A 72089-nucleotide genomic window follows, 5' to 3' on the forward strand; every position below is an offset into this window, starting at 1 on the left:
CCCACCTGAAAAGGCTAGCCATTCTTTTGTTTACTTGTTGCAAAGAAGAAAGGGAAGACAAAGTAGGGAGCCTCCCGGCTTTAGTTTTGTTATTTAATTCAGCTTTTATCCAAACACTATATTAGTGATTATTAGAAGATTATCTGTCTGGTGATAAAATCTATTTAACTGTTGTTCCTTTAGCTGGTACCTCTTTGTTTCTTTATGCCTCATATGTTAATGGATGTTAATATTATTATACAGAATGCTGTTTATTCCTATAATTAATCACTTCATCATTAATACTCATGTTTCTAAATTCAAATTTAGCAAAACTATTTTAAAATCATTTGTACATGTATATTTAAAATATAATATATGTAGATATAGATTAGGCTTATATAGCTCTCTATATATATTTAGATGCATATATAAATAGATAGGTACATATATACATATACACCTAAACATCTTGCACATATAGAGAATTTATTTTATTATACTTACGTTGGAACAGTAACATGACCTATAGTCTAACACTTTACAATTACCTTCAAACACAATAAATGTATTCATTTATTGGGTATCTTATCTCCTACATAACAGTCTTGATCTATGTAATGTGGAATTAAAGATTAGTAAGGCCCAAAGAGTAAGAAGATTGGTTCTCATTCTCAAAGAGCTTATGGTTTAACACAGAGACAGGCACATAAACAAATACAAACCTGGATGACACATTCCATAGAACCAGTATTTGTAAGATGGAACAACTACAGATAAGGAAGTCAAATTTGGCACATAGAGGTTATCGGGCAGATGAAGGCAGATAGGAATTTTACTCTGTACACTTACTAGGTTGTACGGTAACCAACACAGTCATATATTTGACTAAGAAAAGACTAAAATGCAATTTGGGTGGGATTCCATGATAAACATCTCGGTGAATTTTTACAAAAAGGAAAGGGGAAAGGTCTAATAAATTTCATGTTTGCAAAAATATGTTGAAGAGACATTTTCTGAAAAGTCAGGTTAATTAATGCTAGATGCCACAGCAAGTTCAGAAACCTCAGTGGCTTTTACAATAAGTATTTATCTCTCACCAACTCATATTAAGTGAGAAGTCTTCCTCCAATCATGATGCTACGCTCACTGGACCATGTGCCCTCCAAAGCTGCCATGGTAGGGAAAGGGAAGAATCAAGAAGGCACATCTTCACCTTGACTCTCTGACTGTAACAGACATGCTACTTCAAGTGGGCCATTCATCAGAGTTAAGCAAGTGGTTTCAATCTCACTGCAAGGAAGCCTGAGAATTCTAAGAATCACATAAAATAACTATAATCACTATCTCTACCACAACGAAACTTCTTTGAAAATTGTATATTTCTCTATGTGTTAGGTAGTTTGCAAAAGAATGGCAACATTTTTTTTTCTCTTTTCAGTATCCATGCTCCCCTTGGAATGTGACTTCAAAGCTCTTTCCATCAAGAGATGGAATGTATTTCCCCATCTCTTAAATCTAGACCTTCCTGTGACTGCTTTGACCAACAGAGTGTGAAAGAAATATTGTACTGGTTCTCAATCTAAGTCTCAAGGAAATGTATATGCTCTGCTTGCTTCTGGAAGCCCGCGGTTGCTATGTGAACAAGCCTGGGCATGAGGAACACGTGCTATCCCTGATAACCAGCCCACAGAAAGCCAGCCTCTAGACATGTGAGTGAGAACTCCCCAGGTGAGTCAGCCCCCAGCATAGCGGTCAGGTTATTGCAGACTCATGAGCCAGTCCAGACAAGATCAGATGAACCTGGCTTGAATCTTATAAGGTGAAACACAAATGAAAAGTAAGAAAAGAGTTTAATTCTCCCTGATACAAAAAGAGAAAGAGCTCCTCCTTCCCTTTTTTAATAGTATTACCTTTGAAAACGTATAATTGTAAATTCTCTGTTCTTTGAGAGGTAATATAATTTTTTTAAAAAAAGTCTACTGCTAGTTTTACCACTCAAGCATGCTTTTCTTAAGGACCTACAAGCCAACTCTTTGAAATATAATCATTAAGGAAAACAGTACATCTATCTCCTAGTCTCCAACGAGACACTGGATGGAAAGAGACTAACTAGCTTAACCTCTGCTCCTGGCTCCAAGTTGCAGAATTTAGCTCCTGTCATCATCAAGATATGAGAAGTTTATTTTTCCCTTTGGATAAAGGCAATTAACTAACACAGATGGCCACTCCAATTACCAGGCAAATTTACAACACTCTATGAGTGACACATGGGGCTCCTCTATGAGTCCTCTTTCTTGAGGACTAGTTATAGTTAACCTTGAGAACACAAGTGCAATTAAGCGCATCTACCCAGCTGTATAAAAGGGTGAGATTTCTGTTTTTGAAATCTTTTTAGGCAATCGCCTGTGATGCATATCTCAGTCTGGTTTAATGCTTATTCAATAATAAAACTGTTTTCTTTCTTTCCTGTATTTGTGTAGCGGAATTTCTGGATTGGCAGAAAATCTTCTAATTGTTTCTCCCCAATAATTAGCAGAACTACCCCTCTGGCTTTAGACTCATGAACAAAAATAAATGAACAATAATGAACAACAATAATAAATGAACAAGAATAAATGAACGAGTGATGGCTGTTTCAACTTTACAAATTCTGGATTTTTTTTCCCCCACAGTAAAAGCTAACAGGTAAGCTCTGTGCAATTAAAAAAAAAAATATTATGCAGAACTTCAAACATACACAGATATACACAAAAATGTATAATGAACTCTTACACACCAATCACCTAGTTTCAAACATTAACAACCGATGATAACTCCTGTTTAATCAGTATGTAAAACCACTTCTCTTTCATATAATTTCCAAACAAGCCACCACATCTTATTTCATCCCCTGCTGGACGACATTTGAAACTGGTGAACATCATTAAAACACATAAGCAACTACTCACGAAAGTTGCAGTCGATAAAAGAAGCCAAAACCCGAAACAAACAAGAACACGCCTGAACAATATCATCTTTACCAACGCTTTAAACTTCAGCATTCCCTTCAACATTTTTTGACTGCAGCAAAAAACAAAAACAAAACCATGCCCGAGGTGTTTTGTTGTTGTTGTTGCCCCAGTGGGGTTCTCTTCTTGTTGGAATGTGTTATGTTGGATGCACACCATTATGGACCACAGTCTCTAATGAGCGTAAAAGGGTCAGAAAAGTTGGTTGGTAAAACCTTGATTTTGTGTGGTCCTTTTTGCTAATTTATCTCAATAAAAGCCACCTGAAACTCAAAAAAAAAAAAAAAAAAGAGCCAAGATATGCCACCTCCCCACCCCCCCATGGCCTGTGGGTCACCTACCTGAAAGACAACAGCACCCGCAACATCTTCATCTACCGTCGACCAGGAGGTGGTGCGCTGGGTCAGCGTTCCCCGCGGGGCCCGCTTCCACAACCTGCCGGTGTGGGTGCTCTCCAGGAACTACCTTCAGGACAACACGCAGAAAATGCGGCCGCGGCCAACGAAAAGCTTCTGGAAGCACGGGCTCACCTTGGACGACCTGAGGCTCTAGTACCTCAAACACCCCAGGACACTCTGGCCTGCGGGGAAATCTTCACTGGCAGCAGGGAGCGCGGCTACGTCGTGCTGGAGAGGCAGGCATTGTCCACCCAGGGCCACCACTGGCCGCAAGCCACCGTCACGGTCGTGCTGAAGCAGGTTTCTGCGGGCCTGCAAAACGTCGCCACGGGCGTGGCTGAAGGCTTTTCGGAAGATCATGCACGGGACCAGGCTAGCCAAGTGGAAGTCCACTGCCGGCATACACCCTAGCAAGAGACGGTGCTGGAGGCCCGAGGACTTGGGACTCCCTCCCCACGTCGTCGTGTGAGAAGGCGGCGGCTGGAGCTTTGAGCACCTGCGGCCAGAGAGAGCCCACTGCCCCGCCCCTGCCCTACTCTGAAGGGCAGCCTTGGGCGTGGCCCGTGAGCTTGAGCTTGAGCCGCCAGGACCCGTAGTTCTGGAAGCTCCTTGTGCGCCAGCTAGGCCTGGCATGACCTCTGACCCTGTCATGCTGCTGTCTGCCTGATATGATACCCCTACTGCGGTGTTCCCATCCCTGCCCCCTGGACCACTCTTCCTCTGAGACCCCTGCCTGGCTTCCCAGTTGAGGGAGGCCCGAAAACTCACTATCAAGCCTTGCGACCGCCCACTTGAACATGATCTAGCCTGTAGCTGGGAAGGCTGGGCTGTGGGGACAGCTGGCTGGCCTGGCCAAGGGGGTTCAGGGACCTGCCTACATTCCCCCACTCCTCCCCCCTTCCCCAGCCTATTCCATGCCTCTTTTTCCTCTTCCTTTTCCCTCCCTTTCTCCTCCTCAACAAGTATTTCCTGAGGGGGGTAAAAAAAAAACCCTCTTCCTCCCTCCCTTCCTTCCTTCCTCCCTCCATCTCTCTTTCTTTCTTTCTTTCTTTCTTTCTTTCTTTCTTTCTTTCTTTCTTTCTTTCTTTCTTTCTTTCTTTCTTTCTTTCTTTCTTTCTTTCTTTCGTGATCTTCAAAATATACAGCCACTTGGATGTAATTCAAAACGGAATTATCCTCAAAATAAAAATGCAAAAAATAAACAATGCCTTTACAACATTGATCACAGTGAGATCCGACTTTAAATATCCATATCCACTTTGGTTACCTTGTATTTATTTATTTATTGAGAGAGAGAGACAGACTGCGAGCAGGGGAGGGGCAGAGAGAGAGGGAGACACAGAATCTGAAGCAGGCTCCAGGCTCCCAGCTGACAGCAGAGAGCCTGACTTCGGCGCTTGAACTTGGGAATGGGGAGATCATGACCTAGGCTGAAGTTGGTCGCTTAACTGACTGAGCCACCCAGGTGCCCCCCACTTCAGTTACCTTTTAATTTTACTTTTATAATTATTTTTAAAGCAAGGAAAATAATTGGAAGTGGTTAATGCAATATTACGTTTATTAGGTTAAAAAAGAACTGTCTCATTAGATTTAGAAAATACAATGTCTTCCTGCTTTAGCTTTTTGTTTTATGCTATATAGTAAGGTAATAATATACCTGCCTAATAATTCTCCCATAGAGTTAGAGAAGATTAAAAATTAAACAAAAAACAAGCAAATGAATGAAATAGGTATGACACTTTAATTTATTTTTTCAGTTTACTTTATAATTTTTATTATATGCAAATTGATGTTATTGATGTGTTTTATGAATTCATAGAGTATAGACTAATGAAATTAAAAAGTAATAAATATTTTTTGGCTGTGCCATGTGCCACCAATATATGTATGTTTGGGGGACAGTAAATAGGAGAATTTTGTGTGGGCTACACTGAAGGGCGTCTTCAGGACACAAGCACTCATCCTCATAGATCCCATAAGGGAAAATGAGGTTGGAAAAAAGTCTCTATTAGAAAAAATTATCAGTTTTTTAACAAACGGGACAAAGCAAGGGTCTCAAGAGGCAAATGAATCAGCCTTCAGCATATATCTTAGATTTGAGAGGTTCTTTGACTTTTGAATTTCAGTAACATATTTTCACCCCAAGCTTCTCCTATCTACTTAATCAAAAATAAGAAAAAGATATAATCTTCTGCTTTCTCAAGTGTCCATGTGTATCTTAACCTCCTGTGCACTGCTCTGTTGTTCATGCTTCTTCCTCGATAAAATGATGGTAGAGAAATGTATAAATTCTTCCCTATCTCTTCCCCACTCCTGCCAGAGAAACAGGGAATTTGAACTTTGCCAACAACAAATGCACGGAAACACAATACATCTTACAGGGGACAGGGGGCACACAATACATCTTAGTAGTTTTAATGATACCTAAGAATGACACTGACTAATTTAATAGCTTATTTCATATTTGTAACAGTTACTCTCTATTTTTTAAAGAATTTGAGAAAATTGGATTAGAAGTATTTGCTTCTGTCTTATCTGAGAGAATAATAAACTGGGTTACCACAGGGTTTACTCATTCCAGGAGGTGAGATGGATTTAATTCTTTACTCATAAATGAAAGGGAAAATTGGCATTATATAGAAATATACAATTTTTAAAAATGTGTTACAAATACAGTATTCTAGATTTTTATTACTTTACCAATCATTTAGTCCCTCTCTATAACATCTCAACCCCTAGCCATGTGATGATCTCCAGCACCTTCTATGAGAGGAATCTTTCCCACCCCCTGGATGTTTTATTTTGGCGTATGAATTTATTTGGCCAATTAAAGGTGGATGAAATGAAATTATCCTTCAGAAGTTACCAGTTATTTCAGAGAAAGACAAATAACCATATGACTTCACTTACATGTGGAATCTAAGAAACAGATGATTAAACAAAGAGCAGAAAGATACTTAAAAATACAGAGAACAAACTGATGGTTGCCAGAGGGGATTCGGACAAGGGGATGAGCAAAAGGGGTGAAGGGGGTGGGAGGCACAGGCTTCCAGTTATGGAATGAATAAGGCAGGTGAATAAAAGATACAGTATAAGGAATATAGTCAATGATATTGTAATAGCAGGGTATGGTGACAGATGGTAGTTACACCTGGGGTGAACCTAGCATAACATAATGTATAGAGATATTGAATCGCTGTATTGTACACCTGAAACTAATGTAACATTGTGTGTCAACTATAGTCAAGGTTTTTAAAACAGAAGTTACCAGTCTTTGCATAGTTCCATCGCAAGAACATCTTATTCTAATAAACGTAGATTCTTCCTTCTGGGCGGTGGTAAAAAGAACACACATAGAAGAGAGACTCAGACAACCTGTATCTGATAAGTTATGGCAAGCCACTGAGTGCTTTTTGTTTTGTTTTGTTTCTGTTTTTTTTTTTTAACTGAAGATAGGAAGATCAAATTGCCTGCATTTGAAAATAATCATAAAACATGAAAAATAGGCCTTTTTGTATTTTTGATAAGTGAGGACAAACAATGCCTTCCAACCATCTGTACTATATTTCTCCTCTGAGAGTATTGATAGCACCAACATCTTACAAATGAAGACTTAGTTATTCCTAAGAAAAACAACTTCTTAATGATGCTGAGCTCTAAAACCTGAAATAAAAGTTGCAACAGAGATTTATGGTCTCATATTTAAGCAAAAGTGCAAGCCAGACTATTAACCATCTGAGCTTTCTATTGGGAAAAATGTACAGCAAAAAATAAGAAGACCTCCCTGAAGAGCTACAGGAATATGTGAAGAAATAATCTCTGCAAAGAGAACTTGAGAATAGGAACGCCCGTCAAAGTCTGAAATATGTGATGTCAACAGGCAGCATACTGAAGCAGGGTGTATATGCCAAGGAGGAAGACAAAGGAATCTGTGAAAGTCAGTCATCATGGCTCATTTAGAAGGCAGGCAGAACAGTGAATTTTGCACCAAAACAATCATCAGCTAACTTAGTCGATAAATTGCTAAAAATACTTTGCAGGAGCTCATTGTGAGTTCCCACTTTAGTGCCCTGAATCTTGCTGAATAAGTTGCATTTAATAGCTGACACATATTTGTCCCATGGTATTTTCTAATATGTTTGGAATAAACAGGTGGAAAGCCTATTAGCCCCTAAAAGAAACCAGTAAAATCAAATTAAAAACAGAAGAGACCCTAGTCTGGAAATTTAACAGAAAAAAAAAATACAATGAACATAATTATGAGAAAAATAAATTTATATTCCTTCTGTATTAGTTTCCTATCGCTACAGTAACAAATCGCCACAAAGTGGGTGGATTAAAACAGCACAAATTTATTGTCTTACCATTCTGTAGTTCAGAAGGGTCTTGCTTTATTAAAATCAACGCGTTAGCAGGGCTGTGTTCCTTTCTGAAGGCTGTAAGGGGATAATTTGTTTCCTGCCCATTTGAGAACAGAATCCAGTTCCTTGCACTATGAATCTGAGGGCCATTCCCAGTTTCTAGGGGCCACTTTCCAATGACTTGTGGCCTCTTTCCTTTACCTTCAGAGTCAGCAACAGCAGGTCAGATTTCCAACATGCTTCCTCCTTCTTTAATCTCTTTATTCTAAGCCAGTCAAGAAAGTTCTTGGTTTTTAAGAAATCCTGTAATTGATTAAGCCTTCTCGGATAATCAATGACAATCTTACCATCTCAAGGTCTTTACCTTAATTATATCTACAAATTCCATTTTGCCATGAAACGTAATCTATTCACAGGTTCAGGTGATTAGGCGTGGACCTCCTTAGAGTGACATTATTTTGCCTACAATACCTACTAAATGGCTACCCCAGCATTCATGAGCAAAAAGGTAAGAGAGGAAATGGGTATAAATAAGACAACATTTAGGAGAGAGAATGGACACTTGGCCTATATCACAGGAAACCTGAAGCACCCATATAAGGTCATGGTGATGATTTGAAAGGTAAAAAACTCCATAGCTACCTGACAGACCACCTCTGCTTTTCTCCTTCTTCCCTTGTAGCTGCTGCTTCTATATACGATCTGAAAGCCAAGAACTCGATTTTCACATAATAGTACTCAGAATTCTGAATATTTATCAGCTTCTATCCTAGTGTGTAAGTTTCATTTCTGGGTCATCTACAATAGAGAGGCTTAGTGTGATTGTTAGTAATACACATCTCCTAGACTGTCCCCAACTGCTAAATATGAATAGGGGAGGGGCATGTATGGTCTGGTAAACTCTATTTTTAACAAGCTTCCAAAGTGATCCTTATTCATAAAATTTGAAAATTGCTGCTATAGTAGATAGAGCTGCCTTCAGAAGTCAGTTTTTTTTTTTTTTTTTTTTTGACAAATCATTAAAAGACATTGGATAAAATAGATCAGGGGAGAGCAAAATGCTACAGGAGGTAAGTATACAGTTATGTTTACTAATTGCCTCCTCTTTTTTTCATTAGTTCAATATCTAAGATACAAAAAAATAAACGACAACCTAACAAAGGACTCCAACAATTTCAGCTTACCTTAAATCTATCACTGAATATTTTATTTGGAGAAATTAAGTAGCCTGGCCTAATATATACTAAGATACAGTCAGTGATCTTAAGACCATTAATTGATGAAAGTCAAATGATTAATAATTTTAATTTATCCTTTTGAATTAAAGGAATCTCTTAATTTGATATTCATTTGGAGCAATCATTAGATCTATATTTGGACATCTAGTGGGAATGTAATGCTTCAATTTTTTTTTTTAATTTTTATTTTCAACGTTTGTTTATTTTTGGGACAGAGAGAGACAGAGCATGAACGGGGGAGGGGCAGAGAGAGAGGGAGACACAGAATCGGAAACAGGCTCCAGGCTCTGAGCCATCAGCCCAGAGCCTGACGCGGGGCTCGAACTCCCGGACCGCGAGATCGTGACCTGGCCGAAGTCGGACGCTTAACCGACTGCGCCACCCCGGCGCCCCTAATGCTTCAATTTTTACATTCATCTAATTTCAATGCTCCTGATCCTAAATAAATAAATAATTTAAGGTGTCTGTGGGAGGTACTATTATTTTCTTTCAGATTAGTTTAAATTAGACAAAAAGTGCTCTTTCGTAGTCCTTATCTTTGTACAGTGAGGAGATGATTATGTACATAAAGATGTTTTCGAATAACTTGTTTATTTTCACTGATCTCTCAAATAATTAATGGTTATCACCAAGATCCCACTTTGGCAACAGCAAAAATATTTCACAACTATTAGAAAGTAGAGGACTGTATTTTTCAAATGTAAGTAAAACACCAAAGTATGATGGATTATTAGGTTTACAGAAGCAACATGAACTAAATTTAGCTGCATGACAATTATTCATCTTTGTTCCACCTTCCCATACAAACAGGGAACAATTTTAAGGACATTAAAAAGCAGTAGCAAATTTCCAATATCACTTTTCTATGCTAATGGTTAAAAAAAAATCTAATTAATTCAGTCTTGCTGCAGAACCATCACAGAGAGATTCTAAACTAGGTGTTAATAAACAAATGCCTAGCCTTGTAAAAAGTGTCCGTGTGATCTATATATACACACATAGCAGGCGCAGGAAAACTGTGAAGAAGGCCACAAGCTTGGGCCTTCAGTCACCCTGTGAATCACTCCTGCTTCATTCTCCGGATAATAATGAGACCAAAATGAATGAGTGGTAGCAGAACTCGCGGAAGTTTGTGAAAGAAAGAGACAAAACTTCATAGCCTAACTATATCAGAAACAGTATGACACGATAAATTTAACATCGTACCTGGAGCAAATAGAAAATACCAAAATTATAGGTTTCTAGGGGCCGGGGATGAGAAAATAGACAATATAATCAGAATATGTTCTACATCAAAGGTAGCCAGTTTGAAACTTTTCAAGAGTTTAATGTTTGGGGGAGAGGGAGACGATGTTCAAATAAATTTGCACAATATCAAATCTGTTAAAGACTCAATTTATCTTGGGGATAAAATAATTATTTTAACCACTGGATTAAAATATATATACATAAATCTTACCTAGAAATAAAATTGTGTTACCTACATTTCCAATTCACAATGTATTGAAAATGGCATTAACCTGATATCTTCTCTATGTTGAAAATATTGAGCTGTCCATGATCAGGGAGCATGAAACGATGAGAATCAGGACACCATGTGAAAAACAGAAATTCCGGGGGAAAAGTGTTTGAGAACAGGGACGCTCCATGGACCCAAGGAGATAATGAGTGGTTTCTGAAACTAAATTCTCAGCCCAAAGAATTCAAGACTTATGTCAGGGACCTATTTATAATGGCTGACAGTGACATAACTCTGAGTTTGATGGGCAGAGATTTTGGTCTTCACAGGGTGCTTAATTAATATGTACATCCCTTTGTTCCTACATATGGACATAAATCACATGGCCAAATACCTAAAAGGTATACTTTTAGGTAGCCTGAACAAAACAGAGGACTCAGAAGACTCATGCTTTAACACCTGCCCCATTACGCGTGAGACTATGGTTGTGAGGAGATCACTATTCTCTCAACGTTTTAGATTCATACCTATAAAGGCAGATGGCATTGTTCTTCAGTAATAGACACTTGTTCCAAACAGACCATTTCGGATCCATTGTAGCATTTCTGTATTCAGTTCCTTCAGCAGTGTTGCAATTTTGGTTTTGCTTCCCATAGCCTACATCACCCCTGGAAGATACAGTCCATCACCCCACAAGCACAATCCTAGTAGTCCTGCGTTAAGAGCCGATGAGTATAGTAAAATGAAAACCCAACTTACTGGCCTTTGGTTGAGACAGCCTCCAAGGCCTAATTTACATGCTAAAGTTTCTCTGGCATATCAGGGTTAAGCTGTGCTCCGGAAGATCTTTCCTGAAATTGTACCCATGTTTTCTTCCTTGGCTTCTTCTTTACCTCTGTCCTGTTTCTGCCACTCTCACTGGATTTGGCTGGGATCACTTAATAAATCACTTGCACAGAAATTCTTGCCTCAGGATCTGCTTTTGGGGTGTCCAATCTAAGACACTTAGAACACCGATTTTCAAAACAACCACGTTTGAACATAGAATCATTTGGCACAAAATGTGCTTCCCCAACTCAAAGATTCTATATGTACAACTTGTTCCAGATAAAGAATAAAACTTATGACTTTATACTATCTCTCTGAAAATGTGGTAACATAGTTTTCTTGTATTTGTTTGTTTTATGGACTTTTATGAGTCCTTTACCACTTATAAGACATATAAAAGCTCTTCAAAATCTAAAGCATAATTGTAAAGTATGTCTTTTATTTAGTAATATGCATTTTAGGATCCTCCATGTATTTTCATGGATTGACAGCTCATTTCTGTATTAAAACTGAGTAATAGTCCATTGTATGGATGTACCAGCTTGCTTATTATTTACCTACTAAAGGACATCTTGGCTGCTTCCTTCCACCTTTCAGCAATAAATAGAACTGCTATAAATATCTCTGTGTGTTTTTAAATTTTTTTTCAACGTTTATTTATTTTGGGGACAGAGAGAGACAGAGCATGAACGGGGGAGGGGCAGAGAGAGAGGGAGACACAGGCTCAGAAACAGGCTCCAGGCTCTGAGCCATCAGCCCAGAGCCTGATGCGGGGCTCGAACTCAGGGACCGCGAGATCGTGACCTGGCTGAAGTCGGACGCTTAACCGACTGCGCCACCCAGGTGCCCCATCTCTGTGTGTTTTTAAATACATGCAAGTGTTCAACTCCTTTGTTTAAATACCATTGAGTGTGAGTGTAAGACTGAATTACAAGAAACCAACGAATTGTCTTCCAAAGTGGCTGTACTAGTTTGCTTTCCCACCTGTCATGAGTAAAAGTTCCTGGTGCTCCATATTGTCACCAGCATTTGATGCTGTCCGTGTTCCAGATTTTGGTCATTCTAATAGGTGTTTAGTGGTATCTCTTTGTTGTTTTCATTTACATTTTTCTGGTGACATATGATGTGGGGCATTTTTCATATGCTTTTATACCATTTGTATATCTTCTTTGGTGATGTTTCTGTTAAAGGTCTTTGACCAATTTTTTTAACAGCGTTGTTTTCTTCTTGTTAGTTTTAAGAGGTCTTTGCATATTTTGGATAGCAGTCCTTTACCAGATGTGCCTTTGCAAATAATTTTTCCAGGTCTGTGTCTTGTCTTCTCATTCTCCTGACATTGTGTTTCATAGAGCAGAAATTTTCATCTTGATGATGTCCAGCTTATCAACTATTTCTTTTATGGATCATGCTTATGGTGTTATATCTATAAAGTCTTCTCAATGTCTAAGGTCATCTAGAATTTCTCTCAGGTTGTCTTCTAGGAGTTTTATAGTTTTGCAGCTATAATCCATTTTGACTTAACTTTTATAAACTAAAAAATGAATTGAAGTAAGGAGCACTTAACAAAGAAGTTAAAACACACAAGAAAGAGCAGATGTTAATATTTTCTCATATAGTCCATAGCACAGAATATGTCTTTTGGATTTCAAAACAGCACATTTAATAATTAGTTTTTATTTTATTTTATTTTATTTTTTATTTTATTTTATTTATAACGACAAATCTTTATTGATCTAGAAGTCTCAAGTCCAGTAATAATTGTTGGCTTTACAAAACAGTAAGCTATAGTTCTTTCCTCTGAAGAGATCGAAATCAACAAGATATTTGAATAATTCTGTTACATATATACTGACCAAAAATAGTATGCCCTAAGAACCATAAATTATTGAGAAAGAAGTAATTTATTACTCCTGGTGAAAAGGAAGTTTAGAGAACTCTTCTTAGAAGTGGTAAAATATATGCACCCGTTTGACTGATGAGTAGTATTGAATCATCTGGAAGAAGAAAAGAAGATTTTTCCAAAAAGAACAGATAGCATAGAGGAAAAAAGAGAGAGAGAATGAGAGAGAGAGAGAGAGAGAGAGAGAGAGAGAGAGACCTACAATGTATACGGAAATACTGCTATGTAGTTAAAGCATGGGAACATGAAGGAACATGGCAAAACTTTAGAAAGGCAGATTATGAATGGATATGTTTGATTTACTAGGGAGTCGTTTTATCATTTTGATAATTTGGATCATAACATATTATGGAATCAATTTTAATTCCAATAATTATGGAATCAAGTTTATATTTTAGAAAAAAAATAGAAAAATAATTCTAAAAATATTTTATAGAATAATTAGAATGTAAAGATGCAGGCAGCAGGAAACCTTAGTAAGCTTCCTTAATAAGCCATTTAGTAGTGCAGACAAAAGATAGTGAGCATGTAAACTATCACAGTGGCTAGTACATATAGGTACCTCGTAAGTACTTGCTGACTGACTGCTCCACTGATACTAAACAAGGGGAACGATTAAAGCTATTTTGTGGCCCTTAAGAAAATGAGAGTATCTGTTTGTAGAAAATAAGGAAAAGGACAGATTTAAAGAAGGTTCCTACATTACTGACATTGATAATTCGATAATGCTACCGCTTAGAAAAAAAAAAAAGGTGAAAGGTTTTGGGAAGAAAAGCGATGTAGTCTAATGTGGATGGTTTGCCGCAAAAAGGCATGTTCTCCAAAGCGAAGCCAATGTATAATTGCAGATCTACCTATCACTGAAAGGACAAAGTCAAAGCTGGAGAAAAGCAGCTGATGGATGACGGGAAGCTTCATAGATGTGGATGAAGGAATCTAGTGAATATTCTAGAGCAAGAATAGTGGAGAACTGAGGAGAGAACCATGACATAAAGTTTGTAGAGATGGGAGAATGAGTTATCTCAGAGATTGGAGAAGACTTAGAATAGAGGTCTGTCAGGGCACCTGGGTGGCTCTGTCGGTTGGACATTGGACTTGGGCTCAGGTTATGATCTCATGGTTTGTGGGTTCAAGCCCCACATCGGGCTCTATGTTGACAGCTCAGAGTCTGGAGCATGCTTTGGATTCTGTATCTCCCTCTGTTTCTGACCCTCCTCCCCTACTCATTCTATGTCTGTCTCCCGAAAATGAATAAATATTTTTTAAAATTAGAATAGAGGTCTCTAGGTACCATGTAAAAGCAAATTCAAGAAAGTCTTTTGAGGATCATTAGTCATCTTGGTGAAACATGCTTAAGACAAGTCATATAAATGTGAAGAGTGTACTAAAAGGTGAAAACTTGGTGATGATAATTTTAGAATTGTCCTTACGTGTGTGTGTGTGTGTGTGTGTGTGTGTGTGTGTGTGTGTGTATGTGTGTGTGTGAAATAAAAGAGGGAATTAAACGTCAAAAGAGAATCAGTCCCAATAGTTTTTTTTTTTTTTCTTCAGGATGAGAGTACTTACATATGTTTATAGACTAAATGGAAGGCGCCAACAGAGATAGAGAAACTGAAGATATAAGGGGTGAAGTGGAGAAGATAATATCAATGCCTTGCCCCTGAAAAGAAAGAGTTTCAATAGCAGGAACAAAAGGAGAGTACTGGGTCTGAAAAAGGAAAAAAGTGGGTATTTTTTGGCTGTAAGAAAAAAAGGAGAGAGAGTAAAGATGAAATACTTCATAAATTTATTAGTATTTTTGAAAAGACGCTTAGCAGAATCTTCCTACTGTGATTACATGAAAAAGAAGTTCTAGGAACAAACAAGTTTGAGACATACTAGATTAATGAGGGTATATAATTTTCCTAATACAGCAATACTAATGCCTTCAGTCCATTCATTATTAATCTCTGAATTAGACATCTTTTATGCAACATTTTCCAAAATTGACAGGCCACAGAATACTGTTTTGATGAAAAATCTCATATGATTATAATTCCAAGAGTCTCTAACGTGGAACATGCTGATTTATATGCTATAACCTTGTCTTTTGTCCTCTATCTTCAGAGTCTATCAGTCACTTATATTATGCAGCATAAGTATTAAATATCTAGGTAATGAATAAGGATGTGTGGGCTCTTGAGAAAATATACAAGCCATGGTTTCTATGGCTAAATTGCTTACTCCAATAACTGTGGATATTTCCAAAACAAAATAGTACAAGGAGGTTTGAGAATAAAGTCCTGAATTATATGATACAAACAATAATTCTCATAATTACTCAAAGACATAATGATGCTTGGCATTCAAGAAAAAGTTGTCATCTATCTGTTCACTAAGTAATTACACAGAGAATAGAGAACTGATCTTCTCGAATTTTACCCAGTTCTGCCTTTAAATTATTTTAAAGGAACTTTTAGCTTTCTGAAACTTTGGTGTATAAATTACTATAATCCACGAAGTTGTATACAAAGAACTAAACCATTAATAGATCATACTTGGGATAACACTGTTCTATTACAGTCACCAATCTTAAAATAAAATTACTAAGACAAGTTTAAAATGTATTATAAAATAAATGGAACTGATGTGTACAAAAGCACAGAGATCTAGGAAAAAAATCTCCAAAAATATAATATTGTCTCAAATTACTATTGTTGGATAATAAAAGTCTGGGATATATTTCTATTTGACTCCTAATGAGTATCCCCAGTAATTTATACAAAATGATATGTATTTTTCTTTTTGGAAATAAAGTTGTTTTTAATAATCCCTTCCAGATAAAATGAAGAATCTTGGAAATAGCATTCATCAGTTCAATTTGGGCTTTTAAAAACAATTGCAAAGACTTTAAATAAAGTTCTGTGATGTGCTAATACTAACATCCAGTCACTGAGAGGGCAAAGGCAGAATCTTACAGCACAGAAATTACTTGTTTTATTAAATAAATCCTTTTAAATTGAGTAATAATTGAAAATAAACTCTATTGAAATGGTGATAAATTACTAAAACAATAAGGCTATACATTGCCAACTGGCCTATTCTCCAAATATAAGTACATATGGCTACATTAAGAAAATGATTGGTGGGGCGCCTGGGTGACTCAGTCAGTTAAGTGTCCAGTTTCAGCTCAGGTCATGATCTCGTGGTCCGTGAGGTCAAGCCCCGCATCAGGCTCTGTGCTGACAGCTCAGAGCCTGGAGCGTGCTTCAGATTCTGTCTCCATCTCTCTGCCTCTCCCCAGCTCATATTCTGTCTTCTGTCTCTCTCCCTCTCAAAAATAAACATTAAAATAATAATAAAAAAAAAAAAACGAAAATGACTGGCTATGAGTAATACTAGTTCAGTGTATACAAAAAGTACATTTCTACTTAAACAAAATCTTTTTTTATTGTTTTTCTCCTTATATTTCAGTGAAATAGTACAATGTTTATGCAAGTAAATTCAGTTAATACGCTATTACTCAAATGATCCTAATTAACACATTGTGTGACTTAGAATGCACTGACAAGTCTGACTATGAATTTTCTAGCTTTGTATGTTTAAGTTAGAACCTTCCCTAATTATTATAATTTATGAAACACTCTAATAAAGTAAAAATAGAGCAAGAATTATCTATTTGAAGATTATGAAGAACTTTCTCATTTCAGCTAGCCATATCATAAATATGCATTCTAAAAAGAAAATAAAACTGTTGTCATTTAATGATCACTTGGAATAAGAATTATACGTTAAGAAAAACGCCAAGTCTGTTCAGTTGACTAATACTAATACAACTCTGAGAAAACATGGGAAGCAAAATTGTATAAAGCCACATACCCTTCAAAAATGACAATAAACATGAATATGTGTAATTTGCAAAACTTTATGTTATGATTAAAAAGAAGAGTCCCACAGTGTCTCAGTACATAAGATTTTGTGGTTTGTAGGTACCAAATAACCAATTTTGATTATTTAAAAAAGGGAAAATAAGTTTCAACTTCTAAAATAGCAAAATAATTTTTAAAAATCACTGTACTTAACAGAAGATTGATTGTTTCAAAAAGATTTCCCTGATACCATATTCATTCGTTTTCTATTGTCCATAATATCTTCATTCAAGTGTTACTCAGAATTCCATAAAAAGTATAGAGCCCTAAATACGCAGGTTCTTATTCCTACAAGTCTGTTTTGTTTTCCTTTGATTCTTGTTTGTGCATCCCCTTCTAGAAACCCTGTACCGACCAGTTTGGATTTGGTGGAAAAGTAGATAGAATATATAAAAACGGATACTGCAGATATACATCACTTGCTATACGTTGCCCAGGTCAAAAATAACGATTTTCCTGAGCCCCACTTCCCACTCGAGTATTTACTTTTTGAAACTAAGAAAATCTTACAGTTTCCATAATTTCCAGTTAAGGAATTAAGAAAGCAAATGCTTTGGGAGGGATGGATCAGGTAGAAGATCACTCCAAACCATGCTCATGGACGATACTTCATATCAGCAAACATTTGTAAATTATAACTGAACTTACAGAGGTGAGAGGGAGAGAAAACCTAACCTTGAGTGGAAAGCATAGTTATAACCATAAATTTAAAAATTATTTATTCTCAGGGACAATGCCTTCTAAAACTTACTACATGACATTTATCCCTTTAACTGCCCTCCTCAATCTGACTGGCTTCTAAAGAGACCAAATTTATGTGGTTTCATGCAAGGCCTTTAATAAATAAATCTTAAGAATAGAGTAGTGTATGAATTGCATAGAAATGTCAGCCCTGAAGAGTGATCAGTGACTGGGAGAATGGAATAATGAAGGGTATGAGGGCTAAATTTTGACATAACTTCAATGCCACTATCCACTTGCATCTTTCCTCCTTCAAGTATCGCTTTTATATGTTGAATTATAGCTAATGAAGCAGTATGTAAAATAATAATTATTTCAATTATCATTATTAATGCTCAATGAGTCTATGTATCTCAAGTCACTTGCAACTACAATTACCCCGTTCTTTAAGGTTGCTAAATCTCCCTATAGTTAATCTGGAGATAATTTACTATTTAACAATCTAATTCAAGACCCTAATTACTTTTGACTCTCAAATAAACTATACTTTCCTAGAGGCAATCCATGATTTATAAGGAGTTGTTTTTGTATCTTCTGTGGTACTTACAGCACTTGAAAATAGTTTAGATGTTTAAAATAATACATATTGAAAAAAAAAATTTAAAGGAGGGGGGCATCTGGGTGGCTCAGTCAGTTAAACATCAGACTTGGGCTCAGGTCATGATCTCCCAGTGAGTTGGAGCCCCGCATCAGCTCTCTGCCGACAGCTCAGAGCCTGGAGCCTGCTTCGGATTCTGTGTCTCCTTCTCTCTCTGCCCCTCCCCTGCTCACACTCTGTCTCTCTCTATACATAAAGAAGAAGAAGAAGAAGAATAAGAAGAAGAAGAAGAAGAAGAAGAAGAAGAAGAAGAAAATACATTTAAAATAAAACATATTGGGATCACAGCATAAATAAATGGCTCCCTTTGTTCATTTGACATGTTTTATCAAATAATATACTTATTAAAATTTTTAATGTCTACACAGCCAACAAAAATAATGTGTGCTTAGTAAAGGCAACTTCTGCCCATATACATAAGGATATACATATATATATATGTACCATGAAAGCCTCAAAATAACGTCATTAGAGACCATCATATGGGCTTTTAAAATCAGGGAAATAAAGATGGAAGAAGTGAAATAGTTAACTATTGAAACCTACAGTGCTATTTGAGGCCAGGTTTGTCAATCTCCAATGACAATTCTTGCCCACAAACTCTGATTCAAGAGCAACTTCCTGCTCTATTGGCATGATATCTACCTTTCTAATCTCCTCCTTCATACCTATGTCATGTATTGCCTTCCATCATGACGAATGGTGATCAAACTAGATGTATGTTTTTGACAACTTCCCCTTACATATACAACCACAAAACTTTCCATGGTTCATAATAACCAAACTATTGAGAGAACTTGAAAGCAGTGGATCATTAGTGGAAAAAAGTGAATTGTTAGAAGCATGACTAACCTCTCTGATTTGTAGTTAAAGGAAAAAGCCCATATTTTCTCCCCAAATCACACAGACAGTGACAAAGCAAAAATGAGTGTGCTTGATTCTCAACTTCCTGTTTTGAATTCTTTCACCTATATTGTGTTGAGACATCTATCTTAAAATCAGTATAATTTTGCTACTAGAAAAGCATAAAATCACAGGGAATTGGGCTCACTTTGAGGAAGTTTGATATATTTAAAACTTGTTACATAAAATTATGTAAGCTCAGACTGGTGTTGGTTACCACAGAAGTGACTTGCTTCACTTTTCCTTAAATATTCCTTACCTTCTCTGTGTACATGTATTAAAGTTATTTTGAAGTACCCTAAAGGGTAAACAAGGTATTCGAAAATTATTCCAATATGGTGAAGATATTATATTTTCATCTTTAACCAATATATGAGAAACAATATGGTATATAACTATATAACTGTATATATATATATATATATATATATATATATATATTTAAAACAGCTACATAGCTACTAAGCTCATAGTTGTGATCAAATATAAATGTATGGATAAAATATATAATTTAGAATATGACTCATTAAAATTTGCCTAAGTTGAATTTCTTTAACACATTTTAGAGAAAGCTTTCGAGAACTTGTCACAATAGCCTCTCAAAATTCCTGACAGCAAGAAATGGTAGGTTGTATCCTTAAGCAGTTTTTATTACTTAGATATAATGAAAATATATCAAAATAAAACTTTCTATATGCAATTTTCTCACATCAGCAACTGATTCAGTAATCTATTTTGATATTCTTTTGCATGGCATGGATGATTTATCTAGTCCCTGAAACAAAGATAGAATTGGGTTTTGTTTGTAATTTTGAAAATATAGGATAGTTAAAAATGGATATGTTAACATGTTTTTATGAGTTTTAGAGTAATCAGGAAGATAACAATACAGTCTTTGGAGCACCAAGAAATAAAACCACTTTTGTTACAACACTGTGTAAAGATTCTGTAACCTTTGTAATACAAGAGGGATTACATTTTCTCACAAATGAGTTATTTCTATACAATCTCCACAAAATATAGGATTAAGATAACCACCTCTTTGAACTTATAGGCCTATTCTCCCAAGCTTATTTTTTTCTTGACACATTTTTGAAGCTAATATTAAGGAGCATATAATTATCCTGTCATATTTTGTTTTCTGTATACATTTTCTCAAAATTTTACCTCCAGATCTTCAAAATTTGGGGACACATACCTTTAGTGTCTGCTATTTGTGTCTTCTATTCAGCTATAAGAAGAGATGACAGAAAATTCACAAACGTTAGAACAATGGTAATAAAAATACTTAACTCAGGAGACGGCTGGTTTTTGCAAAATGTTAAAAAAAAAAACTGGTTTATGTTGCTTTATGTTTGCTTAGAACTTGACAGTTCCTAAGAATGTGCAAAGTATATCTCATTTAATTCTTATATACACTGAATGGCATATTCAATAATCACTTTTTTCCTGTTTAATGTACGAGAAAAGTGAGGCTCACAAGAGTTAAACAAATTGACCAAGGTCAAGACACTCTAGCGAGTGAAAAAAATTAGCTCATCTCCAGCTGCTTAAATTTTCATTCAGCCTTATCAAACAATTACGAGCTTCCAAAGATATGTCTTTTAATAATTTACGTGAAGGAACAAACGTATGTGTAACGTATTAAGACCATATTTAATATTATCCTACTTTACTGCATTCCAGGAAAAGACAGTCAAATGCATAAAGGAATTAGTGAAATAGAGTCAGATGCATTTATTTACTTAATCATTCACGTAATAAACATAGGTGTGGTTCCAATCGTAAGTCAAACACTTACTAATAACTGGGTATCACGGAGTAAACAAAGCAGAGGTGGTTCCTGTCCCTACTGACCACAAAATCTAGTAGGGGAGACACATACAAATAAAAAGCATGTATAAAACTCCGTATCAGAATAACCTGGTTTATGCTGGCATAACAAACATCTCTATCATTTTGTTAGCTTAACCCAGTAAAAAGTATTTCTTTGTTCGTACTACATGTCCAATAAATTTAGAAGTGAGATTCTGCTCATCATAGTGGCTCAAGGATCCAGGCTGACAGATCCATTTCGTGTTATGCTTCCATGATCACCAAGGCAAAGGGAAAGAAGCAAAGTAAATCACTTACTGCTTTTAAATCTTCTATTTGCATATAACACAATACCTTCCACTCACATTTCACGGGTCAAAGAAAGTCACGTGAACCTTTCTAACTTTAAACAGGACCAGAAAGAAGCCTTTGGGTGGCTCAGTCAGTTAAGCATCTAACTCTTGGTATTGGCTCAAGTTATGATCTCATGGTTCATGGGATTGAGCTCCACACTGGGCTCTGCGTTGACAGCAAAGAGTCTGCTTGGGATTCCCTCTCTCCTCTCTCTCTGCTCCTCACTGTCTCCCCCCTCAAAACAAAGAAAGAAACATTAAAAAATAAATAATAATAAATTAATAAACAGGGCCAGAAAGAACAAGTTTATCATGTTCTGAGAAGCACCATGGGAATATATATGAATAGTTTTAACGATTACCATTGGTCCTAAAGCAGGATGTATGCATAATAGAGTAACACAAAGTGAAAAAGAGGGCTGGTATACAGATTCTAATGTTGCTTTCATGATCCCCACCTCCTGGTCTTCATAATTGTGTAAATTCCCTCTGTTTGAGTATGGGTAGGACCTCTGGCTTGGTTCTAACCAAAAGAATATTCTAAAGGTCTTTGGTCAGTATGTACTATTATAACAACAACAACAAAACCAAATAGACTGGATGGTTTAAGCAACAAAAACTTATTTCTTTCATTCCTAGAGGCTGGGGAGTCCATCATCAAGATTCTGGCCCATTTGGTTTCTGGTGAGGATTCTCCTCCTGGCCTGTAGATGGGCTTCTTCTTGTTACATACTCACATGGCCTTTCTGCATGTGTGCAGAGGAAATATGGGCGCAAGCTCTCTGTCTCTTCTTAGAAGGAAGCTAGTTCTATGAAATTAGGGCTCTGTCCTTATGACGTCACTTAACTTTAATTACTTATTAGTGACCCTATCTCAGATACCATTCACACTAGGGGTTACGGCTTCAATATATGAATTGGTGTGTCGAGGGAGGTACAAATATTTAGTCCATAATAGTGATGGATATCAGTTACTGATAACACTACATAAGATTGTAATTATCTGTGTAACTGAGACTCTCTTCCTTGCTGTCTTTGAAGCAGCAAGGTGCATGTTGTAAGCTCGCCTACGAAAAAGGCCAGATAATAAGCAATGAGGGTGACTTCTAGACATCGAGCAAGAAAGAAACCGTAGTTCTCAGTCCAACAGCCTGAGAGGAGCTGAATGAATACTATCAACAGTCATATGTGCTTGAAAGCACATCTCCCCCCTCCCCCCACTAGCAAAGACAAGGTTAGTTACAACCATGGTTAATACCTTAATTTCAACTTTATGTGATCCTGAAGCAGAGAATCCTGCTGTACTCAGAGGCCAGATTTACAGAAACTGGGAGGCAATAAATGTGTGTTGTTTCAAACCACTATGCTTTTGGTGATGTTGTTTCACAGTAATAGATAATGATACAAGTACAGATAATGAAGTAATTAATTTCTTGATAGGTGATGTCATAGAAAGCTGGACCTAAGTACAATTTTTGAGAATAAGTAGAAATATTTAAGAAAGCCAAGAATGGAAGAGAAGGGAGTTAAAATAAAGCATAGAAAAATGAAAATATGTGTTTGGAAAGAAATAGAAGTAGTCAACATTGGTAGAAAAAAAAAAAAAAAGGAATCCATATAAGGAAATGTGAGAGGATCTGTCTAAAATCCAAGCTAAAGAGACATAGAAGGATTGGGAGTAAATAAATGTGTGACATATTTATAATCATGGATTAAATATAAAAAAACATTATTTTACTCTGTTTCTTTAAATAAAAAGCATATTCTTCCAGGTTTCATTTAAATAGAAAGAATATTTTTAAATGTTTAAGTCAACTATGTAAAAACTAAAAAATCATTCTTTATATAGCTATATATATTTTTTTCCATCATCGCATAGTGATTTATTCTCCTAAGTCTCCATCAGCAGGTGGAATAGAAGAGCCCTCCCACCCAACACCCTGGGCAGCCAAGCTCTGTCTGGATGACCCACACACCAGTTCCTTGTGTTTTGAGATACTCCCTAGTTGATGGAGGCACCTTCAAGACCTCACCCATCCCTTGGTCAATCGCAAGCATCTGCACATCCTTCTTGATAACTTCCTCCACACCTGCAGGTAGCATACAAGGATAATGCTCAGATTTTTTTGTTTCTCTCCAATCCCAAGCCTGACTTTCCCCTGGCAACACTCTGCAGTACTTCTGGGGTTTAGAGGAGCTTCGTGCTTTCATTTGCCCCCTTGATAGGGAAGCAATTTCAGGGGAGGACATAGGAACTTAACTGACTCCAATTCCCTCTCTTTACAACGTTTGAGATCCCAAACAGCTCCAAGCTTTCTCTCTCATTAAATCGCTTTAAAAAGAACTTGCGGACCCATAATACATATATTGATAACAACATGAAATAAATCAACTATCTTGCTGAATAACCAAAATAAGCTTTTCGTTTCATTCTGTTTAAATAACAAGTCCCTATATATAAAGATCATTTAAACTGTATATATTTAATAGATGTTTCAATTATCTATTGTTGCAGAACAAGTTATTCCAAAATTTAATGGCTTGAAACAATAACAGTTTGCTATTTCTAACCCTTCTATGAGTGACTAGGCTCTACTGAAGGGCTCTTCTCCATGAGGCATCAGCTGAGTTCACTCACTTGCTGCACAAATCAGGGAAGCAGGCTGCATTTAAGATCCAAAACAGCTTTGCACACATGTCTGGCACCTCAGTGCTTTTCCACAGGGCCTCTCTACATGACAATTTTGAGCTTTCCTACAGCACAGTGATCTCATGGTGGTCATTCTTACAGGAGGCCTCATTTACCCAGAGAATACATCGATGCAAGCTTCCAGGCCTCTTAAAGACTAGGTGCAGAGGGACTAAAACCATCAGTTTTGCCACATTTTTTAAGTCAAAACAAGATCAGTTCGTATTCAAAGTTAGAAATGACAACTTCACATTCAGATAGGGGAAGAAAATATTGATATTGGGTATCCTTGGTCATTACCTACTACAATAGGTGTATAATAGGCAGAATTTATTTCCAATGAAATTAAGAATCCTCCATCCATAGCTTAATAGCAGAATCTGAAGTATTAGATAACTCTTTTTGAAGATTACTGACAGAACTGGACACGTAAGTTGTAGCAGCCAGTGATAAGGTCTCAGAAGTCGAGTTTAAATGTAAAATTAGGCTCACCCCAGTCAATGCTATGTCCCACTCATACCCCCAACTGTCTAGCCTTTTTTTTTTAATGAAGCTACTCCGATTAGACAGCCCATGAATTTATAATTTGGTGTTCCAATTGTTTTGAAAAATAATGAAAAGTATTTATATTCTCCTTTTAAAGACTTGACAACATATATTAAAATAAGAACTTTCTGATTGAGGCTAAGCTTCCATCAGAAAGGAGCAATTTCTAGAACTGGGGTTTTTAACCTCAGAGAGTCAGTAAAATTTTGAGGTTTATGCAAAATTTTGCATATATACATCTTTCTGGGTAGATGGTTCATTAGATCTCTTCTAGGTTTGGGTCTCCCCATCTTTTACATGTATCATTATCCAATCAGAAGAGTTATATTTGAACCATGATTTGATCAATTGTAACCATGTATCTCATTTGTCTAATGAAAATAATACTACCTGTTCTGCCTCAAAACTAATGCTGTCACAATGGGTTATCACTTGTAAAATAACTATTAAAATATTAGTTATTTTAGAAACCATAGTATTTAAATTACAGTTTTTCTTATATACTATCTGAGCAACTAAAAACCACTAATTAACCACTTGTCATGTGCTGCTAAATATCTTAAGTGCTTTAAAAGTGTTTGTTATCTGGTCCCCACAGTAGCGCTATGAAATAGGTTTTATGATTCTCTATCTTACTGTTCAGAAAGGTCAAGAGATGAAAATGTCACTTGTTGCTACATAGTCACCCAATATGATAGACTGTCATATTCTTTCATTAATATATGAACCTCTCTCTTCGGAAGAATGATGTATCTTCTTCTTGGGACATTCAGAAATGGTGACGTAATTTGGCTTATTCGGGTAGAAGTACCTGTCACTTCTGGGCATAAGCTTTCAGAATGAGTATAAAATTCACCACGTTCTCTTTCACTCGCTGCTATCATCATGAAGGATGTGTCAAGTGGAAGCCTGGGTCAGGAGTGAGGAAGACATGGAGAAGATTATCTTAGCAACCAATAATGATAAATGAGGTGAGAAATGAGAAACAGACAGTTACCTTAAATCAAGACAAAAATTGGCATGTGTTTGCTATCACAGCCACACCTACCCTATCCTGACTGATATACACACCCAGTAAAAAGGGGAGTCCATCCAGTCTGGCTCCTAAGCCTGAAATTTGAACTGCTCTGTTCTCCTACCTTTCTTATTTTTGCAAATAACAGTTGTTTGTTTTGTCTTGTTTTGTTTTGTTTTGTTTTGTTTTGTTTTAACACACATTCATTCATTAAATTCGTATGTTTTCTGAGGAAACGCTTTATTGTACCCTTGAAGGAATCATTTTGTCCTTCATGGTGCTAGTTTTCAGTGAACAATGATGGGATGTAAGCCTGCCAAACTTCCCCAAGGAACTATTCTTAAGTTTGGGGTAATCTCCAGCACTAGAATGGGAAATCTATTAGAGGTGCTAAAAATATTTTTGCTAAGCTAATTGAGGGAAATAAGAAAGAAATTTGGACCATAGGCTGTCCATGGCACCTCGACTGTTAAATTGGTGCTACCCTCTTAAAAATAATTAAAACGAGGAGCACCTGGGCAGCTCAGTCGGTTAAGTGTCGGACTCTTGGTCTCAGTTCGGGTCACGATCTCACGGTTCATGGGTTTGAGCCCCACATCAGGCTCTGTGCTGACAGCACAAGCCTACCTGGGATTCTCTCTCTCATCACTCTCTGCTCCTCCCCTGCTCGCTCTCTCTCTCTCTCTGTCTCTCTCTCTCAAAATAAATAAACTTAAAAACTAATAATTAAAACTCAGAAAAACTTTAATACATGAATTTTTTATAGACTTTTTGTGAAAGTACTTATACCAGTGAAATCCTTTCTACTTGTAACTGCCAAGTCACTAAAAAGAGCTGAGATGGTCAACAAGAACTTTTTCCTGAACTAAAGTGGCTAAGAATTGCTTTGATGAAGATGAGCATGGTTACAATGATGATGATGATAATGATGTTGAAGATCCCAGCTAACATTTATCAAGGACTTACTGTGTGCCAGGCCATGTACTAAGTGATTTTCCTTTTGCAACATTACATGGTGGGCATGATTACAACCTCCATTATACAGAGGAAAAGCTAATATAACTAAAGAGAGTGTGCTGAAATGGGGCCCACACAAACTGGATTCAGAGCTCCGATGCTCAACCACTCTGGTATATTTGCCCCGTGCAACCGGGATAAAATCTGTTTCTTTTCAGGTAAAGTTTTCCTAAAACGCTGGATCATAGACTGAAGTTCTTCATCAGAAACTCATTTGTATTATTCGTGACAAAAACAAGCAAACTTGTAATTAAAAATGAGCAGAGCCGAACGGTCCTCCAGTTAGGGGAAAACGCAAAATCGAGGGTCACCTGTCTTCACACCAAGGACTCAACACTTTTATATTCGGAACAAAGACAGTATTTTTTCATTTGTATGCTGTTGTTTTATTTCAGTTGTAAATTGAGACTACTGCCCTATTCAGTATACAATAGTCTCCAAAATGTTTATTAACATGTAACATAGAACATAAAATCCTTCCACAAATAAGCTGATTTTGGCTACTATTGTATCAGAAATCAACCTCATCTAAAAAGGGGTTGAGAGGAGCAAATTATTGCTTTGAATTAGGCATAGGAGAAAAAAAAGGACTAGAGAGAAAGGGGAAACATTTCTGTGAAATTCTACATCTTTGATTTATTTCCTTTCTTCGGTTTGTTTTTTTTAAGTCTGAGTTTAAGGTCAATCAAGCATTTGTTTAATTTTGCGGAAATAACACACGAAATTTCAAACTATGGCTAGTAGACATTTAAAGGTTTATTTTATTAATATACATAAGGTTTTGTGTACAATATGTGTTACTATTAGAAAATAAATAAAATCAACTAGAATTGTATTTGTTCAAAGCTTTATTTTGCTTTAGAAATTACTTGTGAAAACAGAGTATTTGTAAGACTAAATTAGTATATGTGGGTTTTTTCTTTTTTTTTTCCTCCAGTTTCTCCCCCAGTCTTCTAGGGGGTGTACTTATCTTTCAAAAAGAAGTATTAATTAAAAAAAGAGTCTACACAGATGGATTTGAAAGCTTTAATTTAGGTAAATCAGGAAAATGCAAATATAGTATTTGTCATAGCAGACTGGCTTAGCTTTGCTCTCTGATGTCTTTCATACATTTCTAGTTGCCATGGCTTCCTGCCTATCACGTTCATGACAAGCATTCAAAGCAGAAATATTGTAGGAGGATTTCTTGTCTGAGAATACACATACTACTTAAGGCCTTTATTTCTGGCTCACTGACACTATTCACCTAAACATAAAGAGTGAGTGGTCAAACAGGCAATAGTTATCTTTATTCTCGCTTTGTCACTGTCAGGACCCTTTAACCTGGCAGGTTTATTTTAGAGTGGCTTTTCTTTGTGCTCTTTACGTGCTATCAAATCAGTGCCTCCTAGTGGTCAGGAAAGGTGATAACACCATTTCTGGCATTGTCTTGCTAAAGTAGTCTTGATGATCCTTCTAACGTAGTTTAGATCTGCATGACTGATCTGGGACCCACAATATTTTACTCACTTGATAGTTTCTTGGGTATGTGAGTCAGTTTTCTTGTTTTCGTTGCAATTACAATGTCTACATTTGTCTTAGAAAAGGTCTATGCATGTGCTATCCAATACAGTAGCCACAAGCCACATGTAGATTTTTATATTAAAATAAAAAGTAAATTAAATTAAGGTGAGAATAGCAGAAAATTCTACTGCACAGTGCTGGTTTCTGAGGCAAAGATAAAATCTGTAGAATATATATTAATGCAATAACTTATTAATATTTTTAATTAAACACTTTATATTACTCACAATATGATCTCTATACTTATAAAACTCTACTCTGTTTTAAAATATTGTCTTGCTGCTTGGGTGCCTGGGTGGCTCAGTCAGTTAATTATCCGACACTTGATTTCAGCTCAGGTCATGATCTCGTGGTTGGTGCGTTCAAGCCCTGCACCCCACTCTGCACTGACAGGGCAGACTGACAGAGCTGAGCCTGCTTGGGATTCTCTCTCCCACCCTCTTTATGCCCCTCACTTGCTCGTGCTCGCTCTTTCTCTCAAAAATAAATAAATAAACATTAAAATCAAATAAAATATTGTCTTGTTGCTTTCAAACATATTTTTAATTTTGCAAAGCCCATGTTCTACATTGAAAATCTGGTCATTTGACTATAAGTAGATTTTTTTCTTAGCCTTTCTCCAGAAGACATACAGTATTTTGACTTGGAAATCGCAAGCAGGAAGAACCAATTTTTCTTATTGGAATTTCCCATTATAACCCATTTTCACTAATATAATCTTTCACCTAAATATAGATTATATTCACTAATATAATCTCATTCACCTGCCTGTAGGATATTTCTAAAATATGCATATCATAGATTTTAATATTACATGTATTTATATTTCTTACTATCACACTTTTTCTTTGAAATTGATGATATGTATACACATATACATACACATCCAATCTATTATATATACATCTCTCCTTTTAGCTTAAATACTAGTTTTCCTGTCATAAAAGTTTACCTCTATATTTAAAAATGCAATTTATAGTTCCTCTAACATCCTGTGCAATTAAAGTAATACTTAAGTCTTTATTAATATTTTATATTTATATAAAACCCATAAATATACATGCAGACATATGACCCAAAACCTTTATTATTATTATTATTATTATTATTATTATTGTTTTATGAACAAGAAAGGAGCAGCAAGAAATACAGTGAATTTATAGTTAGTTCAACTTACACAATTTATAGTTTTGAACATAGAATTCCACTATCAATATACCAATAGCTGTCTATAGCAAGCCATTGCTTTTTTAATATGTGAAAGTCGTTGTCTTTATTTTAAAGTCTGAACTTCAAATAATATACACCTAAAAAATCATCTTCCAGGGTGGTTCAGTCGGTTAAGCATGGAACTTCAGCCCAGGCCATAATCTCATGGTTCGTGAGTTCAAGCCCCACGTCGGGCCCTATGCTGACAGCTCAGAGCCTGGAGCCTGCTTCAGATTCTGTGTCTCCCTCTCTCTCTGCCCTTCCACCACTTGCACTCTGTCTCTCTCTCTCTCTCTCTCGCTCTTTCTCTCTCTCAAAAATAAATAATTTTTTTTCTAAAAAAAGGAATTATCTTCCAGTCATGACAACAGTATTGTTAATATTTTCATTAATTTACTTCCTTCTTGTTACTATTAGTCTAATATGAATCAGAGCTTCCCAAGTAGAAGAGCTTTGAATACACACTTCCTTATCTATCTACCTATCTACCTATCCATGTGGTGTATGTGATGAGGTTGCCTTCTGGAGCGTGCATCTTAGCCCTGACTTTTTTTTCCTAAGATTTTATTTTTAAGTTATCTCTACAACCAACGTGGGGCTTGAACTCACAACCCCAAGGTCAAAAATCACATGCTTTACTGACTCAGCCAACCAGGCACCCAAAAGAACAGTCCTGCTTTCTTCCCTTCTCTTGCAAAGGTGGTGATCTCATGAACACTTTCATTTTTTTTTCAAGTTTATTTCATTATTTATTTTTGAGAGAGAGAGAGAGAGAGAGAGAGAGCATAGGCACCTGCTGGGTAGGGGCAGAGGGAGCAGGAGAGAGAATCCCAAGCAGGGTCTGCACTGTCAGTGCAGAGCCAGCAGGGCTCAACAGTGGAGGGGAGGGGGCTCTGAGCTGAAATGAAGAGTTGGTGACTTAAGGAACTGAGCCACCCAGGCGCCCCTCACGAACACCTTTCTAGTTAACTTCTTGCCTACTGATCTGCCTCAGAGCCTACTTCCTGAGGTACCTAACATATGATAATGAATATAACTATTCACATTTCCTTAAAATTTGACGTTTTTACAGGTACTGTCTTGTGTGAACTTGGCTGGATTGCCTAACTTCCCTTCATTCAGCCTCAGTTTTCTCATTCTTAGCTTAGGCTATTAATCCTATTTTTTTAAAATACTTATTTTTGAGAGAGAGAGACAGAGTGCGAGTGGGGAAGGGGCAGATAGAGAGGGAGACACGGAATCTGAAGCAGGCTGCTAACTCTGAGCTGTCGGCACAGAGCCTGACATGGGGCTCGAACTCATGGACCGCAAGATCATGACCCGAGCCCAAGTGGAACACTTAACCGACTAAGCCACCCAGGCGCCCCTATTAATCCTATTTCTTAAGGTAACTGGAAGGATTGAATGAAAAGGTGCATATAAGATAGTTAACTCAATTTCTGATGACTAGAGAACACTTAACAAATACTGTTAAGAAAATCAGACAAGTTTTGACTTATCCTCCCACATGTAGAAAATAATATTTATGACTGAATTGTGCCATTTATGCACAAGCTAAATAATTACTCATGTAAATTGATCGTTACCAGGTAAATTCTCTGTTTCTATTAGGTTATTCAAATCTTATTAGGAAAATTAGAATCCCTATATACCTTTTGTTGTGAATATACTTCAAGAACGATAGTACTGCATGTTGAAGTCTACAACAGCTAACATTTCCACCAATTCATTGACAATTGAAAAATCCTCAAGAAAAAAAAATGCGTAACAATCTGTAATTTACATCTCTCAGGGGAAACCAATATTATGTTTATATTATAGCACAGATAACATTATTAGCAGAATAATCGAGCCAAATGAATCATGACTGAAAATCTCATTACCAGAAGGCACCATGCTGATATCAGAGACCTCATATGCTTTCTTCTTTCATCTTGTTGCAATATCACATTTCTCCTGCTATTTAGTAGGTAGGCTTTGGTCTCTGTTTCTGGTTTTCTGTAACTATTGCTTTGATATTATAATACATTTCTTGTGAACGATGAGCCTTAAGTTAATTTACTCTTTCAAAGGAGAATCTACAAACATGGACAACCATTTCTAATAAATTTATTTACTGCAAACTAATGTGCAATTTGTTGCTTGTCAAAACATTGGAAATTATGTTTTTGTTTCATGTAAAATATAATTAGCTGATACTTTCAGTAGGATGTACAAGCAGAGGAAGTATTACCAAATTGAGACTCCATAATCTATATTTATTCTGTCTTTGACTTTAAAAAGAATTAGAAGCCTTATCGTCTATTCAAATGAAATCAAATAAGATAATTTAGCACACTCTCTTCATGTCGGCTGTATCATTTCTGATTTTATGACAAGCAATGCAAACAAGATCTGTAAAAAAAACAAAAACTCCTTGGAATCTACTAACTAATCGTTCGTAATAAATATTCCATTCTGATATATATGCATATAGATACAGTTTGGCTCAACTCCAGTGTTTCTTAAAAAGAAAATAGCTTATTTTAATGTTTTCGTAATGGAAAATAAAAGTAAACATACTCTAAAATCTTAGGGTGCAGATCTTTTCTTATATTATCCATGCTTTACCTATAGCCTTTGTGCTTCGTTCCTTTCCCCTTTTAAATTTTTAGTGTTCACCTATTCACAAGATCCCTTTGATAAGCAACCAGAAGGAAAAGTGGTGTCAAAATAAAATTCCAAATTACATGAAACCATCAACATGTGACCAAAGCTTGCATTACCATCATTGGTTAGCATTTATTAAGGATATGGAGATCTATACACAGTCCTACCACGCAGATTTTCTTTTTAGATATAGGATCCGCCTAAACATTATTCTTGGGTCATAAATAAGATATTTCAAAAATAAGCACACTGAAAAAAATTTACAATCAAAAAAATAATTGTAACATAGAATAGACAAAGCGTTCTATAATGCAGAGTGAAACAGGTAATTTTGCAATAATTTAGGACAGTTCTATTCTGCGTATATAGTTTCCATTCTTTATTGAGCTTAGGTCAAAGCAATTTCTGTGCTGTCTAGTATACGGTAGATTCCCTTACCTACTTTTCAGTCCCTTCCCATTTCTAGTCTTCATCTATCATTTTCTCCCCACACACTAAACAGTTCCTCTTTCTTCTGCCTTCTGTTCATCAATACTCCTCCTCCCCTCTGTCAGATGAAGCCTCATGTAAGAGCTCTCTGCTCGGCACTTAGTTCTGTCCTCGATATGGTTAAGTTTCTTCTAGTCTCATTTTTCCACATCACCTCACCTAGAAGAGAACAAATTCGCCTCATCTGACCATTTTCATACTCAGGTGGGATGAACAGAAGTGCAATATTGAGTCGACAGAATTTATTTGCCTGGACTACATAGGACTGAACCACTTTTTGATAGGCCCATTCCCAACTCAGGCAGCATGGTATTATTGGTAATGGAACAGATTTAGAAAGAAAACCAACCACCAATTTGTTGTAGACCCAAACAAGTCACTTAACCTTTCAGACTTCCGTTTCTTTGTACATAATATCGTGTTGATGGTACCAGACAGACTCTCTGAAAATAAAATAATACCTTGTATGCAAATGTCTGTGGTATGGTGATGGAATGAGGAACCCAGGCACCCAAGTCAGTCACATGGTATTTCAAACTTGTTACTTTCAAACTGCTTGATAGCATATGACCTTGAAAAAGTCACCTTAAATCTAGATTTATGCCTCTGAAGATGGGAATAACCCTGACACCTAACACATAGAATGGGGATGATAATTAAACAGGATTTTTTTAAAAATAGTACCAGGAAGTGGGAGAGAAAGTAGGAAGAGATAAGCTTATCTTATCTTTTAAAAAAATTTTTTTAAAAGTTTATTTATTTTTGAGACAGAGAGAGACAGAGCATGAACAGGGGAGGGTCAGAGAGAGGGAGACACAGAATCTGAAACAGGCTCCAGGCTCTGAGCTGTCAGCACAGAGCCCGACGCGGGGCTCGAACTCATGGACCGTGAGATCATGACCTGAGCCAAAGTCGGACGCTCAACCGAGCCACCCAGGTGCCCCTTATCTTATCTTATCTTATCTTATCTTATCTTATTCATTTACCTAGTACTTACTAATTTTTTCATCCCAGACATGCATTTGCTGTCTCATGGAGGTTTCATTATGGTGATCATTTTGGAAGGTTGGAAGGTCCAAGAATGGATGTGTGAATAGGAAATGTGAGACCTGTTTTTTCATGTGAAATTGTGTGAATGCAACAACACGATCCCCTCAGAAAATATTCTACAGGCCATCGCAAGAAAAGAGGACTCATGGACAGACTTGCATTGACATGCAGTGATTTTAAAAATGTATACAAGCAGGGAGCCTGGGTGGCTCAGTCGGTTGGGCAGCGGACTTCAGCTCGGGTCATGATCTCGCGATCTGAGTTCCAGCCCCGCGTCAGGCTCTGTGCTGACAGCTCAGAGCCTGGAGCCTGTTTCAGATTCTTTGTCTCCCTCTCTCTGACCCTCCCCTGTTCATTCTCTGTCTCTGTCTCAAAAATAAACAAATGTTAAAAAAATTTTTTTAAAAAGTATACAAGTATATCTTATATTTTTCTGTTTTTCTATACACTTGAAATACTTTTTAGTTAAAAGTGATTTTTTAAACTATATCTTTTTCTGTTTTTCTATACATTTGATATGCTTTTCAGTTAAAAATAATTTTGAAAAACTCGATTATTCCTTGAGGAACAGGAAATAATTAGATGGTCAAGCTGCAGAGAGGACTCAAGCTGACATCACAATATGGCTCTTCCCACGTGGGGCTCTGAACAACAATCAGACTGCTTGGTGCAGTCACATATTGATCTCTCAGGATTCGGGGAAAAGGCAAGGGGCAGAGACAAAGGAAAACGGGAATGGGAGTTCTTCAAGCTTTTTTCTGATTGACAGCAGATTTGCTTTAAGAATGATCTTGCCTGATGGCACATCAACCCAGTTTTAGAGAAAATGTAGTTATTCTGTGTGGCTTTTAGGAAACATAACTGCAGACTTGGGCAAAAGTCAGCCACGTCCCAGGAAACAATTGGCTCAATTCTGATCAATAAAACTGATGCACATCCAACAGAAGAACTGCCCATTTCATAGCCTATCTCTTCAAGGTGACAGAGACCACTATTGTACATATTCATAAAAAAGAGAAGACACAAGCCATCCTTGGCAATGGACTTCAGGTAGCAATAAATTTCAGTCCTTAATTTTACTAACAATTGATTTCCCATGTTTCCCTACATTGCCCTTTTGGCCAAACTACTCTAAGTTATGTAATCTTGCTAATCTTGCGATAAGCACAAAGTCTCAGAAAGAAGTTGAGGGTCAAAAGTAAGCCCTAAGTCGAGGCTTGCCTGAAGTCGAAACAGACAAGAGAGCAGTTTTCTGCTCACTCATCCGTATACAGTTTGCTCACTTGGACTATCAAGTAGTAATAAAGAAGTTTTTGGAGAGGGTTACAGAAGGCACAGTCAAAAGACTGGGAAAGAGGCATGAGAGCTCTAAGTTCAGAAATTTTGATTTTGAAGACTCACTGATGCCAGAGGAATAAAAAAGGGATGATGAAGGAAAAGTGTGCACTAGGAGCAAAGTGTTCTGCCTTCTGGAATGGGAAGTGAAATGAGCAGCATGGGATATTTGAAGGGCGATTAGTAAACAATCCAGAAGACCTACAGGCCTGTGACCAATGATTTAAGAGAAATATTAGGGAAGCATTAATTTATGGTGCTATATCCTCTTGTCAGAGTCTGTATGCATTTCTGACTGTGGCAGTGCTTTAAAAGTCTAGAATATTAGAATCCATGTCAATTAAATAATACTAAACAAAGAGCAATATTCTGATCCCCAAATACAGAAAGCCTTGAATTGTCTGGTCAGAGTTAGACTTCAGGAGATGAATAGTAGCAGGCATCCTATTGTGGAGAAGGAAAGCGGAAATTGCCTTCACTTGGCCAGTTGGGTCATAACAATAGAGAAAATGCTTGGGTCATCTGCTAGAGGAAACCATCTTCTAACATTTGGGAAATGAACTATTTTGAGGCACTGAATGTGGGCAATATTGTGTTTGAAAGGACTTTGGAGAAATGTGATAAATGACTGCTTAAAGTAATTATGAATCTGAAGGAGGCAGAGTTGAAACTCTCAGTGGACAAGTGACAGTGTTTTCTGAGTTAGGCATGTAGAACATAACATCTTCAAGGGATGAGTGGCAGGTCCAAAAAGATGCTCATTTTCACCTACTGAACTTATCCTGTCAACCTTGGAGTATTAAGGTTACTGCTATTACCTGCTGAATTTATCTTATCAACTTTGGAATATTAAGATTACTGCTATTAAGAAAAATGAAGGCAATAGATGGTGACAGAGAGTACTATAGAAAATAATTTGGCCACAGAAAGTATCATTGAGGGAATGACATTTAAGGAGACACATGACTACAGTGATGGATTGAATCATTCAATTTTGGGGAGGAAAAGAAAGCTGGACCTAGAAAACAGTAAATGCAATATAGGAATATGCTTACAGCAAGGAGTTCAGGTGGATTTATAAAAGATTATACCTGTGCAACCAAACTTTATTAATGTGGCTTAAATCTATCCATTCAGCACTAGATCAACAGGGAACTAGCCAGGAGTTGCAGTGAATGCAGGGAACATGATGTACCTAGCCTTTGGCAGTGATCAGTGATATACAGAGAAGCTTGCATATAACCATTCAGAATTCAGGAAGCTTATCTGCATATGCTTCTGGATTAAATGTTATGGATGGTAACAAGACTTTCAAACCCAAGGATGCAAGTTTGGAATACTTATGGTTAGATGCTTTCTGGGAAAGAAATTGGTGACCATTACCAGTTGCGCCTGTAAGAATTGAATACACATTACCCTGTTCTTATACACAAGTATATGGTTCTGAATTAGGTTTCCATGAGAATGTGATAGCCTTCCAGGTGTGAATTGATATGAATTTATATATATAATATTAAAAAATATATATGCGTCTATAAAATCAGACTGCACAGTGCAGTAGCTTTAGCCAGAAATAGAAAAAAAAAAATAGTAAATCCATGAGTCACATAGAAGAGCACATTGCTGTTGTTATTTAATAACCACCTATGATAAGAACAAGCTATGATAAGAGGAGATGGAGGCTTTCTATGAGCACAGAGCTTAAGCCACTTAGGCACTCACAGAGTTTCCTAGAAATAGTGATATCAGAAGGATTAGTTGAATCACAAGCATACTCTTACTCTACTTTCATCCTGGTTAACTCCTACTAATCCCTCAATTCTAAATTTAGCTGACACTTTTGCAGATGTTGTTTTGTGTTATCGTCTAATAAAAATTATTTACCCTTTGTTATATTTCATTGGATCCTATTTTTCATAATATTTGTCAAAAATTGTAATTCTATATCTACATGCATGTCTTCTTTCTTTCTTTCTTTCTTTCTTTCTTTCTTCTCTCCACAGATAGAATATAAGTTCTGAAAATTGGACACCGATTCTATTTTGATCAATATAACCCTGAAAGAACATTGGTTGAACGAGCTGAGTAAGACATAACTTGGTAAGAGATCAAGGTGAGTATTGAAAAGAAAATTATCAGGAAGGTATGAAAAGCCTCAAAAGAGAGAGTTTATTGAATTCATGAAAGTAAAAGACATTCCATTTGGGTAAAGAGAAATAGGCAAACAGACTAGTGCTGGAAAATAGTTACAACGTTCAGCAGGCAACCACAAAGGGCATGAGAAAAAGTGTGCCTATGCATCAGAAAACCAATAAAGATTTTAAGGATCAAGGCAGAATGAACAGATCAAGTCACCTGAAGCATGGAGAATGGACTGAAAGAGATAAAACCCGGAGCCTGAGAAAACAATGGGGTAAGTGATGCAATAATCTATGAGGTAATCTATAGCAGTTGACTAATGCGCTACAGTGCAGAATGGATGGACAGAAGTACCCCCTTACCTGTGGTTTCCCTTTATGAAGTTTCAGTTACCTGTGGGCATCCATCACCCTGAAGCAGGTGATCCTCTTTGTGGTGAATGGTCAGAAGTTCATTAGTAGCCTAACGCAATGTCATAGTGCCTATTCACTCACCTCACTTCATCTCGTCACACAGGCATTTTACCATCTCACATCATCACAAGAAGCTGGGTGACTATGGGACAATTGGACATTTTGAGAGTGAGCAAGAGACAACATTCAAATAACTTTTTTTTTCAACTAACCTTCACTATAGTATATTGTTATAATTGTTCTACTTTACGATTAGTTACTGTTGTTAATCTTAATGTGCCTCACATAAATTAAACTTTATCATAGGTATGTATGTATGTATGTGAAAAAACATAATAAATGTAGGGTTCAGTACTATCTGTACTGTCTGCAAATTTAGGCACCCATCGAAGATCTTAGAATGTATCCTCCTTGGATAAAGTAAGACGACTGTAAATGCACTTGAAGTAGCCAAGAGCTATAATCAGCAACACTTGGAAAGAATTAAGCTAAAAAAAAAAAGGAAAAAGAAAGAAAACTGTAATTATATTTTTATAAATTGTGAATGGAAAAAGAACAAATTTTTCAAAAGGATAAAAAATATCAGAAAGAAAAATACTGGTAGGTTTTACTTCTACCTAATTTAAAACATTCAAGCCAAACTAAAAAGGCAAAAAAAAAATCAAAAATACAATAAAAACAGCAAGGAAGAGTGTTAATTCTTTTATAGTATAAAAATTCCATGTAAATTATACATATATCAGTAAAATCCAACTTATAAATAGCTAAGTGTGAGACAGAATTTCACCAAAGAGGATACACAAATATTTGATAAACATGAATAAATACTCAACATGTTATTATCAAAGATACATCTAAAATCACAAAATGTGTCTGTTATATTCTTTGGAATCGTCAGTCACTAACATGATAAAAATTTCACCATATCACAGAAATAGAAAGGATTTGTTACATGTAAGGTGCTGTAAGAAATACTGATGAGGCAAAAGCATCATAGACAATGATCTATTATAAATGTGATTCATTTTTAGAAACCACATGCTGGTTCCTAGTGATTTTCTCTTTGTACTCTAAATTCCTATAAACATTATACCGTTATAATATTGTCCCTATAAATAAGTATGATGTTCATTTGAATTCTTCTAAATCTTTTTTCTTTCACTTCTTTATTATGATGGTAAAGATGAAATATTTCAGAGACAGAAAATGTGTACAGCCTTCATTTTTTTCAAGTACTAATTTCTTATAAAGAATTTATAACAGGGGTGCCTGGGTGGTTAAGCCTCCAGCTTTGGCTCAGGTCATGATCTCATGGTTCATGGGTTTGAGCCCCACATAAGGCTTAAAGCCCTGTTTGGTATTCTCTCTCTCTCTCTCTCTCTCTCTCTCTCTCTCTCTCTCTCCCTCTCTCTCTGCCCCTTCCCCACTTGCACTCTCTCCCTCAAAATAAATAAATTAAAAAAAAATGAATTTATAACATGTATATTGGTACCTGTAATATTAGTCCTGTTTTTTCAGTTTCAGAAAACAGAATACTTATAAATGTCTTGACTGAAAAGATAAACAAAGCAAAATAGAAGTTATGGTGTAGTCTCTCATATTTAAAGTCAATATTTAAGATAATTCAATTGCTTCCTTGTGTGTATGAAGAGAATATTCTCTCCAGTGTAGATTAAGAAAATAAATGCATTTTCACTTAAGTTATATTCCTTTCCGCGTGCTACTTCTACCTGAGATTTAAAGTTTAGCCAACCAAAACCCAAGCCTCAATTATAACATAATTAGAATGTCAAATCAAACACATTTACTTGTTTGGATTCCCCTTAAAGACCTTGAGTGCAGCAGGTGATGGTAAACGTTTTGCAGATGTTTACCAAGAGCAAACACTAAAACAATGGTCATCCATAATTAATCAAAATTATTCTAAAGAGGGTATTTTATTTGCTCACAGTTAAGACAAAATATGCCCAATATCCTTTTTAAATGAAAAAAAAAAGATCATTTCTATGAGATTCTTGCAGAGTCTAATTCTTATACCTTTGTAACAATAGAATTATCAGAATGGAGTTTCCCAGTTATAAAATTGGGTGATTATTCAAACTTGTTTCACCAATTTCGGCTCCTCTTCTGTGAAGAGACAGATTGCATCATTTTCTTCATCCCAAAATATCCCAGCGATTATGAAGGCCTTCATTTTGTGTGACACTGTAACAAAGAAGATATAAGATCTCAAACACTGACCCTACATACATCCTTGGTGCTTCTTTGCACAACCCGTCAGAAACACTGGACAAAACTCCTGTGTGTGTGTGTGTGTGTGTGTGTGTGTGTGTGTGTGTATTTAAGATAGACAGATCCCACCTTCTCTGGGAGTTTATAAGAAACTGTGTTGATGATAAAATATTATAAGAAATGTCTCAGCAGGGAGAAAAGTATTATGCTTCAAAATGATCAAAACAGTGAGAAACCACGGAATGGAAAATATACTGCAGTACAACAGAACAGGCTAAACCTACAGATCAGGCACTCAGTGAGGTGTAGAAATCCTAAGAAAGCTAATATGAAGTCTCACTGCACCAGTGGCTATCATTCAGTACAACAAAAGCAATCTTCTGAATAATGGGAATAACATTAAGGAAAAGTCATAATTACATGGGTGGATACCTCTCACTACAAATTCTACCAGGCCATCCAGTTCTTCTGCGATGCATAGTAGATGCACTATGGAAGAATGTCTTCCTTACAAATAAATATACAACCAGGGTGCAGAAAAAGAAGACACAATGAATAGTATTGAAATATTCAGTTCCTCACTACCTTGTATCTGGCAAGTGACTAGGATGCTTGAGGTAGCAGTAAACAATTTAATGTTAGGAGGTGGCAATGGATGAATGTGTTTTGGTTGACTCATTTAATATGGTAATGAAAACTAGATTGCTATCGATAACATCTGTAAAGTAGTATAAAAGACCCCAAAGTGGCTAAAAACAATGACAAAAAGTAGATTTATTCTTGTTCCAAGATGATGAAGTTACTATTAAACAGCCTCTCTGTCTCACTTTATAGGATTAAAATTAATGCCCATCACTAATGTTATGACAATTATTCTTAGTTATTGACCAGACAATGTTGTCATCACATTAGCCAATCAAAATTACATAATTACAATGTGTTTTCTCAAGGAAGTCAGAAATTATCACAACAGTTTAATAATGTTGTATATGACCCACAAAATGTAGATTAACCTGAAGTTATATTTTTCCCACACTTACTATAGATCTAAATACAATAAGAAAGCAAGAGCAAGTTGTAGACTTTAAAATAAGCACACATTATTTTAGGTTAATTTTATTTTATAATAAATCAAAGCACGTATTAAATTGATGCTCATTAGCTACTTCCTTGATGTAAGAATATATTTGAGTTTTACTTTGTTCTTTTTTTTAATGTTGACATCTCTCTGCCTTCTTTTTTTTAAAAACAATTTTAATGTTTATTTATTTTTGAGAGAGAAAGAAATATATAGAGAGAAACAGAGCATGAAGGGGAAGGGCAGAGAGAGAGCGAGACAGAGAATCTGAAGCAGGCTCCAGGCTCCAAGCTGTCAGCACAGAGCCTGACACGGGGTTCCAACTCATGAGCCATGAGATCATGACCTGAGCCAAAGTTGGATGCTTAACTGACTGAGCCACCCAGGCACCCCTCGAATTTTACTTTAATTGGGAAAGTATATTTTCAGATCAACTTGTATATCATGCTATTGTTCTCTTCCCTGTTTTCATAAATTCCAGCTTATTCGGATGAGTAGTATAAAATCAAATTCCATCACGTTGTGGTGACTCCTTTTCTCTTCTACCTTCTGGCATTAGATTTTCATTTCAAAACTCTGATAAAGTTGCCTTCTGAAGGATTATCAAATTACTTACTTGATGTTTAATCAACTCTTTTGTGAGTTTACCTGTTTGACACCCACCACATCTTACCATGACCCAGTTTTTTTTCCTCTTTCCTGGTCTCTGTAATGCAGGTCTTATAGTATGTCTCTATACTCCCCACAAGCTTATGATTGATTCCTTCAGTTGAATGTTTTTCTCTCTCCACTAACGGAGAACATTTTAAGTCCAGCAATGTCCATTTTCACTCCTGAGTCCTCAAACTCTACCAAGTCACTTTCATCCTGTCACATGACTTCCATGCCAATGCTTTCGTAAGTGATTTGCAAACATGTGTGGTTTCCCTCCCAAACCCCATATGCCAGTTACACAGAATACACAGTTACCTAATCTCAATATGTCCCAATGAAAACTCAGCATTTTCCCCTGCAGACTTGAGTTCCATTTCTTAGTTAATAGTTTTACATGATTTTTTCATATTGCTTAAATTTGAATATTTTACATTCTCAGTAAGTCCTCTCCTTTTCACAACCCTAATTCCCAGTACTTTAAATTCTATGCTTGTTATCTCTGTTCTGGATTGTACAATAATTCCCTAACTGGACTTTGTAATTCCCAACAATTCATTCTGGTTTTATCAATATTTTCTTTCTAAAACCTAAATCTGAAAGTGCCACACCTCTACTAAAAATCTAAATGTAGTGCAAATTAAGGATAAAATTTTCCAGATTTCCATCACCTGATTTTGGTTTTTATTACAGCTTTATCTCAAGGGATTAAACCCAATGTTCCTTGATTTTTAGCATAGCTAAACTAAATATTGTTTTTTCTGGTGGCTCTTTCTTTCGGAACACTTTTTATTTCATATAAAATATAGGATATATTGTATATAAATATAATATAATATATATATACCTATATATATACCTATATATATATATATATGCCTATATATATATATATATATAGGTATATATATACCTATTGAAGTTTTTCCCATGGCTCAGCCTTTAAGGTTCAGCTCTTTAATATTGTCAGGGAAACCTCTACTGAGAGGATTAGTTAGATTAAAGCCTTCCATTCCTATCTTTCTATATCCCTTTTAAACATATATCTTATTTATAGCATTGGTAAAATAATAGAATATACAAATCTTATGACTTTAATGGGTCTAAGTTCTCACTAAATTGTTACCTATCATTTATTAACTATGGGTAGCAGATACTCAATAAATACTTTTAATTGTGTAAATGAATGTGTGGGTTCCAGTCTTAATGGCAGTAAAGAAACTAATAAGCAGTAGATATATAATTTTTAAACATCCTCTTATTTCTAATATACCGTAATACTCTACTATGTATTAACTAGTATTGCTGTGTATATTTCCACTGTATTTAACTGATCTACCCCTTTTGCTCAATAGTGTTTGTTTCTTCAATGATTGTTCACTGTCTATGAGGTCTAATGTTCAACTCCATCCCCAGCTTTGTTGTTATATGTATGAAAAGGTAAGGGTAGTAGTGATATTCACATGAATTTAATAAAATGTAACTGACTTGAACAACTAACATTCACATTACAACACCTAAGAATATTATGCAGAAAAAAAAGAACATTATGCAGTGGAAAATTGGAGAAAATATAATTTTATTTCCTGTATGTCAAGAAAAATAAAAAAGATTTCAAGTTGAAATGCTATATAGCCAAACTCTATGATTTAAACCATGTTTTATAATATTGCCTAGAAGTACAACTTTCTTCCAAAATGCATATATTACCTTGTTCACTGGATGAAATTTTAGGTACCTACCCAGAAAGAATAGAACTGTCATTACAGTGAATGGAATACCATTTGGCAACTCTACTTAGTGTTACCTTTTCTTATACTACTTTTTTACCGTGATGCATTGTTTCTTCTTCTGTAATTGTTCAGCATTTCAGCATGTAAGTCTGAATTGTGGGAAAATGTCAGAGTGTGAAAGTGTGACTGTCTCTGTACATTATTAGTCTGCATCTATTACACAGATGTCGATCATGCTGTCATCCCACAGGGGCACGCCAACTGAAAATTTCCCTCTGCTTCAGTTTTTATGTAAGAAAAAGTATGTTATGCAAAATGAAGAACTGGCAGTCAAGAGGTAAATGCTGCTAAATGTCAATTGACAATATCATGAGCTCTTGCACATGGGAGGGAAACTATACATTTTTCCTCTATGACAACATATTAACTGGAAGAACAGCTTTCTATACTCTGATTTCTAGGAAGCAAGATTTTTTTAGGAGAACAGAAATTGATTGCATGCAATTTTTTCTCACACTAGTGAGGGAGAGTTGTCTAAGTTTTAATAATATGACCCAAGATTATTGCTAAATCATCACATTGATACATTTTTGGGAGAAACATTCATACTTAGAAGAAAGTATGAAATTTTTCATGAAAAATATTCAACTATGATAATCACTGTGAGAGATTTTAAAAGACAAATATGATTTCTGCCCACAAAGAATTTGTAGCTTAGAAAGTTAAAAGGCAGGAATAAACATGCTTTTTAAATAATTATGAAAATTCCAAGCTGATATCCAGCCCTATTTTATTCTAGTTCTTTTGGATTCCAGTTTTGTTCAATTTAGAAATGCTTATCACATGCACAGTGCTATATAGGATCCTTTATGAAAGAATTATTCACCCATGACAAATTTTTCATAAAATCAAGTATGTAAACTGAAATCTCTTTCTGCATTTTTGGTTTAAGTCTATTGCTCTGGCTGTCTTTTATAGCACCAGTATCATACTCTCCTAAATTATTAAAATGTAGAATATATTTTATTAGTCTTAATTTTCTTTTACAATATTGTTTTATTTGGATTTCACATGAGTTTTTTTTTTATGTAAGACATTTCCATTAGTTAAAAAATGGGATTTTATTGAAGTTGCACAAAAAATGGGGCACTCATTTAAAGATAATTTTGTTCTGGTTACCAATTAAAGTATAACAGACCACCCCAAAACTTAGTGACTTAGAAAGACAAACATTTTATCATATTCTATGATTTTTTGGGTCAAGAATGTAGACAAGGCTTGGCTAGGCAATTCTGCTTGACACAGGTTTGACCAGAGTCACTTGGTAATATGGTAAAATCTTTGACTGCAAGTAACTTGTCTGTGAGTGTTTCACAAGAGGAGTAAATATTTCTAATAAATGTTAACTTGATCAATGAGCAATTTCTTGCAATGCGAGTCATGCAACACCAAATGTGACATGTGACATGTGACATGTGTAATGTGACACCAAATGCCACATGATCACAACTGAGCCAATGGTCCTCTCTCTGTCATGGCAGGATTGTAGATGATCTCCCATGCTCAGAAACTTGGTCTCAGGCTACAGTGTTTGGCAGAAATCCGTGATTTTTCAGAAAGTTGGAAGGTGCCCACTACAGGCACCTAGCATATATTTTGTCATTTCAAAGCACCTACGGACAGTCTTTTGCTTTTCCGTAGAAGAGTAAGCTTAGGAATGAAGCTTTGCTTCATTCTAGGTCAGGCTGCCTGCAGATATAGACCCTTTCCTTATTGCCATTTACATTAAATACAGTATATGACAAGAGTTTATTAATACTCTAGTATAGTCAACATCTGTGAGACCGTATGCAATGGCCCTATGCAGAAAAAGATTCCATTGAACCAGTAGATAGTAGTAATTCCATTAGTGATCGTGAAAGTCGTCCTACACAATAACCTTCCTCTCTCTTGTCTCCCAGCCACAAACGTTTTCAAAGGTAGTGCAGGTTAATTTGCTTATTTTTTTATATTTTGTATTTTCATTATTATTTTGTATTATATTACAGAATTGTAATCATTTTTATATGGATATTTTTGGGTTGTGGAACAAATCACCTGTGTTTCCATTATTTCTTATGGGGAAGTTTGTTTTGATATACAAGTGCTTTGGATTACAAGCATGTTTCTGGAATGAATTATGCTCACAAGCCAAGGTTTTACTGTATTTGACTCTGATTGGGCTGCTCTGAAGGTTCCAAGATGGTTTTATTTACATACCTAATGCTTAACAATACACAAATTTAATAATTTATATAACCACAATTCGAACATGGATGGCTGCGAAGTTCCTTCTCCAGTTAGTCTCTGGGCCTCTCCATATCATTTCTTTGTGAGGGTTTTCAAACCTCATGAAAGCCGTATCAGGAGGCCAAGAGACTGAGGCTGAAACTTCCAGCTTCTTAAAGATCTGGACTGGCAAGGAGTCACTTTTGGCACACTCTGCTGGTCAAAGCAGTCACAGGCCAGCCAAGATGCAAGAGGAATAAAACTAGATCCCACTGCCTAGAAGAAAAGTGGCAAAGAAGTTGTGACTATCTTTAATCCACCATAGCTGGCCCACTGCTCTAAATTATTTGCATTCTTCTGACATATCAAATACAATTATCCCCTCCTAAGACTTCCAAACTCCTATTCCGTTACAGACTCACATTGAAATAGTGAAAAAGGGAATTCTCCCTCACAAACATATGGTACCTAATACAGTATATAAGACAAGGCTGAAATTCAGCCAACACACATTTTTGGAGTAACAGTGGATCTCAGATTATTAAAGCACTTCCCAAAATTAGCTGAACTACTGTTGCTATTCCTGTTTGGCAGACCTATTCCCAGGATCTAGATATGTAGTCTTGATTTTCACTATGCACACTCCTAGTGCTGCTCCTGTGGTGTGGAGAAACTAGGTGTTCCTTGGCTCATATTAGGCTGCTAACTTGTAAATATGTAATGTGGTGTGGGTGTGTTTCTCCCTGCTTTTTCCTGTGGTGTGATCTGGTCCCACGCCAAGTCTTTTGACGGAATTTGGCCCTCCTTCTGCTGACACCTTGGCTATCACGTGAACAAAACAGCTCCATGCCCCTCTATACTGTGAAATAATGAGAATTCAGAGGACAGCATGTTCTCTGCTACTTTTTGACATGTAAACTATCCCCCCCCCCCAAATCTTTATACCTGTACGCTGGCAGCAGTGGGGTGTCAGTGAACCACCCTCCTTTATGCAATGATGCCATTCAATGAAAAAATAGATTAGCACTGTTCAATCATGTTTGCATCCATTTAAAATAATTTGCCTTATTTGGAAATGGAAAATATAGCATGTTGTATGAAAAACTAGAATTTATAGATTTAAGCAGAAATAATGCATATGCTCTACCAGTTGTATAAAGAGTCAGGCTTTGCAAAATTCACTGATTTTCATTAAAAATTTAAAGATCTAGTGATGCATGTTGTTTAACAAAAAAGACTACATTAAGTCTTTTACAAAATATCTTTTCAACTAAGCTTATTTTGCCAGAGTCTTCAGAAAATCACCGTGAAGACTAAACAACAGCACTTTTGACACTATGCATTTGTGATCCTATCAGCTTAACTACCACTTAATTTTTAATATCTCCACTTCAGTGTATAAATCTGGAGTTTTCTAGTCAAAAATTCAAAACCTATGTCCCTAGAAAATGTGTGACATTTTTTAGCCACATGAAATAGCTTCTGACAGAGCCATTTACCATCCATTAATTACAACCCACACCGCCCATGTCGTTATGTGAATTGAGCCGAAAGACCTGACCACCTGCTCATCTGTACAGAGCAGATCACAGCCATGTCATTTACTGAGCACTTTATTAAATTATTCTTCCATTATTACAAACATAGGATTTTAGAAATGAGCCATCTTTGGGAAAACCCAATTAGAAAAATTTTTAATGCTTGCATCCTACTGGGATTTAGATTTCTGGATAATCAATCATTTTAAATGTACATTTTTGATTAATTGTGAAAAAGGGGTCCTGTTCTATTACTCTGCCTAGCAAGTTATCGTCAAATATGCCTAACAAGTAATTGTCAAATATGGGAAAAATCATTGATTTTTAAATTCTTATTTTAAAACTATCCTATTAACTGATCTATCATTATTCCTGAGGGCATTTGAATCAATGTATTGCCCTTTCTAGATAGGACGTAGTTTTGTGAAATAAGGAATAGGCTTTTCTCCCACAAAAGCCCTATTATTTTATTTCTTATCTTATTACAGTGGATGAAAATTCAATATTCTTGCAAAAGCAGAAAAAATTCTTAAAATTAAATGGGAATGACAATCGATATCCTCATGACATATGAAAACATATTCTTCTGTTCATATTTTATTAACAACTTTTTCAATGTTATATATTTAATTTTTATCAAATTTTATTAACTATATAAATATATTTTTCCCTTTACCTATGGTGAAATGAATTGTGTTTATACATTGAAACATCAACTGATCACATTATCCTTTCTGAGAATTCACATAAAAAATCCTATTTGATTATATGCTGCTGGATTTGTTTTGCTAGTTTTGTTTTATACATATGTTTTATACATATGTTTTATATATAATATACACAGTATATATAATTAAGATGTTCCCTTTAATGTTCAAACATGAGATTTGTGTTTAGTAGTTTTTTTGTGCTATTTTTGTGAAGTTTTCATAGCAAATGTTTCTTACCTTGGTAAAGTGACTTAGAGATATTGTATTCTAGTCTATGCGCTGGAACACCTTACAATATATATATATATATATATATATATATATATATATATATATATTTTAAGAATTTTTAATGTTATTTGTTTATTTATTTATTGAGAGAGAGAGAGAGAGAGAGAGAGAGAGAGAGAGAGCAGGGAGGTGCACAGAGAGAGGGAGAGAGAGAATCCCAAGCAGGCTCCACACTGTCAGTGCAGACCCAGACAGCAAGCTCGAACTCACAAACCATGAGATCATGACTTGAGCCTAAAGCAAGAGTCTGACACTTAACTGACTGAGCCACTCAGCCCTGTGATATATATTTTTTTAAAAAGCCACTCTTGGCAAAAGTTAATGAATTTCTAATAATTATTAGAAAAAAATTATTTTATTATATCCAGAGCTATAGGTCTAATTTCATTCTCCACTTCTTCTGTAAGACCTACTGATCATTTATATTTACTAAAAATCTTTCATTTATTCTGATTTTTCAAATGCTTTCTGAAAGTATATGTGCTAAATAGTTCAATTATAATTCTATAAAATTTTTATTTTAAATTTGTACATTTGTTTTATTTCTTTTCCTCAAATTAACTAGGAATGTATGTTTTAATAATGATAAAATAAATTGTTTTTAATTCTGCTACCTAATTTACTAATCTTTAATTTTACCCCTATTATTTTCTCTTTCCTATTTTTGTTTGACGTTTATTTTATACCATAATCTCACCTCTGTGAATGCTTAATTTAGACCCCTCTCTTCATTAGTTGAATCTTTGAGTACAGATGGTCTCCAACTTACGGTGACTCAAACTCAAGATTTTTTTTATTTTTATAATAGTGCAAAAGCAAAGCAGTTTGGTGGAAACCATCCTTTAAATTTTGAATTTTAATCTTTTCCTAGGCTGGCGATATGTGATATGATATTCTCTCATGATGCTGGACAGTGGCATTCAGCCAAAGCTACCAGTCAGCCACACAATCATGAGGGGAAACAGCTAATACACTTACAGGTATTCTGTATTCATGCAATCATTCTGTTCTTCACTTTTGTACAGTATTCAAAAAATCGCATAAGATATTCAGCACTTTATTATAAAAATAGGCCTTGTGTGAGATGACTTTGCCCTACTGTAGACTAATAGAAGTGTTTTGAGCACATTTAAGGTAGGCTAGGCTAAGCCATGATGATTGGTAGGTGTATTAAATGCATTTGCAACTTACAGTATTTACTGGGATGTAGCCCCATCATAAATTGAGGAAGATCTATGTTTTGTTATATAGGTAAGTACACTTGTTGGATCCATTTACCTTTTTAAATCTTTTTACTACCTTACTAGTACCACAATCCCTACAAGAAAAGTAAGTTGCCCAGTATTTATTTGTTCAGTTATACATTTTCACTTCTTTAGATTTGTCTATTTTTCTCTAACAATATATGGGAAAATATTTTAGTTCAATATATTTCTACCTAATGATTGATTCTCAGTTAACTTCCTTTAACACAGAGTAAGTCTTGATTTATAGAAGCATTTTAATGCAGAAAATTCTCATTTTTTCACAGAATCTTTAAATGTTGTTTCTACTCAGCTTTCTCTTTCTCTTCTCTTCTCCAGGAAAATTTATAATCTCTCATATTTTTCCTACCCAATCATGTAGATTCAGTTATTTGCATCATTCACGATGACTTTTACTCTGATACAATATTTTGTCTCTGTCATTAGTGATCTGTTTTCTTTTGCTTTTCTTCTCAGGGGGACAATTACTAATTCAACTTATTGTTTTACTAATTTTTCCGTTACATCTTTTGTCTTCTCCTTTTCCTTGCCCAAACACATTTTCTTGAATTTCATTAGTAACCAAAAGCAGACTTCTAACAGACGTGTCTCTTCTTTGTGATCTTTCTCCCCGCAAAGCATCTCCTTATTTTTGGATGCTAGTATAATTTATATTTTATGTTATTTAGTTTTTATACTGGTATTGGAGAGAATAAATATATGTCTATTCATCCTTGAGTGAAGCTTAAAGAACAATTTTGAAAACCAGCAGCAGCATAATGTTTTAGTCTGCTCAGGCTTTCATGACAAAAAAAAACATAGAGTAGATGGTTTGAACAACAGAAAATTTATTTCTCAAAGTTCTGGAAGCTAGAAGTCTGAGATAAGGGAGCCAGCATTGTTTGGGTTCTGGTGAGGATTCTCTGCTTGGTTTGCAAATGATTGCCTTCTCTCTGTGTCCTCACAAGGCAGGAAGAACAAGCTCTGTTTTTTTCCTCTTATTATAAGGATATTAATCCCATTATGGGTGTTCCATCCTCTTTACCTCATCAAAATATAATCATATATATATATATATATATATATATATATATATATAATATTCACCACATGTATTTTGGGGATACACCAACATTCAGTCTACAACATTCTACCCCTAGTCCCCCAAAATCCATGTCCTTCTCACAGATAAAATCTATTCATTTATCCCAACAGCACCAAAAGTCTTAACTCATTCTAGCATCAACTGTAACATTTAAAGTCCAAAGTCGAAACACAAGTGTGATGCCAGCAAAGTGGTGGCATAGGAATATCTACTACTTATCTTCCCATCCCTTAGAAACATAAATTTGAACCACTATATGCACATAAATACACCTTCACAAGAGCAAAAATTACAGGTGAGAGATTACAGCACCTGGGTAAAGCACAGAAATAAGAAAGAATGCATTCAGGAAGGTAGAAAAGATAAATGCACACCATCTCCATTATCTTTCCCTCATACTGGAGCAGCCCAGGGTGGAAAGGGTCACCTTCCACGTGGGAGGAGAATAAAGTGAACTTGACTTCACTACAGATCTGAGAGCCAGTTCACCCCAGCACCAGGCCACCTCAGAGTTGGCCCACCTTGGTACCAGGCCAACCCCTGTGGGCCTAGGTGACTCCCTACAGGATTCTTCCAGCCTATGTCCAACTCACCTTGACAGTCTGCAGACTCCTGTGGTTCCAGGTGGATCCTGTGGCACTGGGCTTCCCACAGACTCCAGGGAACCCAGTCTTCTATCTTACCTGTACTTGCAGACTCAGATGACCACAGGCAGCTCCTAGGACACCAGGCTGCCAGCAGGCTCACATGAACACAACCAGACCACACCTATCTACCAACCTGCCCTTCTCTCCCCAGTGCCTGCCAGCTCCAGAAGCCCCAGATGGCACCCTCAGCACCAGGTTCCCCTGGTGGGCTCCTACAGACCCAGGTTTGAAAATTTTGCATACCTCAAAGAATAACATAAAATTGAGATTTAACTGAGTCATGGTATGGAAGCCACATAGCAAGTGCTGAATACATGTTACTAATTATTATTATCTCAGCATGTCAGGAAGGAAGTAGTGTTCTGAAGGGCAGCGTTAATATTAGTAGAATTACTCTGAAGTGAGTTGTCATCAAAATGGAATTGAATAGTTTGCTTGTTGGTGACCCAATTCTAGTAATTAACACTAAGTGGCATTTCGAAAAAGATCAGTGGTAGATTTATATGATACAGCCATAAGGAAGATTTGAAACTCCTAGTGCTTTGTAGTATAAAAACTCAATAGCTCATTAAAGTACATTAGCAAATCCACATGTTGGTAAGGAGACTATCTGTGATCTGAGTGTTTATTACTCTATCAATGTTTACAACTCTATTTAGTGCATCTCTCTAGGCTATCATTTTATCTTTAAATCTCCCATACTGGGTACCATGTTGGCAAATAGTATACACTCAATAACTAGATGTAGAAAAAATATATATATTTTAATAAAACAATGACCTGCTTATGATAAAATTCAGTTTATTGAGAACAGAACAATACTTATACTGAGAAATTTGTGTTTTTAAAATTATTTCATTCACATTAATTAAAATAGAGATAAATTTCTCAAACTGCCTTTACAGTCATTGTTTTCTTAGCTCAACCCTTTTTTTAAGTGTTCTTATGAATTTTATGAAGAATAGTGAGATGAGAACAAAATCATGAAAAGAGGACCTTCTAATTTAAATGTCACCAAAGTTTTTCACCAATTTTTTTAATCATTATTATTATTACCTTAAAATTATCCATTAGGGCACCTGGCTGGCTCAGTTGGTTAAGCATCCAACTTCAGCTCAGGTCATGATCTCATGGTTCATGAGTTCAAGCCCCACATAAGGCTCTGTGCTGACAGCTCAGAGCCTGGAGCCTGCTTCAGATTCTGTGTCTCCCTCTCTCTCTGCCCCTCCCCCACTCGCTCTCTCTCTCTCTCTCTCTCTCTCTCTCTTTCTCTCTCTCTCTCAGAAATAAATAAACATTAAAATTATGTATCAAAGGAAATGTGGAAATGTGTTTAATCATGAGAATTAGGGGGCAGGATAAATCTTGCATTCCAGCATGATAAAGTAATATGTTTATTAATCAATAAAATACCTTAATTGTGAAAAATTAGCTTCAAGAATATTCATATGCTTGTGAAAATGGGAAATTAAATATTAAAAGTTAATGAATATAACCATTAAAAGAACACACAAGAAACCACATATTATAATATAACCTCTCTTTTGTTTTTACTTTTTAAGCTCTTGTGTTGTTTTTTTTGAATTGTAAAGTAACCACATTAAGAAGACAGAGATATTGGTGCACATTCTATTATATTAAATAGCTAGAACATATAAGAATATCCATATATATATTGACATTCAAGTATATATCAGTTAAATTAAATACTTTATCATGAAAACATTCATTTTACCATAGAACAATTAAATTTTCACATTTAATTGAATAAGTGGTCATAAAAAAGTTCTAGATAATTGAAGGTTAGGGATTGATTTATATAACTGAACAGGGAGTTAAGCAGTTGAAACAATTTGTTGCAAGTAAAAATTCAGAATACAAAAACAATACTATTGGGACTCTTGGGTGGCTCAGTTGGTTAAACATCCAACTCTTGATTTTGGCTCACATCATGATCTTGTGCTTAGTGGGTTCCAGCCCAGTGTCAAGCCCCATGTTAGGAGTGGAGCCTTCTTGGGATTCTTTCTATGCCCCTCCCCACCTTTCACTCATCTCTCTTGCTCCAAACAAACAAATAAGTAAATAAATAATCAAGCGCAAAGTAAAACAAAACAAAACAAAACAAAAAATAATAATACTATTTAAGGGTAAGATCTATGTGTTCCCAAAAACGTCCTCAATCTTCATTAGATCCACAGCACTTAATATGATGCCTGACATATGATGAACATTTGATACATATATGTTGAATGAGTTTATTAACACACTGTTGAGCAAATAAACATATTTGTTTATGAAAATATACATATATAGGTATATATGTATTATAGGTCAGTATTATTATAGGCCAGTATTATTTTAAAATGTTTAGTTAATTAACCTGAAGCTTATTTTGTGCTCCACAGGCCAGGGCCCAGCAAGAAGTGGTAAGGTAAATTAGACTTTCTATCTATTTACCAGGAGGTCATAGTATGGAGGAAGATAAAATTTTGGAATAATGAAGTATTATGCTAAGTTTTAAAATGATATTCCTGAAGTGAAAAAAAAGCACAGAACAAGACCTGGAAGTCTTAGAAAAGACTTCTTAGAGGCCAATGATACATGAATAGACGTCAAAGGAGTGAGGAAGTGGGTGAAGGATATTTTGGACAAAAAAAAAAATACAATAAAAGAAACTATTATGCTGGTATGAAGGAATACAGTGTGTTCAGGAGGAAAAAACTGTAAAATGGTTTTTATGAAAGGGATTATTAGGAATGTGGACAAGTGATGGTTTGGATTGATCATCTGGAGCCAGACTACAAAATACTTTTTGAATTTTTGTCTCTAGGTAGCAAACTAGCTCAACAAACTTTTTTTGTAAAGGGCTGGATAATAAATCTTTTAGGCTTTGTGGGACATTTATTGACAACTACTCAAATTTACTGCTGTAGTGTGAAACAGCCATATGCAATATGTAAATGAATGGATGTGGTTCTGTCATAATAAAACTTTATTTACAAAAACAAGAAATGATCTGTAGTTTCCCAAGACCTGGGGAAAAAAAAAGTATCATCAAATTTTATTAAGGAAGTATTATAGGGAAAACAATTTGAAACATTCATTTGATCTTTCCCTTTACCTCTGTTTTGTGCTGATCTCAGCCTATTAATAACCAATGTTGTGTCTGGACCAGCTCTTGTGGTTCTTATGATTACAAGATGTCTACAGCAAAAACTATGAGTAAACTTTGAAAAAAAAAAGCCCACAAGATATTATTATTTACAAGTTCTGGAGGATACATGATGGACCACAGAGTGAGTTCCCAAGTAGAGAGAGAGAGAGAAGGAGCACAAACCTGGGGTTCTGCTTTAATTGGGGTATAAGACAGGAGCCTAGGTTTTCTCGGGTTCACCATTTATTGGTAAACTGAAAACTCCAAAGTGGGAATTTAAGCACTGGCAGAGAAAAACAAGGGGACTAAATGGTCAGTTATTGAAATCAACCAAGTTCCAGAAAACAAAAAAGGCTGACAGAGGGGAGGGGAGGGGGGCAGGGGAGCTGATGTTTATCTAGTCCTGTGGCTGGCAATGTGTTATTCCATACAGCTGTCTTTGAAGTGGATACCTCTTTGAAACGAATGCCTATAAAATCAAAGCTTATGTCAGGCACTTGCATTACAAAAAAGAAGGACCAACAGTATCTTCATAAACTGTGAGGGAAGAGAGACAAGAGTTACTAGACCCACGGTAGCAGAGGCCACTTGGCCAAATAAACCATACCTGCCTCCATGGTCTGAAATACCTATTGGTACAGAATAAGAGGAAAGGGGAAAGAATTTGGGTGACCACAATTTTAGAGACTGATAATTTTTCCCTAAGAAGAATGAACATATAAGATAGACTACTTAAATTATTACAAAACTAAATTTTCAATACCAAACTAAAAACTGGGTTTTTTTTTCCTTATCATATTAGGTAGAAGGGCTTACATGACTGAATCAGTTAAAGTACAAAAGCTCAAGTTTTCCTTGCACGTGTCAGTATTTTCAGTATAGTGTGGTTGATTATGCATTTCTGACTTTTAGGAAACTAAACCTAAATGAAACAAAAACAAAAGCAGGAGGAAAAAAGAATAGAAGGGAAAATCTCCAAGGCAGGTAGAACAATTAGGAAATTTGGTACATTATGATGAGAATCTGAACTAAAAAAAAAATCTAGTAAAAATAATGAAAATAGATGGATTGAAATGGATTCTAATATTTTAATTTTTTAATGATATGGTTTTGTGATTTAAAAAAGACCATAAAAATAACTGACTGCGTGATTAATGAATATTGTTATCAAACCTCATGTTAATTCTTTAAAAACAAATGCATCATGTGATTTTCTTCCGAGTTTATGTTTCTTAGTTTTTTTCTTCACTACATGTTCTAAAATCTAAATTGAAGTCAATGTCTACACAAGGCCTTAATGACAAACTTAAGCTATATCTCAAAATCTATTTAAAAATAGATTTCTTTTTTTTAACATTTATTTTTGAGACAGAGAGAGAGCATGAACAGGGGAGTGTCAGAGAAAGAGGGAGACACAGAATCTGAAACAGGCTCCAGGCTCCGAGCTGTCAGCACAAAGCCCGACGCGGGGCTCGAACCCACGGACCACGAGATCATGACCTGAGCCAAAGTCCAACGCTTAACCAACTGAGCCACCCAGGCAGCCCTAAAAATAGATTTCTAACTAATAAAATAATAGGACATATTAATGCATTGATTATAGGAAAAGTGGAAGTTTAGGGAAAGGAAGCAGCTGAAGTTGACTCTAATATTTCTTCTAAAATTAAGTAAATGATGACATCATTAACCAAGACAATACAGGTGGAGTAAGACTTAGAAGTACAAGCTAATCGATTTAGATTGAGTCATATCAATTTCTTTTCTTTTTTTTTTTTTCCAACGTTTATTTATTTTTGGGACAGAGAGAGACAGAGCATGAACGGGGGAGGGGCAGAGAGAGAGGGAGACACAGAATCGGAAACAGGCTCCAGGCTCTGAGCCATCAGCCCAGAGCCCGACGCGGGGCTCGAACTCATGGACCGCAAGATCGTGACCTGGCTGAAGTCGGACGCTTAACCGACTGTGCCACCCAGGCGCCCCGAGTCATGTCAATTTCAAGTCATCTATGAGATACACTGAAAGTAATGGATCTCGGAACAGAGGAAGAACATAGATATTACAATCATCCATAGACTGGAAATTATAAGACTGGATGATTCTAAAGATGATTCCACTCAAGGACAGTATCTGGAACAAGAGATTGGCCAATGTCTAATAGACAGCACCAAGGTTTATTGTGTGGAAGGAGAGAGATGTGTTAAGAATTCTGAGATGTTGTTATAGTCATGATAAAAGAACACAGAAAAGTAAACTCCTGAGATCCAAGGGAGAGGGGAGTTTCACAAATACAGAGGGTATACCCAGTAGCAATGTCAAAAGCTAACAGTAGGTCACATTAAACGAAAACTTAAGCCTTTGCATAGGAGACTTCAGCAGAGAAAGAATTTTGGACTGGAAGTCCAAAGCTGTGATGGAAATGTGAATTGATTTGAGGAAATGGAAACTTTTTATTCTTGTTTTTGCTATTTTCAAAGAAGCTGGAAGTGACAAGAAACCAAAAGAGAAAATAATAGATAAGGAGGGAGGCTGATGCAAGAGGAATGTAAAGAATGTATCAGGGGCATCTGGGTGGCTCAGTTGATTAAGCATCAGACTTCAGCTCAGGCCATGATCTCTCCATCCGTGAGTTCAAGTCTGGCATTGGGCTCTGTGCTGACAGCTCAGAGCCTGGAGCCTGCTTCCTACTCTGTGTCTCCTTCTCTCTCTCTCTCTCTCTCTCTCTCTCTCTCTCTCTCTCTCTCTTTCTCTCAAAAATAAATAAACATTAAAAAAGTTTAAAAAAGAAAAAAAAGAAAGTTTCAGAAACAGATAGATTTGATCCCAGGGCACCAATGAAAGTTAAAGCTCTGAGCGCTGTATTTACTCTGTTTATTTGCTCTGGGCCAAGGTGAGTAAGGAAAATGTGCAGAGTAAAAGTTTGGAATAGTTGCTATAGGAAATACGAAAAAGGCTATGGATAAGTATGCATGTTGGCAGGATGGCATTGGTATTGTAGGTGATATTTCAAAACCATCAAGTTATAATTATGCCATTCAGAGTTATTAGTTAATTATCCCCTCAGCAGGCTAAAAACAGGAAAATTCCATTTTAAGAAACCAAAGTGAGAAAAAAATTCTACGAAATTTTTCTTGAGCTAATCTCATTTACTTGTAAAAAGAATAGTTCACTGAAATGTTTATCAGCACTTAGAAAAGAAAAAAAAAATTAAGGATCTGGAGTAAAGAATAAGAATTATATCAAGGATTTGATAAGCTTCAGTAAAATTAGTATAAAACCAGCACTATTATTTAGCAAAATTTATATTAGTTCAAAGCTTCTTAGAATTAAAAACCATTTTTAATCAAGTGTGTCTTATAAAACTGGAAGGGGTGTATTTACCACCTGCAGAGGTAGTTCTGTTAAAATAGCACTCTTGATAAAGAATAGGAGACTTTAATTAAGGAATACTTGAAACCAAATTTGAATGATATCCAACAATGGCTACAGTATTATTCTTTATTTTTATTTGTATTATGAAATATTGGCACGGTATACTTTTTAAAGTTGAATTTGGTATGAGAAGATTTGGGCTCAAATTATGGTTCAACTCCAACTATAATTTTTTTTATTCACACCTCCTTCAACAGTTAAAATCAATTGTTTAGGTACACCTGGGTGGCTCAGTCGGGTTAAGTGTCCAACCCTTAGCTTCTGCTCAGGTCATGATCACACAGTTTCCAGGGATCGAGCCCTGCATCGAGCTCTGTGCTCGCAACACAGAGCCTGCTTGGGATTCTCTCTCTCTCTCTCTCTCTCTCTCTTTCTCTCTCTCTCTCGAAATCTCTCTGTCTCTGCCCCTCCCCTCTTGTGCTGCCTCTTTCTCAAAATAATAAATAAACTAAAAAAAAAAAATTCAATTATTTACACAGCTATGTCCACATCAAACCATACTGAGATAGTGGATTCTGTTGTTTGTTTTTGTTCTTTATCTTTGTTTGACTCAATTGCAGTAGGAAGGAATAGGTAAGCAAAGTTGTCGCGGTTTTGGGGTGATGGTGGGGGGTCTGGAGCCGACAGGCAAGAAAGAATTCTTGAGGAATCTCTGGTTCAAAAAGGTGATTTTATTAAAGCGTGGGGACAGTATCCAGTATCCGTGGGAAGATAAAGTTGGCCCGGGTATTATGAGGAGTGACTGATTATATACTGGGGAGCCGGGGGAGGAAAAGGCAAGGGAAGTTTCCAAAAGGATTTTCATATGCTAAAGAAGTCTCCCAGGATCCCAGAGGCCTGGCTATTGTCAAGCTGAGGTTGTTTCTCCCTCCAGCAAAGCATTAACATTAAGACAGTAGGGAGTTCTTGGAGGAATGTTCTACTCTGCCAGCCTCAAGTATTTGTCAATGGGCTGCAGGTTACAAGAAAATTTAATTTTATCTGCCATTTCCTTCTGCCTTTGTTTCTCACATCAAAGTGTTTGAAGCCTACCTACCTGGTGCTTAATAAATGAAACATTATTGTTATTGGTTTTTTAAATTTTTTTTAATGTTTATTTATTTTTGAGAGTGAGAGAGACAGAGGATGAATGGGGGGAGGGACAAAGAGAGAGGGAGGCACAGGATCTAAAGCAGGCTCGGGGCTGTCAGCACAGAGCCCAAGGTAGGACTCAAACCCACAAACTGTGAGATTATGACTTGAGCCTAAGTCAGACGCTTAACCCACAGAGCCACCCAGGTGCCTGTATTATTATTGTTTTTGTACACGTTTTAAACCAACTTTTAAGGCATCTTTATACACCACAGTCCGTATCTTTCATGGTTTAAATTTAGGGAGAGTTTTCTTCGTACAATAAAAAAGGTATTAATTACACCCTTTACAATGCTGAACTGACTTATGAAATAGTCCACAGATAGTGTTTTTATGATCCATTCAACTGATCAGCTAATGTGAAAATGCATAAATTTCCTGTTATGAAAACCATGACTTCCATTTTGCAGCTAGGACGTTAAGAGAATCACGATTTAACAAGGAGAGTGGTGTTACAGCAAAAAGTAATGACATTATAGAAATTTCATATAGAAAATGTTTCAAAGCCTTTCCAAACTACACGCAAGCTTTTCTTACCTCAGAACAAATGAATTAAAATTAAATGAAAAAGCAAACCAAACTTTTACTTTTCATATAGAGTTGGTATACCTAATGAGGAATTTCTTATATTATTATAGTATATGTGAAGCTCTTTTCCTAAAATAAGCTTAGTTTTTCTGACAGGAAAGTATATTCAGTTTTTAACTTGATTTTCTTAGATGCCGGAACAATAAGATGTCTACCTCCGATTCTGTGTACATTATAATGAAACATAAAATACCAAACACATATCACTTTGGAGTCGTACTTATTAAATTTCATTTTTGGAACAAGACATAGTTGAAAGCTCCGTTAAAGTAATATTGCAATTACAGTTTATGTTCAAACCACAACAGGGGAATTCTAATTCTCTGTATGAATGGTTATATGGCTGGTAGGGCAGATGTTTTCCTCCAGCGAGTGGTTCTCACAGAAGCTTCTCCCGGGGTATCTCCTACCTCTCCCAAAGGAAACGACAACAAAAACACCACCACAACCTGGATATGGACTGACTGCAAACGAAGCAATCTCATTTACTTTTGAATGGAATAGTGCCCCACGGTAGATTGTTTGTTGCTAAAATGTTAAGAAGCTATGTCACTACCACTATTGTAAAGTGGATGTAGCAATTCAAAGCAAAAGTTCTCTGCTGATTCTGCATTGTTTTTTTATGGAATGGCTAGTATAAATACCCTGTAAGCCTTGCAGTGTGTGAGGAGACAAAGTATTAATCAAGCACCAGGGGAGCTCACCCCACATTAGACCCCCTAAGGATTCTGAAAGTATTTTCAGCAGAGCAATTCCAGTGCCTCTGGCAGTCAAAGGGTTTTGGTATGTTAAACTCAACTGCAATTTTCATGGAGTGAGGAGAGAGAGGCTCTGGAATGCTTAATGTGGCAATATGTAGCTGCTCAAAAGGTGTGGATTCTGTTGTTTGTTCCTACACTTATTTTACCTGACAGAATCCTACTTGTATCCTACGGTTTTAAAGACATGAAACACAAAGAGCGTCTGGTTTTTGGCGGTTAGACAGACTGCATCTTTACGAAGAGAGCTGAAAATAAAAGCAAACCAAAGATGTCATGGTTCTCAAATTATTTTGTGGTTAACCAACCTGAACTTGGTCTAATGTATAGATGACCATACAAATGATTAGACTCATTTTTTTCTTCTATCGTCTAACCATTCTTGGATTTCTTGAAACAACTTATTCCATTTTGATAATATTTACTATTTCCATTACTGCAATTAGTCCCTCAATTAGAGATACATCTTTGTTCAAAAATCAAGGATTATCAGCTGACAACTGAAATAGAATGAGAACTGCCTGGGTATCCTCACTGACTTTGGAGAGTTAAAGTTAATTGAGATAATTTACCCAAGAAGTCAGGAATATGATAAACAAATAAATAAGCCAACCAGCAGCCTTCTCTACCAACTTTTTCATGTACATGTATTTCATTACATTATTTTAGCCCAACTTAGGGTGTGGGGATGGAAAGGAATGAAAGCAAAAGGGAAAGCAGAAAGAAAACATGTTAGTCATTTATAGAGAAAGCATTTACAATGGAACAAAAATGCACCAGAGTTAAATTGCCTACCAATTTAGCTCTTTCCATGTATAAATACCATATAAGCCTTGCAGTATTTTAGGAGACAAAATCCTTCAATATCAACATGTTGAAAAACACCGGAATATTATAGTCATACATAGAATATTTGACAAAGAAGATAAATATTTATTATGTGATGCCGTGTCTGAATATAGGGAAAAAAACACAAATAAAATTTGAGGGGTCTAAATATGAACACTTAGAAGGCATACAATTCTTTTGATTAGAGTAATAATATATACAATTCTTTTAATTGAAATAATAGTAGAAAATTTTGCTTGTACAGAAGGATATGAAGTGATTTTGTTAAGTTTATATTATCTGTAAATATGAATACTGAATTATACTCTGTCGTAAAGCTAGGTTATTAATATTTTACAGGTCAATTTTCAATTATAAGATACATATGTAGAATTTGCAGCATTGCATTTATATGAGTTATTGCAGAGATCCAGGGGGTATGATTGGTCCCAAAGAAAAGAATTGATTTGGCCAAAGTGATAAACTGCTCATGCTCAAATATGTCTCAAATTAGTCCTTTTAATTTTTATGTAATTTATTTTACCTCTTATAGATCACTCAGAATTTCCACTGGAGCTTCTGTCCCCTTTCCATTCTAAATCCAATGTTCATTATTTCCACAAGTGTTAGCATTTGTATTCCTTATAAAAACTTTTATTTTTTTTTAAGTTCATTTATTTATTTGGGGGGTGGGTGGCAGAGAGAGGGGGAGAGAGAGAATCCCAAGGAAGCTCCATACTGTCAGCACAGAGCCCGAAGCAGGGCTCAATCTCAAGAACCATGAGATCAGGACCTGATCAACTGAGCCACCCAATTGCCCCTAAAACTTAATATTGCAGTTATTGTTAAATGGCATTTGATGTTGTTGCCATTACTGTTGTTTTTAAGATATTATTAAGTTAAACTCTTCTTCTTACTAAAGAGTCATTTTTTAAAGTTTATTTATTTATTTTGAGAGAGACAGAGACAGCACAAGTGGGGATGGGCAGAGAGATTAGAGAGAGAGAGTGAAACCCAAGCAGACTCTTTACTGAAAGTACAGAGTTTGAGGTGGGGCTCAAACCCATGAAGCTGTGAGATCATGACCTGAGCCAAAATCGAGAGTAAGACACTTAACCAACTAATCCACCCAGGCACCCCTTATTAAAGTCATTTTAAGAGACTTGTTCCTGCCCATTTGGCAGGAAAGGTTTGAACACAGCTATTTTTACACTAATTTTTCTGAAAATTAACAAGATTTCATATAATTTTTGACCTTTCTTACAGATCCTTTTATGCTCTGTAAAAATAATATATTTGTTGTTAAACATACCAATACATTTTATAAATTTTGTCATGTCCTGAGGTATTTTATTTTGTCCTCAGACACAGCTACTGATGATGCAAAATCTGATGCCATTCTTATTGTTATTGTATTGAAGTAACCTCACTTGTGCCTCTGGATCCTTAGAATTTTGCAATCTCCTTAGTGGTCTGAAATCTGACTTGGATATGTTTAAGAGTGAGTCTTCAAAATTTTTCTCCTGTTTTTGTTCAGTGGAACATTTCAATAGAAAAACCCATGTGTATTTTTTCTAATCAGGGCATTTTTTATGTCGTGTTTATGTTATTGTTCTGATTGAATAAATAATGGATCTCATTGATATCTTCTCAATCTCTTTCTCTCTCTCTCTGTCACATATGTGTGTGTGTGTGTGTATAGTATAAATATAGTATATATGTATATGTATGTTTATATATGTACAACACAACATATATATGTGTGTATAGATATAGATATAGATATAGATATAGATATAGATATAGATAGTGTTTTAACTCCATATTTTTCTTTCTTTTGTATTTTTATAGTCTATAATTTCAAGACCAATTGCTAGATGTGTGTTTTTTTCTCAAGACCACCTGGAACATATGGCTGCTTCCATTATTGAATCACTATATTAGACACTTGAAACTAATATAACACTATAAAAATAAAATAAAATACATAAAATAAATAAGTAATTTAAAAAACAAAGTGTAACTGCCCATTAATAACTATAGAGTCTCTTCTACTTAGTCAGTCTCTCTCTGCCTCAGTTTCCTCATTTGTAAAATGGAAATGGTAAGAGTCTCAAATTCATAGATTTGTTGTGAGATCGTATGAGTTAAAAATATACCAATTTTATTGAATAATACCTAACCTATTATAACCACTAAGTAAACATTATCTGTTTATTTGATCAAGGATTTGGTTTTTAGCCTTGGTAATATATTATTCAGTTTATTCATTAATTTTTTTCTTATTTCAAAAGCCAAGTAAATTTTACCTGCTCTCTTTGCTCTTGGCTTTGTTACAGCTGGGTCTATTTTTCAATGTATGATTTAGCCTACACAATCTCTCCATAGAAATTTATTAGCAAATAGTGTTATGATTATTGTTTCCAAGCTTTCTTCCTGAGTAATGTGGTAAGAATGTGGTCTTTTCATGTCTTTGTCATTCTATATATGTCTGGTAATCTTTGGGGGTTTTTTGGTTTCATTTTAACGAAAATAACCATGTTGTTTAATATATGGAGCTGATACAGGTTTCTTTTTTAGTTCTATGGGTCTCTTTCCACAGGAGATGACTTCCTTTGTAAGGAAGGGTGATGGGCAGCTCCACACAAGAGGATGCCTGTAGGTAGGATGCTGGCCTGCAAAATGCCTGACCATAGCGCCATTCACAAAATAAGGAAGATTTTACTCTTTGACTGAAATACTTTAGTAAATTTAATAAAACTAGGCAAAAAGGGTCTTGCATGTTTTTAAATTTTTCCCCTCAGAAGTTATTTCTTTTCCTCAGGCCCTGACACTAACGTTTGGAACTTCCTGTGGCACAACTGTCATTTAATTTAAAGAGTGGATCTCAGTTGTAAATCAGGCCACAACAGTTGCCGCCAGTACTTTCTATGTAGGACAAGGGGATGGGAGGAGGGAAGCTCAGGCTGGCTCAGATGTTTTAATTAAAGTTCTGTAATAAATTACCTAGACCATTTCTTCTTCTCATCTCCTGCTCTTTGGATTTATTGACCCCGAACTTAGAACTCATCTGAGGTTGCTTGGGAAGGAAACTTTATCTCTGGTTATTTGTAGGGGCTATTTGCTTCCCTGTTTCATTTTTCTAAGTCCAAATCCATTTTTTTTTTAATTCAAGGAACTATCCAATCAACTGCTGTATTATTATTATTTTTTTGACCAACTTATGATTGCACTGTATTTTGTTTTAATATAAGAACTCATTATCAGGGTGCCTGGGTGGCTCAGTCGGTTCAGCGTCCAGCTCTTGATTTTGGCTTGGGTCATGACATGATCTCACGGTTGGTGAGTTTGAGCCCTGCATCAGGCTCTGTGCTGACAGCATGGAGCCTGCTTAGGATTTGCTCTCTCTGCCCCTCCCCTGCTTGTGCTCTAAATCTCTCTCTCTATCTCTCAAAATAAATGAATAAACATTAAAACAACAACAACAACAACAACAACAACAACAAGAAGCTTCATTATCTAAGGTTAATCAGTTCCAGGAAAAAAAAAAAAAAAGTCACTCCAAGTAAATCCCTTTAAAGCAAAGACCAAAATTTTATTTGAAGAAAGGACAAAATAAGGTTTGGAAGATTAACGTTAAAAGTAAAAAAATAAATAAATAAAACTTGTCGAGGTTCTTTGTCAAATGTTCTTTACCAGTGTTTAATTATTTATTTATTTTTTAAGTAGGCTCCAAGCCCATCATGGAGCTCAACGCGGGGCTTGAACTTGTGACCCTGAGACCAAGCCATGAGCTAAGATCAAGAGGAAGATGCTTAATGGACTGAGCCACCCAAGCGCCCCAGGGGCTAATTGTCTTCACATTGACATGTTTTGTGTGACTTTGTGCTGGATTCCAGCCACTGCAATTCACTATCTTCCATTGCTTTCCAGGAAACCCTGCATCTTTCTTTGGCATTTGAATTGTTATTATTAAAAATATACATATCAGTTTACATTATGTTATGGGATATTTGAAATGTAGGACTGTGAAGGAGAAAATAGCTAACAAAATTTTGATGCAGGAAGACGAAGAACAGTTGGCATTAAATGGGACAAAATATTTGGCATCATATTATGAGCAGTTTTTTGGTTATGACAACTTTGCTTCCATACGCAGCCTCCCCGGGGCTCCGCCAATGAAGACTCTAGAAGAGCACCTGTGTGTATATTTCATCAATTCAATAGAATGAAAGAGCTTTTAAAAATTCTTTTGTTCCCTTTATTTTTAGTTTCGAAATTTGGGATATTTTCCTCTTTCTTACAAACCGTTTTCTGTGTTCCATAAAAATCAGTGATCTCAAATAGTTGCTAATTAAGTAGTTATTTAAATCTTGTTGAATATTTTTTCTTACGGTCCTTTTTATAATGCTATTTCAAGTTACACAAATGATGTTTTCAATATAAAAATTCAGAAATAAACTCTTAACAGTTGTCCCTAATTTTAATGTGTTAATTAATCATCAATATTCACCATCATTTCTTATAAATGCACATATTCTTTAATAACACTTAATTTAAAGCACCCTCACTTTTAGGAAGATACACGCTAAGATGTTGTTTTATTAAAAAGATTTCCCAAACATTTATTCATCATAAAATCATTTTGATAAGACCAAATGATTGTTGCTTTCTATGTAGAAGTCTCTTATCCATAAGACTTTCTAATTCTTGCCTACCTACGATTCACAAAAGGTCCCATACTTTGTTAGTCTGATACTTTATATATGTTAATTGCTTGGACACTTTTGGAGGCCTGAGAGGTAACAGCACACCATCTCTTTTTGTCAAAATCTTCTTAGTTCTTACTTGATTAAAGTACATCTTGTCACTATCAACAAGTATTCTCTGCTTACGTATTTGCAAGAGTGAAGTAAAAATCTTGGTGTACCTTCCCTGCTTTCATAACCTACTCTGACACAGATGAATTTGTTCTATATTTTATCCAGGGTCTTTCCTTAGTATAAGACCATAATCGAGTGGTAACAAAGACTATTCTTTCTCCTTAGTATAAACCCATAATCAAGTGGTAACAAAGATTATTCTTTCATGGTGTGAAACACAGTAAAATTTCTCTGCTACTTACAATGTTTGTAAAAATCAGTAAGTTACTTGTTAGTCACCAATGGAACCTGCCATGTTCATAAAATACATTAACAGTTTCAATCCTTATTACCAAAGACTGACTAAAGCTAAAATAATTTTTATAAGCTTGATCTTCATTAATCTATTTAATATTATTTCCAAGTAAGTCTAACCTATCATATGCATATGTAAATATGGAGTATAAATGTTAATTCACCTCATTTTCTACAAAATTCCAATTTGATTATGTTCATCCTTTCAGCAGAAAAGAAACAACTGAAGTAATAGTCTTATTCATTAACTAGGATGAGAGCATGATTGATTGATTGCTTAATATTTAAACTATTCTTCCATGTGCATTGAATTAACTCCTCTGTTGATAGGGTAGCTGTCATGCATAATGCTTAGACAGCTTAAATAACGAATTATTTCATTAAAAGAACTGCAGTATCATCATTGTTATTTGTTATTCATACAAATTATGCTAATGATTACCATGTCATATTTTAAGAAGCTTAAATGAAGTCCCTTAAAATTAAGTAATAATTTTAGGACAATAAAGTAATACACTAGGACATTCCACTTGCAAAATAGGGGTTATGTGAGCTATGACTTTAGAAAATGGATTTCAATGGTCACTGTATATCTTATTTGTTTATGTATCCTGGAGATTATATAGATATATAGATGTATATAAATAAATAAAATATTTATATAATTAAATAAATTTACTTATGTATCCTGGATGTATTTATATTTATTCCATGCCATGTGTTTATGATGATTTATAAGTGATAAGTTTTGCACACACTTTTTCTTTCTTAATTCATAGGCTCAGATTTTACACACAACAGTTATTAAGCATTTCCTCTGATGTTAACTCAGCTGTATTAAGTGATGTTCAGACTTGGTATCAGACAAGCTGAAGCCAATTGAGAGCAGTAATTACATACTCTTCTCTTGTATTTGTTGTGTCCTAAGATAAGTGAAGTGCCATATTCCTGAAATTTCAGATATTCAACAAAGTATTCTATTTGAAGTAGCAAAACACAGATATAGGTACTACCAGGAAAGGATAACTTGATAAAGGATACAAGGATAAAACTTATTTCAATTTTTATTGAGGGGATGCTATCTGCAAAACGTATTAGACACTGTGTGGTACACAGAGATGGATAAACCATTTTTCGCCTCTAGGTCTTTACAATTTTCAGATGGAGAAGAACAATACAACAGTTTAACAGAAATGACAATACAAGACAATATAGGACACAGTGTAGGTCATAAAAATTATAAATAGTTATAATGGTCTAAAAAAAGAGAAATCACATCCAATTGCAAGGACTCAAAAGAGGATTTACATAGATGTGGGCTTTTTAAGTGGGTCTTAAAGGATATTAATGGATGACTTTATGGGATGTGAATATAAAGAACTGATATAATTTCAACAGGTAGAGATGAGGTGCTAAAGACCTAATTAAGATGAAAATATTTAGGAAAACATAAGGCATGTTTAAGGAATGACAAATAGTTCAGAGTCAGAAATGCATGTAAGCACAATATGTATTATCCAATCACTGCCTTATTTCACCATTTGATTATTTATCACTATTACTTTAAAAGAAGCAAAATTGCATCTGAGAAGCAAAACCTGCTGAAGATGGGCCACATATATAATCCTTTCTCAAATCTATGACTACAGTCCTCCAGGGTTTGTGTGTGTGTGTGTGTGTGTGTGTGTGTGCGCGCGCATGTGTGTAAGGAAACACTTCCCTTATGTTGCCAACCCTAACTGCGAGATCCTCATCTCTGAGGTATATAAATATATACTCAGTATTCCGGTAAGGTTTTCATGCTCAATAGTAATGTGATACAGCTATTTGTCTACACTTCTCACAAATGCTCCAAAAAATAAACAATAAAATATATAAATGGAGGAGTAACAATTACTTGCCCATGACTGTTACCCTAGAACAACATGGGTTGGACTGCATGGGTCCACTTATATGCAGATTTTTTAATATATAAATATAGTATATGTATATACACATTATAGTGAATACTGTAAATGTATTTTCATTTCCTTAATGATTTTCTTAATACCTTTCCCCCCAGCTGTATTGTAAGAATACAGTATATTTTATATGATATACATATATATATTGGGGCACCTGGATAGCTCAGTTGGTTGAGTGTCCAACTTCCGCTCAGATCATGATCTCATGGCTCATCAGTTTGAGCCCTGCCTCGGGCTCTGTGCTCACAGCTTGGAGCTTGGATCCTGCTTTGGGTTCTGTGTCTCCTTCTCTCTCTCACTCTCTCTCTGCCCTTCCCCACTTGTGCTGTCTCTGTCTCTCTTTAAAAAAATAAACATTAATTTTTTATATAATATACATATATATGTACATTATATATATGTATACTTCCATATGTAAAATATGTGTTTATGTTTTCAGTAAGGCTTCCAGTCAACAGTAGGCTTTTAGTAGTCAGGTTTGGGGGGAGTCAAAAGTTATATATATTTTTACCACCATGTGGGGAGTAGACACCCATAACCCCCTTGTCATTCATGGGTCAACTGTACTTTCTAGAAACTTCCATGAGTGCCTACTGGATACAGTGAATGAGGGGAATGATCCTTGCCACTCTATCACCCTGCTTGAGAGAGAAACTTGGCTGATAATTAAGGGAAGATACTTAGAACCCTACTATTATTCCTAGTCCTGATAAAGTAATGGCAGTGTTAAATGCAGAGTTATTCAGACATCATTAAGGTGTTCAAATTCTGAGGCTCTGCTATTTCTGCAGGTTCCAAAAATTTGGTCACATCAAAGAGGTTTTAAGTGGCCCCTGTACTTGCCTTTTGCATGCAGTCATATCCAGGAAGGACAATGGCAAAGCATGGTGAGCGAAGGGAGAAAGCTTTGTCTGCTCTTACTTACTAACCATTTCATTTGTCCACTACTCAATTACTGAAGACCACTGAATTTTCAAAGTGGTCTTACTTTCAGTGATTTACTCTGAAAGATCTGAGAGAAATGTGTTTGAATCAAAATTAAATGTTACTCGAATATGAATATAATCCCTTGCTAAGTTAACGTTTATATACATGGAGGAAGAGATCCACTGAAGAATTTATACTCACTTGTAAAATGAATAAACACAATTCAGCAATAACAAAGAGGAAAAAAATCATTCTGTTTTCAAATCCTGGTTTTGCTACTTACTAATTACTAACCAGAAATTTACAATTTTGTACCAGTTATTTGATTTTAGCTAACCTGTGAATTTGCTATCAACTGTGTGAGATTTGGCTTCCTGCCTTATAAACTGGGTAACAAAAATTGCTATTTACATATTTTTAATATCCACATTTTACAGATGAGGATTCAAGCCATGGAGAGATTAAGTAACTTCTCCAAGATCACATAGCTAACAAGTGGGTAGAACCAGGTTTGACCCAGGTAGTATTCCCCCGGAGTCCATGTGCCTATCTCTATGCCAAGATAAATCAGCAAAGGAAACTGGGAAGCAGCATTGTCACCGCAGACTGTAAGTTGGAATATTGAAAATTTCTAATTCACTTTCATAGCCTAAAATTTACATCATCAAACTGTTAATAGAACAATAGCATGAATTAGTCTGTTATTACTATAGTAAGGTTATGGAAGTGATTTTGAAGAAGAGATTAATATATTTAGCATAATTCTGTATCACTAAACTACACAATAGAAACTATCAAATCATACAACTGAGGGATCATGACGTGAAGAGGTTGAAGATGTTTTCTCCTTATTCCTCAATGACAACCTCCTTAGATAGGAAGGAACTAGAAAAAGTCATGTTTCTATGTATATCATGTACCATGTTCCATGGGTCTACATACATGAGATAACTATTCTGAGGCAACCATTTGAGTAGTGGTTCTTTCTATTAGATGAGTCAACATCTTCTAAGCAACATGTTTCAGCATCTGTCATTGTAAAGAGAGTCAAGGTGTTGCTCTTAAATTATAGCTTATTGTGCACATTTTCAGATAATTAACATTCAGAACATTGTGATTTAACTAATTATTTCTGAAAATAGCACATTTTGATGTATACCATAATCCTGCACTTACTTGAAGTCACAGAACACAGAAAAATCATATTTCTGACTTTTTTGAGTAGTTTTGAGAACAGTTAGTTTGAAAAGAAAAAAAAAAAGCCTCAGAGTAAAAGAATATTTTATACAGGACATTTTTGATCCATTAGTATTCTAGCTCTTTTTCCTACTATTCTTAGATGTCATGACCTTTTTATTTCCTATTCACCACATGCATTGTATTTAATATAATATATTATGACTTAATTTGAATTCATTAAACTATACAATTAGCTGCATACATTAATATTTTTTTGCCTGCCTTTTTTCCCAAAATGATTCTCAGAAATTTACACATTAAAAGCAAATGAAATGTCCTTGACGAAGGTTCAATAACTGGGCCTTAGTAAATATTATAAAAACAATAACTTCTTCATCAGTATGGGGAACCAGTTTCAAAAGCCTGAAGAATATGAATTAAATGTTCTCTGGGAGAAATGGAAAAGGTTAAAATTCATCATTTTAACTGATAGGCTTTCTATGGGAAAATAAGCAATGCAAAGAATACCAAATACAGTTTTAATTTTACAGTCTTCCCAAAAACATTTTCTAGGGGAAAAATAATTTTATTATTTCAATTGTAAATAAGCTTCTTATGATAATTATTGATTCTATATTTAGTTCTAATTAGATATATTTTTGAGTTTAAAAAACATTGAATGAGAAAAATAGCACCTTTCTTCTTCTAAATTCAGTGCAACCATGAATGGTAATTTTAACTCCTTCATGTTTGATGTGCTAAGTCTCATTGTTTAAGTTTGAGCCTGTCTTTCATGAGTACAAGGAATAGAATTAACTTCAGCTGTAAATTTATAACATCAATATCTTCTTAGGAATATGAATCAGATTCTTTAAAAGCTTCCATAATTCTTACATAATTTTTAGCTTTAGTATATTTGTTGGGGAGTAAAGTAAGAAAAAGTTTAAGATCATTAACATTCTTCTGATTTCATCAGAATATAAGGCAATTAGTAGTGTAAACTATGGAGACCAAGATAAAGAATATTTCTTAAGTTCCAACCTTGGTCTGATTCATGCTAGGCCAAAGATTGTTCCTGTCATAGAGAGGTTCTGGTATCATTCATTCCCTTTACTTAGAACAGAAATGAGAAAGGTCCTCAACCCCAAGAGTAAATATCAAATTATAGATTAGCTATAGACAACAGGAGTTAGAGAACTGGCATATTGCATAAGCATTTTTGTTGAGATTACTCCTCTTGTCTCCCAGTTTCTCTTTCTTTCTTTCTTTCTTTCTTTCTTTCTTTCTTTCTTTCTTTCTTTTCTTTCTTTTTTTTGTTTATTTATTTTTGAGAGAAAGAGAGCATAAGTGGGGAAGAGGCAGAGAGGATCTGAAGTGGGCTCTGTGCTGACAGCAGGGCTCAAACTCAAGACCCCTGAGATCATGACCTGAGCTGAGGTCTGAAATCCGAGGCTCAACAGACTGAGTCATCCAGGTGCCCCATTGTCTCCTATTTTCTTCATGTAGGGCCAAAGAGCCTGTGGGGAGGCCCACAAACTGTGTTTCTTGCACAAAAGAAAAACACAAATTTCCTGAAAATAGTTACTGAAAGGCATGTGACCTTAAATGTTATTAATACAACAGCTTTGGTTTTTTTTAAGGAAAGAGGAACTTGTGCAAATAATTGCAAAGGGAGCTTGTGAGACCTGGAAGAGTCTAGGAACAGGATAGAAATGAATCCCCAAGGACACAGAATTCCTTTCATATCAGGGTCTATATTGAACTAAATTAAGTTGTGGGGTTCTTTTGTTAAGGGTTAAAAAAGAATTGGCAGAGTGATTTTTTCAGAAGCATTTTTGTTTCTGTGAAAGA

General features: G+C 35.6%; 1 long non-coding RNA gene across 1 annotated transcript; it reads left to right on the forward strand.

Moving 5' to 3' along the window:
* The first annotated feature begins 37537 nt into the window (after positions 1-37537).
* Positions 37538-51328, forward strand: LOC123384350. Its single transcript, XR_006595318.1, has 5 exons — positions 37538-37613; positions 37710-37774; positions 42923-43637; positions 48979-49087; positions 51255-51328. It is a non-coding gene; the product is annotated as an uncharacterized LOC123384350 (long non-coding RNA).
* Positions 51329-72089: the final 20761 nt, after the last annotated feature.

This window comes from Felis catus, chromosome A1, assembly GCF_018350175.1.
Source record: "Felis catus isolate Fca126 chromosome A1, F.catus_Fca126_mat1.0, whole genome shotgun sequence".
NCBI classification, from domain to species: Eukaryota; Metazoa; Chordata; class Mammalia; order Carnivora; family Felidae; genus Felis; species Felis catus.